The sequence below is a fragment of the Squalius cephalus genome (assembly GCF_949319135.1).
Source record: "Squalius cephalus genome assembly, chromosome: 5".
In the NCBI taxonomy this organism is placed as follows: Eukaryota; Metazoa; Chordata; class Actinopteri; order Cypriniformes; family Leuciscidae; genus Squalius; species Squalius cephalus.
Window position 1 is genome coordinate 22,141,864 of NC_137126.1, and position 72,089 is coordinate 22,213,952.

Consider the following 72,089-nt stretch of genomic DNA (forward strand, 5'->3'; position numbering starts at 1 on the left):
ACATTTAGCAGTCCGATGTAAAATAATCCATGTTTTAAACGATGTAAAACCCACAGAATAGGCTATTGAAGATCCCGCGCAGCAGCAAAGCAAACACCGACTCGCTCAACTGACGTTTATTCAAACTTGACTCGTAAAGGCGCGCATAGTTGTCATTGGCTAGATTGCTGGATGACAGTCAGAATAAACAGAGAATAACCAATCATGCTCAAAACAGCGAGGAGAGACAGCCAATAGTGTGGCAACATTGTAATTACTGGAAAATATGAATATATATATATATATATATATATATATATATATATATATATATATATATATATATATATATATATATATATATATATATATATATATAATGTGCTGCTTATTTGGTTGTAGGATTTGTAGGCTGGCTGTTATATTTAATCAATTGGTTAAATTGTTTTTTTCATTGCAGTGCATGATTAAAAATTAAACATTAAAAATTAAAGATTAAAAATACTGTAAGAACTTACAGTAACTGACCATATACAATATTTATTTACCACTGTTCTGATAAAGTGCAATTTAATAGAGCAAACAGTATATTAAACAGAGCAAACACTGCATATTCATATACAATTCTGTATGTAGATCTATATGAAAATCTAATGAATTGGTATCATGGTGGTGAGTGACAGTTACATTCATGTGACCAATAATGACCCTTTTACACTTTCACAAATTCTTGACCTTTCCTTTAGAAACACTCTTATGCCTAATAATGTCAACATCCTTTATCACCCTGTGAGGCATTGGTACACAACCTGTTGGTTTAGAGTTAATCCTCTGTCCAACGCAACACTTTGGTAACATTGGCAGAATTATATACAAGTTACAACATAATACCCCGGGTTTCACACTTCACAGGCAAGACTTAAGCCTGTAGTCCCAAACTAAAATGCATGTTTGAGCTGTATTACCTGAAAGCAACTTGCACTGACATATCTTATGGCAGTGCCATTGTTTTGTCTCAAGATGCACGCCAGTAATGTTTTTTTTTGTTGTTGTTGTTCTAAAGCACATTTTTAGAAGCTATAATGAAATACCCAAATTGAACTAAGGACAAATCCTGGCTTTATCTAAACCCTGTCTGTGAAACCGGGTCTGGGTTAGAAATTAAGGATTAAGGTTAACCCTAACCCTAACCTTAAGACTTGTCTACAGACGTTTATTTAACAGCATGGTGTTAACTGCAGTGGTTAGGCCTTTAGCATTGATAAAGGACAAAAATCTTCTCACTGTGACAGTCTGTTTAGTAAAGATTGTTTGTATGGATTGTCCCTAAACTAGAGCTATTGATGCACTCAAGACATACCTGTATCATAAAGATCGTATTTACAAATTGAACATACATGAACGCCGCCACAATGATGAAAATATGAGTAGGAAGCTTGGGATTTTCTTTAAGCCCGATCTTGAAGAGTTATGAGTGTGTCAGTGAGAAACATGTAATACCACAATACTTTGGTATTTAGCAGTTACATTGCCAGGCTTTTCTATTTACAATGAAGTAAGCTAATGCCTGCACAAAATATGACAGTATTATAGTATAACAATATAACATGTAATGATACATTTTACAGTGGCTTCATAAATTAATTTAAAACATAAAAAAAAAACAAATAGTAAAACCTCATGAATACAAACTTCCCAGGAGGACTTAAAAGCATCATGTGTGCATCATGAACCCTGTTGGTGTCTGACCAGCAAGATCAATTTAACAGTTAATGATATAGTCCGTAAATTTACAGTCAGTTAATTAATTTACAGATATTGTTTGTCATTTTGTTCTGAACTAGTTCTGGCTGTCAGTCATTGACTGTTTCTGGATGTCAACGGACGTCCAGATTATAGTCAGCATGAACGTCTTTTCTGAACTAGTTCTGGCTGTCAGTGGACGTTTAGATTATGGCCGGATTGGACATCTTTATTCACGTCATTTATGGACTGTTTCTGGATGTCAAAGGACGTCCAGATTATAGTCAGCATGAACGTCTTTTCTGAACTAGTTCTGGCTGTCAGTGGACGTTTAGATTATGGCCGGATTGGACATCTTTATTCACGTCATCCATGGACTGTTTCTGGATGTCAAAGGACGTCCAGATTATAGTCAGCATGAACGTCTTTTCTGAACTAGTTCTGGCTGTCTGTGGACGTTTAGATTATGGCCGGATTGGACATCTTTATTCACGTCATCTATGGACTGTTTCTGGATGTCAAAGGACGTCCAGATTATAGTCAGCATGAACGTCTTTTCTGAACTATTTCTGGCTGTCAGTGGACGTTTAGATTATGGCCGGATTGGACATCTTTATACACGTCATTTATGGACTGTTTCTGGATGTCAACGGACGTCCAGATTATAGTCAGCATGAACGTCTTTTCTGAACTAGTTCTGGCTGTCAGTGGACGTTTAGATTATGGCCGGATTGGACATCTTTATTCACGTCATTTATGGACTGTTTCTGGATGTCAACGGACGTCCAGATTATAGTCAGCATGAACGTCTTTTCTGAACTAGTTCTGGCTGTCAGTGGACGTTTAGATTATGGCCGGATTGGACATCTTTATTCACGTCATTTATGGACTGTTTCTGGATGTCAACGGACGTCCAGATTATAGTCAGTATGAACGTCTTTTCTGAACTAGTTCTGGCTGTCTGTGGACGTTTAGATTATGGCCGGATTGGACATCTTTATTCACGTCATTTATGGACTGTTTCTGGATGTCAACGGACGTCCAGATTATAGTCAGCATGAACGTCTTTTCTGGACTAGTTCTGGCTGTCAGTGGACGTTTAGATTATGGCCGGATTGGACATCTTTATTCACGTCATTTATGGACTGTTTCTGGATGTCAACGGACGTCCAGATTATAGTCAGCATGAACGTCTTTTCTGGACTAGTTCTGGCTGTCAGTGGACGTTTAGATTATGGCCGGATTGGACATCTTTATTCACGTCATTTATGGACTGTTTCTGGATGTCAACGGACGTCCAGATTATAGTCAGTATGAACGTCTTTTCTGAACTAGTTCTGGCTGTCAGTGGACGTTTAGATTATGGCCGGATTGGACATAATTTCTCAGTGTCATTAATAGACTAATTCTGGCTGTCAATGGACGTTCAGTTCATGGCCTGGACGGGCGGACTTGATTTCAACCTGTTTTGTACGTCCACAGACGTCGCTTGCTCAGTGGGTATTATGTGAATGCCTGGCTGAAGAGATGCGTCTTTAATCTAGTTTTAAACTGGGACAGCGAGTCTGAGCCTCGAACAATATCAGGAAGGCCATTCCACAGTTTAGGAGCTAAATGTGAAAACGCTCTCCCTCCTTTAGTGGACTTAGATATCCTAGGAATGACCAGAAGCCTCGAATTTAGTGATCTTAAAGAGCGCGATGGATTGTAGGGCGATAGAAGTTCCGTTAAATACACGGGAGCTAAACCATTTAGGGCTTTATAGGTCAGTAGCAATACTTTGTAATTGATACGGAACTTTATAGGTAACCAATGTAGAGACGACAGAATTGGTGTTATATGATCGTATTTTCTTGATCTAGTAAGAACTCTAGCGGCGGCATTTTGGACTAACTGTAGCTTGTTTATTGAGGATGCAGGACAACCAGCTAATAAAGCATTACAGTAATCTAGTCTCGAGGTCATGAATGCATGAACTAACTTTTCTGCATCAGAAACTGATAGCATGTTACGTAGCTTAGCAATGTTTCTAAGGTGGAAAAAGGCTGTTCTTGTAACATATGAAATATGATTTTCAAAAGACAAGTTGCGGTCTAATATAACACCCAGGTCTTTTACTGTAGAGGATAAAGTAACAGGACACCCTTCTAAATTAAAGTTGTATTGTAAGAGGTTTTGTGGGCAGTTTTTTGGACTAATAAGTAATACCTCCGTTTTATCTGAATTTAATAGCAGAAAATTACATGTCATCCAGTATTTTATATCTTTAACACACTCTGTTAATTTAGATAATTTAGCGTTTTCATCTGGTCGTGATGAAATATATAATTGAGTGTCATCAGCATAACAGTGGAAATTAATTCCATGTTTTCTTATAATATTACCAAGTGGCAGCATATATATTGAGAATAGTAGAGGGCCTAACACAGATCCTTGCGGTACACCGTAGTTTACTGACGTTATCTTCGATTTTTCCCCATTTACGCAGACAAAATGGTAGCGGTCTGATAAGTATGATCTGAACCAGCTTAATGCCTGTCCCTGAACACCAGTGTAGTTTTGTAGTCGGTCTAAGAGTATTGTGTGATCTATAGTATCGAACGCAGCACTAAGATCAAGTAAAACTAGTATTGAGATACAGCCTTGGTCAGAAGCTAAAAGTAAATCATTTGTGATTTTAACGAGCGCAGTTTCTGTGCTATGATGCGGTCTGAATCCAGACTGAAACTTTTCATAGATATCATTTTCTTGCAAGAAAGAGCACAGTTGAGCGGACACAACTTTTTCTAGTATTTTAGACATAAATGGAAGATTTGAAATGGGTCTGTAATTTGCTAGGTTATTATGATCTAATTGTGGTTTCTTAATAAGAGGTTTTATAACTGCCAACTTGAATATTCTTGGAACATGACCTAAGGATAAAGACGAGTTAATAATATTGAGAAGAGGCTTATTATTATATAGGCTTATATTACTTATTACCCATGTTAAGGGAACAGGTGGAACCAATTTATGGAGCATGAGTTTTCCCCTGCTGAAAGTTACAAACCATTTTTCCTTAATCAGTGATGTGGGGAAGGGTGCAGAACCTAGATCTATTGTTTTGCACTTTTTGTAGTGGTAGAGGCAGAGGATGGTGAGGCAGCTCCAGTAAAACACGGGCTCTGAGGTCTTGCGCCCATGATCTCTACACGTCCAGCTCCAGAGGCCATACTGGAGCTTGTGCACTGCTCGTGTAAAAAAAACAAATTGTGTTAAGGGTAGATGCACAATGCACATGTAATCAACATGTAATTTGATTAAATCAAATATGTAATCGCATGATGCTAACTACTGCTAGATATCCAGCTGAAACTACCCTACTTAAACCTTGTGTGGTGTTCATATTTTTGTTATTCAGCCAGTGTTCAAGGGTCTGGTGGACCCGCTGTATGTTTGGGTTTTTAGTTCAACACAATCAAAAATGTTATGTTAAAATTCTCAACAGATGTTTACTTCATCACAATTACAAGCAATATAAACTGCATATATGGTTAATATTTTCTCTTTACCTTTGTTAGATCGCATTAAAGAATTGCAACCCTGTGCGGGAACAGCAGGGGTAGAAACACAAAACTCACTCTTGTACTCATACACACCTCACTCACTCACTCATTCAGATATGTGGTTTACGGGGACTCTCCATAGGCGTAATGGTTTTTCTAATGTACAAACTGTATATTCTATCCCCCTACACTAACCCTACCCCTAAACCTACCAATCACAGAAAACTTTTGGCATTTTTTGTATTTCAAAAAACACCATTTAGTATGTTTTTTAAGCCGTTTGGTTTATAAGGACACAGATGTCCTCATACACATTTGTGTCCTCATAAATCATATGCAAGAACACACACACAGACACACACAGACACACACAGACACAGTAGGCCCTGACAGGAGGAGGACAGAGTAAAGGTACACAGGACCTACAATTTCCACACTTGTATTAGCCCCAGGTCCAGTGGACCCGAACATCCTGTGTGTAATATAAATGTGGGGTGTGGGGGGTGGGGGGTGGGTGTACAGTGTGTGGTCATTGAAAGGCCAATGAGTCTGAGTTTGAAAAAATAATTAATCGTATAATTTTTCTCTTGATAAAAAATGAAAACGACCTGCCACACAAGGGTTAAAACGACACTAACGAGACGCTTACAGTAACGTTACATACGTTTGAACAACACAGTGTACAAAAACATTTTATATAGATATCATATTCTAATTAAATTAATACTTACAAATCACAGAAAGAATGTCCTTGGCGATGGTCAATGTGCTCGTGTCCGTCGTGTCCGATAGCTGAATCATACGTGTAACAGCTGTTCTAAATAAGCTACATCTGATTGGTTAATAATAATCCTATGTCAGTATCTTGCCGCACTATTGGCTCGATTGATATAGTAGGCAACTGCGTTTGCCTGCATATTACGGGTCGTGCAATATGATTTCAGGAGAAAATGTGCAATAAATGGGAGTGGCAAGACTTTTCATATCGTTGAGAATAAAACAACCGTCCCAACTTTTCAAATTCAGGTACTCCCTCCATGGGGATCATCCATTTCGAAAAGTAAAGCACATACGGACACTCGGCCCACCGTCTATAGGTAGAAGTGTATCAGCTGAGAGTCAGCTGATGAGAGCTTGACTAACGTGACCTGCCAGAACTGACACTACGCTTTTTCTCCTGTGATCTCCTGTGTGTATACTTGTGGATTAATAAAAAAATGTTAGCGTCAACTCAAATCCTGCGTCATGTGATTACTTCAACCCCCAGTACGCTATGACGCTATTACGCTATGCGTAATTTCTGTCAGGATCACTATCGTCATTTACGATTGACAATTAGCATACAGTTAGGGTTGGCGGTATGGTTCTGTTCTGGGCAAGAACTCCCTGCGCATCCATGTAGCCTAGGATGGATAAGAGCAGGGAGAGCAAAAAAAAAACAAAAAAAAAACAACCTTTTGCCAGTATCCCCCACTGATGCTGATAGAATGGTAAATGCATCCTGATGTTAGTGGCATATGTTGAGTAGGCCTACTATAGATCCAATCTTATGGGAGAAGCATCACCCCAAGCTGGAGCTAGCAAGGACACATTGCATCAAGTGTGTTGCTGTAGCCAATTGAACAGTTGTATGGTATCTATTGTGGGAAGCTTACACCCCTAGCGGCAGCAAAATCTGATACAACAAGCATGTTGTATAATTGCGGAACTATTGCTAAGGGCGGGCGTACACGGTGCGAGTTCGGACACTCGGGAGGTCGTGAGATATTGCACACGTTGCGAGTCAGTTTAACTGATAATCGCGTCAAAGCAGCTGGTACACGGCACAACTGTCCTGCGAGAGAGAGAGAGAAGTGAGTGTGTATGTGTGTGTGTGTGTGTGTGTGTGTGTGCGCACACACTGTATGGTTGCTGCCACTGAGGTATAGCCCCATCGACGTGGTTGTGTATGATTTGGCAATAGGGGACAGCTGGTGAAAATCGGGCCGATTCCCCGAATTTTTTAAACATGGTTAAAAATTTTCGGGAGGTCGAGAGGTGCTCGTAACATGCTCGGCTCGTAATTCCTCTCACATGCTGCGAGCCGCGACCATGCGAGCATCACCGATTCCACTCGATTTCTCCCGAGTGAAAAAAATCTGCGAGCTCGTAAAAACAGCAAAAATCGCACCGTGTACGCCAGCCTTAAAACTAGTGTTGTTTGGCAGGGGAAGCATACACCCTACAGCAATAGCTCTGACTAGCACTAACAAAACCGATACAACAAGCATGTTGTATATCACAGAACTATTGCTAAAACTAGTGTAGTTTGGCAGGGGAAGCATACACCCTACAGCAATGGCTCCGACAAGCGGCAACAAAATCTGATACAACAAGAATGTTATAGAACCATAGGACTAGTATTAAAACTAGTGTAGTCCTGTCGGGGAAGCATACACCCTGTAGCACTCATATGCAGTGGACAGCTACTGTACGCAATGAAGTACAGTGTGCTTCCTCATTTATGAAAATTACTAGAACAACACTTTGATTACCACAGCATGTTGCTTAGTACAGTATGCTCAATAATACTAGAAGCCTAAGTAATGAGCATATTAGATAACATTTGCATTAGCAACCAGTACATTACTGATAGCAATGTTGTTGAAACAATGACATAGACAGGGTCAATTTTCACAAAATCAGAACCCCGAAGGCATTTTGTGATTATTTATATTATACAACATTTCTAGGGGTATTAAGGGGTGCTGAATCCAAATCTGCTGTATATGAAGCTCAAAAATGTCCCAAAATGCCTCAAAATTGAGGAATTCAAAATGGCCGCCACCACCAGGCTGACATCTATTTTTCAGTGTATCTTTTTGACTAAACAAGGTACAAACATGAAATAAATGTGCTTTTGTAAGTTTCCCTACATGGGCAATTCAATGCCATATTCAGATTTGAGATGTCATGTGAAGAAACTGCTTAGATATTGCAAAAATAACTGTTTTTAACTATGAACTATTATTAATTAATTAATAATTAAGTTATTATTATTAATATTATTATTACTATTATTGTTGATATTATCAGGCTACATTTACTTACTTTGTATTTTGTTTTGAGGTCAAATGTACAAACAAATACAAAAAGTTACAACCTTTAATTAAATGTTCACAGGTTTTCACACATGGGGAATTTAACATCCTGTCCTGATTTAGATCAAGTGTCAATAATCAGCTTGAAAATCACACAAGTATAGAGAAAAAGGTGGTCATTAGTGATAAAGAAGTTGTCAATCAAATAAGATCCAAAAGCAGGAAGATCCATGGGTCATGGTGATATTTATTGAACTATATGCCAGTAAAAGTTACAGTGACAGCTTATTCGCAGTCCTCTTCAATGTTCTGGCAAGTGTTGTCAAGTTTCCTGCAGTTGCATGCGTCTATACATTCCATGCGACTCTTTCTGAATAATAGAAGAATAGAATAGATAGATTGCAACCAGTACAAGTACAGGTACATTGGAATACTCTACCAGTCTATCATATTTGTACATTCTTGTACACAATGATCAACAGCAGCTAATTCCCTATACACATACCTGCAGCTGCAGCGTTGGCTGAGGCATCCCTTGGTACACCCAAGTGAAGTGAACTCCCTGCAGGCTTTAGGCATAGGTGGCAGAGACATTAGCTGTGGCACTAATTGACCTTCCTTGTGCATCCATCCCATTTCATCCACTGGAGGAAGATCAGGATGTGGCAGGTGAGCTTGGTTCCAGATTGTCGCTTGATAGTGTGAACGCATGATATGAAACTTCACTGCATCTGAGGTTGGAGGCAGAGTCTCTTGTGGATGACCTTTGCAAAACAACTTCACTCTTGCTTTGTTGCATGTATCAACCTCGGGCACACCATACATCTTACAGATGAATTTCTCTGTTGAATTCACAATATCTTCTGTGAGAGGGCCCTTCCCAAGGCCAGTAAGATCGGTGTGATGTTGCTCGAACACCTGCCAGGCTGTTTTCTTTCCGTGACCGCTGAACTGAGACACACTATCACAGCCAGTGATGGCATGGAAGGCAAGGAGTGTGTCCACTTGATCATCAGAGAGTAACTTGCGAATGTCATGTACTGGAAAATACTTTGGATCCTTTGATGTTCCAGCTTTCATGTAGAGATGGGTACATCCAATTCTGTCATGATGTGCTAGAAGTAGAAGAAGCACATCTGTGTCACGCGCTGACACCACTATTGTGTCCATAGGAGCCTGGATGCAGTGCAAAATCAGTCATGTATCAGCCTCCTCATGGTCAGCACTCAGAGAGGAGATTTCAAGTTCTGGATCTGATGACTTGACAGTGGTTGCTTAAGCAAACCCACCTGATACTACAACCACTGGCTCATATTCTGGGCTGTGTTCTATCAGATGGTTTGAGAGTAGTCGAGCAAGATCTGCTTTGTTCTCTTCCAGTGCCATGAAGCTCGACCAGTCTGCTGGAAGTGGAACAAAGTCATTCACGATCTCTCTGCGTACTGGTCGGTGGCGCTGTTTACGCTTCTTTCTTGTGCCTGTTTTGATGGATTCGTCATGGTACCTGTCGAAGACTACATCAACCCTCTGGTACTTCTCTGCCATCTTCAACACTGTGTCAGCAAACTTGTTGGCATAGTTGCTGAATGTTGTGATGTCAGGCGGCTTCCCAAGTGCCATTACAAGTGCTTGGCCATCAATAAGAAAGCAGCTGGGTTCCTGAAGGGGCACATCTGCAGGGGTTTGGATATGTTTTGTCAGTATATTTGCTAAAACAGACTTGTTGGTGGAATGTAGACTGCCGTTAGTTGCGGCCAGAGATGGCGGGATGGGCATGAGTTCATGCTGGAGAATATTTTCCAGGTCTACCTTACGACCTGCTCTGTAAGCTGTGATGAGCCTTTGTAGAATCTGCCTGTCCACTTTGATGATGATTTGCTTGTTCTTGGAAAGTTGCACGACTTCATACAAAGAGGCAAATGTTTTGGCTTTGTTCTTCCGAATGGGTGACTTCAGATCCAAGTGCTGGTCACTATCTGGAGGTTCACACAGACGTTTGTCCACAAACACTTTCATTTGTGCCTGTCCAAGGTGTTCTGCACCAAGCAGAGATTGTTGAATCTGGGGTGTGACCACGTCCTTGTTGATTATGTTCTTGAGCGTGTCCCCACCATCTTGAAACACACCCTGCTCTTTTAATGATTGACATATTCTTCTTTCATCCACATCATCTCTTTCCATTCTACTCTTTGTGCACTCTGTGTGTGTGTACTCATCGTCTTCATCATCTGTTGTCAGTCTCAGCATCGCTGTTGTCTGAGAAGCTATGACTGTTCTCAGATTATACGATAGTGTCCATCTACTGAGAGATGTTGGTATCCTGGTGATACCTACTAGGCCTCCACTCTTTTTTCCTGTAGCGTTTAGCCACTCTGTACTTTGATCCGCTAAAACCTGATTGAAGCGTTGATCACTGCGTTTTACCACGAAGTTGCCTTTCTGAAACTCAAGGAGGATTTCTGGTGGGAGAGCAGACATCTCAGCCAGGTACACAGTACCCCATCTGGTGTAGTTGATATGATCGTACCTGAAGAAGAAGGGCAGCATACGTTTGAAAGCATACAGGTGGAGATCCCACAATCTATCACGTTGCGCTCTTGTGAAACAAAGTAGGATGCTGACCATAGTCATATAGTCCCACCAGAATGCAGCATTCGGGTCATCAACTGCAAGTGATGCAGAAAATTCTTTCATGGGCTGCTGGAATCGGTCTTTGGTCAGTTTGTCGACCATTTGTGCGATGTGATCAGCATCTATGGACTGGCAGAGATCTGCGAGTTCAACTCTCAGTGTAACATCAACCTCATCCAGATATGTGTAAAGCTGTGGGAGTAGTAGTTGCCAAAGAGCCTGCAGGGTAAGCTTGTGGGTCCTCATAGCATGTGCATACCCCTTTCCTGCCATGACATGCTGAGCAGCATTTGCTCCCAGAAGATCACACTTGACCCATAGCTCCCTCAGGCCAGAATCAACCATGTGTTGTCCTATCACACCCAGGAAGTTCATGGCAATGTGAAGACCTCCATGGCAAGGTATAAGCACGCCCTTGTATTCTTCTACTGACCACTTCAGTTCTAGCAACTTCGGATAAAGTGCCTCATCCACTGTCAGAATGACATGCTGTTGTTCCATTGATTTGGAGACATGAAGCACTCGCTTGACGACTGTGTTCAGTGTATCGAGTTCAGATGCAGGAGCCTGGATGATAGGTAGGTACCCTACTGTAGTTTTCTCTGGATTGACTGTGCTTGCCTTTTGATTATACAATGTCCAGGAAGGTTTTGGTTTTTGAGATGTCCTGGGCATGAAGGCCATGTCTGTAGCTTGTGCTTTCTGTGCTGCGGGACATTGTTCACATGACTGTGTGAAACAGTCTGCTGCTAATACACCACTGATTGGCGGTTCTGTGATTCCTCTCTTTGGTGCAGGTATGATATCAGTCATTGCCTTGGGGATGTTGAGGGTGTCTGACCTGGAGTAAAGATCAACTCCTTCAAGGAGATCACCTTCAGGTGGACCACGTTGCCAGGCAGCCACTTGAGTGGCATGGAATGTCCCTTTTCCATCCAGAGTGTATTCGTTGATGTCAACATTGTCCGCTGAGAAATGAACAAAGCGACCCTTTACCAGATTTTGTGGAACAACAGCACCATCATCCCCCATGGTCTCCAAGGTCGTCTTAGCCAGTTCAGTGTCAAGTTTGATTACCTCACGGTAACTCATAACATGACCTGCCTGGTGAAACATGTTCACCAACTCCTTCGAACGTGTAGCTTGATGAAGGGTACAGGCCAGTCCAATGTGCTTCGGAGTGAGGAACTTGTCTCCACTAGCTGTGTACATAAGATCCTGTGCAATGCTGAGGACTCTAAGCTGTCGTTTGGCTGTGTTCTTATCATAATCTTCAGTGTCATCCTCCAGCAGGCGCTGACCACCTAGTAACAAGTTGAGGAACATGTACAGGCTGTTGGGTATGCTGTCTATTGCTCTGTTTTCACTGATGTCTATCCCTTCTTGTTTTGGATGTGAGATCATATCTCTTCGGATCTGCAATGCCACATGGACCATGTTCAGGAACATATCTTGATCCTTATGTTTGAATGTAGGAATAACTCTATGAATATTAGAGGTGTCGTCTTTCAACATTGTTGATACTGGAATATGCCGGTATTTGGATGGAACCAAGACAGTACGAGGTTCATTTCGAGGCTGATCATGCAGTACAACAAAGTCGTATATGCCCTCAAGACGATCAGCTATTTGTTCCTTGAAGGAGTTCCTTCGGCTTAGAAATCTAGATGGTATATAATTGAGCCTCATTAGCTAGTGTAGAGTACCGGTCCCACACATGTACAAGATCCAGAATATCCGCTTGATTTGCTGATTGTTCAAGTTCTTGGCAGATCCACTCTAATGGCATGTCTGTGCTCGGAAGTGACTCCATGCGTTTGGTCCTATGTTCAAACCTGGTCTTGCAAGTCATGTGATAACTTCCTTCTGCAGCTATAAGATCATTTACACAAGCTAGTCGCACTCTTAAGAATGAATCACACTTTGCTGCTTGTAGGATTCTGCTGCTGAATTTCATTTCTTGTATGAGATGTAGTTTTTCTTTCTGATCTTGTTGGCAAAAGATACACTGCTTCCAATCTACTGGAGGCATTTTTCTCCGTAGTGTAATGCTGAGGCTGAGGCAGAGGGATCCATTTGCAAGACTTTATTAACACAGGTAAGAAACACAGGCAGGCAGACATAAACAGATAGCAGCAGTAGTCAGAGGGACAATCCAATACTCAAAGTCAGATACAGGCAGGGATCAGGGCAGGCAGCAAAGGTTCACAGAGTCCAGGATACAGGCAAGGATCAAGGTTCAGAATAACACGGTAAACAGGAGAGTATGCTTGGTAATGTCTGCTGAGCAAATCAAGACTTCGCACAGAACAATGGAAGACACAGTCAATATAAAGGGGGAGATAATGATGAACAGGTGATGGTGATAATGATGGAGGGAGTGCTGGGAAGTGCAGTTCTAATATTCAGGAGAGAGGGAGCGAATGAAACCAGAGGGTGGCGTAAGAGAGCGTTCTATGACACGTAGAGTAACATTTTGCAGAGTTGGGGTGGATGCAGATAAACTTGGTTTGGTATCTTTTTTTCAATTCTGCCTTCAATTTCCTTTCTATTTCACGTTTATTCATGTATTTTGCTCGGCAGTTCTTATGCCATAAGAATTGCTGAGGCAAGTCTCCTTGAAGTATCTCAGTAAGTCGATTGGTTGCATCTCGGAAATTGTCATGGTGTAATTTCATCCGGAGCTGTCTTATAGTGTCAGCTGACTGGAGGCCATCCTTACTAACTGTCATGAGATTTTTCTTATTGTCTTCCTGGCATATGATGCATAACTGTGGCTCAGATGACATTAAGCTTTCTTGGGTATGGTCTATTTCTTCAGCCATGGTTTTTGTCGCCAAATGACTAATTCAGACCTACAAGAAAGAGTTGGTTCCCAACCCGTGGGCCGCCGATGTATTGCAGGTGGACCGTGGGAGGCCTTTCAATAGAAAAAAATAAAACAAATTCATGAATTCTGCTTTTATGTCATTTTTCCTTTTTTATTCAAAATATTCACAAATTTGTTTGATATGGCATGAAATATCTGATAATCTGTTTATGAAATATATGCAAGTGGATGTGTTTTGTTGTTTAAACCCCTTTATAAAAATCGTGTTAGTTGACCTGTATGCGCGATGGGCGCCCCCATGTTAGTTTGTGCCCCAGACCCAGTTCAGAGAATCAGATCTGTTGGATTTACAACACGTGAATTCATCCACTTTTCCCGAAATACATAAAAGTAAGTGGCAGGTGAACTGGGAAAAGAATAGAGTAAACTTTGAAGTTACTTACACAATGTGTATCTGATATGAATACAACGTGTCTAATTATAATGGAAAGGATTATTATTGTTTCTTCCATAGACATCAGTGTGTATTTTACATACTCTAAATGTATTGTTTTTTTTAGTACTTATATGAATTTATAAGTCTGAAACCTACATTATGTGGTTGAAGACACTGAAAAGTTTTGATATATGGCAGCTCTGAGCGCACCTGTCTCTGGCTCAGTGCCAGCCAACGTGCTGCACTAACCGTTCTAATCACACCGGTGTGATCGTACGCTCCAGGGACCAGCCTAGACTGATCACACCGGTGTGATCGTACGTGCGAAAGGGTTAAATTAAATAAATTTAAAGTCTTTCCTCCAATCAGTCAGTGTAAAAGCAAGTGTGTTAAGTTGACTGACTTTGATGTCATCTAGCTAATCGTGCTAATAGGCTTTTTTTAGTGATCAAAAATGCTAAAATATATACTGCAATTATTTAAACTACTTAGATAGATAGATATATAGATAGAAACGTTATTGATCTCCTTGGGATGTTTATGAAAACATGTCACATTATGAAAATATACACTGGACATGACTTTACCTGTTAGCTGTCTTATGTTTCCGATCAGCCGTTCTGAGTGTGAGAGTGGAGAGAGGCTAAGAAAGGCCAAGTTCGGGGGAGGTGTGAGAAAGGCCAAGCTCGGGGGAGGGGTGGGATGATATCGGGGAGGGCAAAGGTTGGGGAGTGCATTATAGCACATTTGACACATTTTACCTCAAAACATTTTACCTCAAAACAAAATACAAACTAAGTAAAAGTAACCTGATAATATTAATAATAATAACTTAATTATTTATTAATTAATTAATAGCTCATAGTTAAAACAGCTATTTTTTCAATATCTAAGCAGTTTCTTCACATGACATCTCAAATCTGAATATGGCATTGAATTGCCCATGTAGGAAAACTTACAAAAGCACATTTCTTTCATGTTTGTACCTTGTTTAGTCAAAAAGATACACTGAAAAATAGATTTCAGCCTGGCGGTGGCGGCCATTTTGAATTTCTCAATTTTGGGACATTTTTGAGCTTCATATACAGCAGATTTGGATTCAGCACCCCTTAATACCCCTAGAAATGTTGTATAATATAAATAATCACAAAATGCCTCCAGCACTTTAAATAAGCACATTTTCAGAAATTCTGCCTAGACTAACACACATTTTGCTGATACCTGGATAATCTTAGCACAGCATGTGACAATGACACCAGATATAAGCCTAAAACACAGCCATGTTCCAAATAACGACTGGGCTAAATAACCTTAAAACAACCATGTTTCCAATAGCACTAACAGCTTTTAGAGCAGTGGTTCTCAAACTTTTTTGGTTGCGCCCCCCTTTAAACCTTAAAAAAAAAAAATAAAAAAATCTGAGCATGTTTTCAATAGCAACTAGATAGCCTTAAGCACAAACATGTTCCTAAAAGCTACCAAATAGCCTTAAGAACAAGCACGTTTCAATAACAACAGATAGCCTTAAGCACAAACATGTTCCTAAAAGCTACCAAATAGCCTTAAAGGGGACCTATTATGCAAAATTCACTTTTGTATGGTGTTTGGACATAAATGTGTGTTGGCAGTGTGTGTACACAACCACCCTACAGTGATAAAAATCCACTCACTCCTTTTTTTTAATCTCCATAAATCAAAAGCAGTCTCTCCAAACGACCCGTTTTCAGAATGTGGCTTTAGTGACATCACTAAAGCCACAGGCCCCGCCCCCGAGTGTTGACTGACACTGCCGTTATAACTTAGACCCGCCCTGATCGAGTTCACTGCGAGTTGTACACATCAGCCATTGCTGCAGCAATGCACTCACGAGAAGCGTCAAAGCATCTCCCAAGCGTTGAAGGTGTTGTAGCTGGATGTATTCATTCACATAGCTCTCTTTATTTACTCTTGAAATCTGCCAGCCACTGAAGACGAGGTGGATTCATTTTGTTTTCAAAGAAAATCCTCCCTCAACTCAACAGAAACTTATGTAAGTTACTTATGCACTTCTTATACTGTTTACTCAGCTCTAACAGTGATTTTCTGAAGAAAAACTGATGCTTCATCTTTTGTGTGACATACAGTAAACTTTATTAAACTCATCAGTATATTTTGTGTCATCATTCAGACAATTCAGATCGTCAGACGGAGTCCTACAGCAGGCTTGCATTAATAGTGTATACAAGCAATGCCAAATAGGTTATAATCGTAATTAAACTAAACTATACCTGTTCCAACTCCATACAGCATATATTCTCTGACTCTGTAGGCATTTTTATGGTCGAAATGAACACCATTACTGTGACTGTCTGTTTTATTATTATCATCTTTACTGTTCTCTGGCTCTGATCGCGCGGCTGCTTAGGCTCCGCCCCCTGTGCCGTGAACCAGCAGCTCATTAGCATTTAAAGGAGAAGCACTAAAACAGTGCGTTTTTCACAGACCCAAACAATGATGATTTAAACGTGCTGTAAATAAAATTATGTTGGGTATTTTGAGCTGAAACTTCACATACACACTCTGGGGACATCAGAGACTTATTTTACATCTTGTGAAAAGGGGCATAATAGGTCCCCTTTAAGAACAAGCACGTTTCAATAACAACAGATAGCCTTTAGAGCAAGCATATTTCCAATACACTATAGCTTTAAAGGATAACTGTCACCAAAATGCAACCTTCTGTCATGGAATGGCAGGACACAGACAGGTAGTAGAATATATACAAAGGTTTATTAAAGAGCACTGGATAGACAATGACAGGTAAATAGTAGAATTGTAGATAAGTTGAATACTGAAGGTAGTGGGAAGTCTGACAGAGTCTCTTATCTGAACACAGGAATGAATGATGGACCGAAGAGACAGCGTGATGACCAGACGGGATGACGACCAGACGAGACGAGGAACCAGAGAGACTGGATGAGGATCAGATGAAGGACAGGTAAGTAAGGATGGCTGACGCGAAACAGTCGTTCCGAAGCTTTGCAAGATCCCGAAGCGCAGATGTGTCGAAACACTGATCCGAAGCGTGATTCGAAACACCCGTGTCACATGACTATGGCCAAACGAAGCCTCGAAGTGTTTCACTAAGTGTTTCATCAGGTGTGGTCCGCCGAATCAGCGTTTGATTGGCTCGGTCGGGAACAGACAACACAATCGCACATCTGTATGTGAACTCAACGCATATTGACCTCGTGGGTTTTTGTGAGAGGAGTTTGATTTTGAGATAGCGGATTTTTGATGATATAGTGACATAGTGCGATTTGATTAGTTATAGGCTATTTAGGCTTACATTTAAATTTACACAACACATTGACTGATAGGCTAGAGACAGACAGAGTATATATATAGTGACACATTAGATACATAGATATAAATATATATAGACAGCTAGATTAATAGATAGATACATATATAAATACATAGATTATATATAGATACATATATATAGATACATAGATTATAGATACATATCTAGATAGATAGATAGATAGATAGATAGATAGATAGATTTGGATAGATAGATAGATAGATTTGGATAGATAGATAGATAGATAGATAGATAGATAGATAGATAGATAGATAGATAGATAGATAGATAGATAGATAGATAGATAAAATGGAAGCTCCCCAGAAGAGATGCCATACATCTGTGGTGTGGGAGCATTTCCATTTAGAAACCCCAAATAAAGTGAGGTGTGTATTGTGATCGGCATCTAGCCTACTGCAACAATACATCCTCCATGATGCGCCATTTGAGGAGCACTCATCCTGCCATTTTGCGGGTGCAGAGGATGGCATTCCCCCTGTACCTAGGCCTGCTACTGACACTGCTGGGCCATCTCAGCAAGGTATGCGTTTGAAATATAATTATAATTGAAATATAATTACAAACTTTTGGGACACTGTTTAGAAAGTCCATAGCCCTATGCCCCACAACCTAATGTCCCAATATAATATTGTGTGAATATACATTTTATAGGTCTACATATGAGTACCCAATATACTGCCAGTGACAACATCATTTTGGTTTTCCCATTTGTTGTAGTTCTACATTCCATTACATTTTTCTCTGCACACTGAGCATAAACTTAAAGCATAACTGACCCACTAACTTACTGGAAAGAGAGAGCAGTAATCTTTCCTCATTTGTATGTCCTTGCTAAAAAATATCTTTGTATGCCAGCAACAAATGTCCCTTGTGAGAGGGTTTTTTCAAAGGCTGGAGAAATTATCTGTAAAAAAAGAAGTAGGCTAAGTCCTTCCACAGCAGAGAAATTAATATTTTTGAATAAAAATCTCTAAAAAAGTGAGACATTGTGGCTTGATTTCTTTTATTAATATTCATTTTCATGACCAAAATAACATTATGCACAGTGAGGAGCCTATAGGTTACAAGCTTCACATATTAGAAAATCATAATAATAAAAAACAACACATTTTTTTAATGGCTCGTCAAGGTTGTTTCAGATCAACACCTGCAAGTGACCACTAGGTGTCACCGTTGAGACGGGTATCGGATTGATTCGAAGCCTCGAAACAATATGGCCCATTTGGTTCAACTGTTTCATTGCTTCAGGAGGCCTCGATCTGGCCATACAGGTAAGTAGACAGGCTGGTAGAGTTCGGTTTAGGTAGTGGGTAGAGAGTCGGGTAAGTCTGTGTAGTATAGACGAGACCAGACAGTGAACTGATGTAGGTGCTGAACATAAGTAGTGGTGAGATGATGAGTGCAGAGTGCAAACAGGTGGTGAAGGCAGGTGCAGACAATCAGAACTCAGGGGATTGTGAACGAGTGGGCGGAGTGAGGATGTCTGGTGCTGACAAGGGTGCATCCGTGACAGCTAGGGTCTTTTTGTTAATCTACCCGAGGCAAACTTTCATTTAAAAGCATAATTAGAAAGGAAACGCCACTTTTAAGTTTGATCGTATTTTCGTTTTCTGTCAAATTGCCTTTTGAATGGGTGTGCTTCGGGCACTACTATGATAACATCAAAAATCGCTATTTTTAAAACACTAAGAAGGCTCGACACAACATGAAACTTTGCTCGAAGTATCACCAAGGCTCTGACTCAACTGAATAGTGACTTTTAGAGCTTTTAAGTCTTTTTAGAGCTGTGCCACAGCAGAAATGATTCCGTTTGCACCATGAATTGTTATTTCCTAACTATCACCGCAGGCTGTTTGAATCTGTGCTGCATAGTGATAAAAGCACAGCATATGCAATGCAAGCAGTTGCCAATGACAACAGACAAGTAACGCACATAGCCAATATGATCGCATTAGCCTAGCAAGAGCATTTTAATGAAACAATTAGATAAGCCCAAGCAACACGGATAGCATTAGCAACAAGCATATTGCCAATACCCTGATAGCTTTGAGCAATGAACATTAAAAAGGAACTTAGCTTAGCTTCGTGAAGACTTTCAGAGATGAATGGAGAGTGAATCACATTGAGTCCTGTGTCAATAATGCAGCGATGCGAGCAGCAATGCAGACTGAGGTCACTTTCAAATCAGTGTAAGAACACCAGCTCAAATGTGAGGGGAATGTACAGTTAATGATTTACTAATTTTCATTTATGAATTATTAATAAATCAATAACTAATCATATTGGCTATCACTTACACAATTTAAAATTACCCAAAATGTAATACACAGCCCATATAGTTGTATTTCTGTATATAGACAATCAATCTTAACGAATTGCAATTAATTATGAATACAAAAGGGCTATAATTTGAATTTGTGAATGACTACTAAACTCAAATCAAATCATTAGATAATCCGTCTGTCTGCCAAACGAATCATGCGATGTTCTTATCAACTATCAAGGAGAGATATCCTTATGAACTCTCAAGAAAAATTATTCCCTTGGCCACAGAGAATAATTGTCTTGTTCACAAGATTATTAACTTGTAGGTCAAATTTATCACAAATTTATCGAGCTTGTAGCTATAAGATCGAACACATTTAAGAGGCTTTGTTCCGTGAGCAGCAAAACAGAGACAATCAAGAGTATAATCAGTTTTAATAAAATGCGATTATGAAGGTAACGTTACAACTACATCTAACAAAGAATATATATATACGGGACAGTAAAATGAAAGTAAAATACTGAGCAAGGAAAACACAGATTACAGACTAGCAAACAAATCACAATGACTACCTCTGAGAACCATCAAAGTATCAAAATCACCTTAAGCAGGGAAATGTAATACGCATTTACTTATTAGTAAGATATTAAAATACTTGTGTTATGTTCATTGGATTAATTGTTTTAGGTTTCACATTTGGGACTCTTATTTTGAAAATTACCAGACTAAGCAAGGGAGCAGCCATTTTAGTTTCAGTTTGCTCAGCTCTCTCTAGCATTAAGTTCCATGTGACTGCCGCTCCAGTTTTCTTTAATGTTCATGCCTTCGAAAGCATTGTCAGTAAGTAATTATTGTAAAATGTGTAAATTGAGAATATTTCCTTTATTTCCTATGCTATTTTCATAATAATTAAGTGTTGTTTTATACACCAATTGCTCAACTGGTAACTCTGCTCTGTCAGCCTTTATATTGTGTATATATCTTGTATTGTTTTTACTAAAAGCAATTTATTTGTGTATTGTTTTTGATAGTTTCACTCTCCTTTGAAGCATATTGGAGTAAACATCAGGAGTTTTGAAAACTACATCCTGGCTCCAGTCTTTATTTGAAGGGAGTTTGGCTTGCTGCTAAATTGTGTTCACACATATGGAAACACACAAGGAGAGCAGTATAGTGAAATGACAAACTCAGCTGGCCGAACATCTTGGCAGAAGCATACAGCAGCAAGTAGTGAGCATCATGGCTGAAAGGTATCCAGAACACACCACATTAGGAAAGATACAAAGTAAAAGTAACAGAACATCTGACACATCCTCTAAAAGTTCCATAAGAACTTCAAGATCCTCAAGATCTTCAGTTGGTGTTGCTGCAGCACGTGCTAGAGCTAAGGCAGAGGCAGCACGTGCACGAGTTACCTTTTCAGAGAGAGAAATTGCAATTAAGGTGGACTCAGCCAGGCTACAAGCTAACTTGGAAGCCCTACATCTGGAAAAAGAGGCTGCAGCTGATAGTGCAGAAGCAGATATATTAGAAGCAGCAGCAGAGTTAGAGGATGAGGAGCCATATCAAAGGAAATGTCACTCTTCATCAGCACAAAGCACAGAAAAACGTGTTTGTGATTATGTCAGGGACCAAGCTACATATCTCAGTGAGCAGGCCGACTTAGCCGCTGATCAGTCTCATGATCGCAAATCTGAACCAGACCAAGTAAAGGATCAGAACCAGTTTACTTTTCAAACTGAACCAAGTATAGTGCATGTGAATGATAACCAGTATGTCGTACTTGATGCATGTTCTACATCTTCATCTCTAAGAGTACCAAAACTGCAACAAGTAAAACTCCCAAGAAACATGAAAAAGGAGTCGATAGAAACACCATTCAGCAAAAAATGTCAGCAACAGGCTAAGTGTAGTGGTGTATCCAGATCTTTGCCACAACACTCAGAAACTTCAGGCATGATGGACCTAGTGAAATATTTTGCACGTCGTGAGCTGGTGAGCAGTGGTTTAACACGCTTTGATGATCACCCTGAAAGTTACAGAGCCTGGAGGTCCTCTTTTATCAACACAATCAAAGACTTGGGTCTTACAGCCAGTGAGGAGCTAGACTTGTTGTCAAAGTGGCTTGGTAAAGAATCTTCAGAATACGTGAGACGTCTCAGGGCAGTTCACATAGGAAACCCAGACACAGCCTTGAAAATGGTCTGGAACAGACTTGATGAATGCTACAGCTCACCTGAAGTAATCAAAAGTGCGTTGTTTAAGAAGTTAGACAGTTTTCCCAGGATTTCAGGTAAAGACAACCTCAAACTAAGAGAGCTTGGAGATATTTTAATGGAGCTGCTCTCAGCCAAAGAAGACGGCTATCTACCAGGTTTAGCCTACTTAGACACTGCTCGCGGCATTAGGCCCATCGTTGAAAAACTGCCATATACCTTACAAGAGAAATGGATTTCTCAAGGCTCAAAGTTCAAAGAAGAATTTGGTGTCACTTACCCTCCTTTCTCGTTCTTTACTCAGTTCATTTGCAATCATGCTAAAACACGTAACGATCCCAGCTTCGCCTTTTCTAGTAGTTGTCGCTCACAGTATTAAGGACTCACTGTAAACCGCTCTAACTTCAAGACGCCAGTGTTGGTACACAAAACTGAAATCTCTCATAGTGCATTTCAAGACAAAACGCCTTCTAAAGATGATCTAGCCAAATACTGTCCCATACACAACAAACCCCACCCTTTAAGGAAATGTCGAGGCTTCAGGTTGAAAACTATCGATGAGCGAAAAGCATATCTAAAAGAGCATGGGATCTGCTTTAGGTGCTGCTCATCATCATCACACCTTGCTCGCGATTGCAAAATCACTCTAAAGTGTGATGAGTGCAACAGTGACAGTCACAACTCAGCTCTACATCCTGGTCCACCCTCATGGACACCCAAAATACGAAGTCCTCCATTACAGCATGGCGGGGAGGATGCAGGAGAAAATCCAACAACACGAGAGGTGAGCTCCCTCTGCACTGAAGTTTGTCACGGCCTTTCCACAAAATCTTGCTCCAAAATATGTCTTGTCAAGGTGTATCCTGTGGGACATCCTGAGAATGCAGTAAAGATGTATGCTATGCTCGATGATCAGAGCAACAGATCTCTGGCCAGGTCAAGATTTTTCGACATATTCAACATCAATAGCAAAGCATCTCCTTACAGCCTAAAGACATGTGCTGGGTTGATTGAGTGCTCAGGAAGAAAAGCAAACGGCTATCAGATTGAAGCGGCAAATGGTGGAATTAGTCTTGCGCTTCCAACATTAATTGAATGTGATGAAATACCCAACAACCGTGATGAAATTCCAACACCTGAAGCTGCTTTCCATCAACTTCACCTCAAGCATATTGCAGCCGAAATCCCAGCTCTGGATCCAGAAACCCACATCCTCCTTTTGCTTGGACGTGACATACTCAGAGGTCATAAAGTGAGGAAACAAATTAATGGCCCACATAACACACCCTTTGGCCAAAAACTTGACCTAGGATGGGTTCTGGTCGGTGAAGTATGCCTAGGAGATGTGCACAAGCCCAGTGTTTCCAGTTTTAAGACAAACATCTTAGAAAATGGAAGACCCTCACTGTTTATTCCTTGTACAAGTCACATACACATTAAAGAAAAGATCACCAGTAACTTAACAGCTCTGCATACAGCTCATGACTTCGAAACCCACTGGAACATGAGCAAAGACAATCTCGGCCAGACTCTATTTAAGAGATCAGAGAATGACAATAAGCCTGCACTCTCCATCGAGGATGAAGTCTTTCTAAAGATTATGGAGAAAGACGTTTTCCAAGATAATTCCAACAGTTGGGTGGCACCTCTTCCTTTTAGGTCTCCACGGCCAGTTCTTTCAAACAACAGAGATCAAGCTTTGAGCCGCCTCTCTTCCTTACGACGTACCCTAGAACGGAAGCCAGATATGAAAGAACAGTTTGTAACTTTCATGCAAAAACTATTCGACAGTGACCATGCAGAACTTGCAGCTCCGCTACCAAAGGGAAATTAATGCTGGTACTTACCACTATTCGGAGTCTATCATCCCAAAAAACCAGATCAGATCAGGGTAGTATTTGACTCCAGCGCACAGCATGAAGGTATCTCTCTCAATAATGTGCTCCTCACTGGACCAGACCTTAATAACAGCCTCATTGGTGTCCTGATGCGCTTCAGGAAAGAGTGTGTAGCAGTGATGGCAGACATACAACAAATGTTTCACTGTTTTGTGGTGAGAGAAGATCACAGAGATTACCTACGCTTCCTATGGTACCGTGATAACGACCTTAACAAGGACATTGTCGAATACAAGATGAAAGTCCATGTCTTTGGCAACAGCCCTTCCCCGGCAGTAGCGATTTACTGCTTAAGACAAGCAGCAGAGAAGCGTGCGCCGCAACACGGTCCAGACACCAGGCACTTTGTGGAACGTGGATTCTATGTGGATGATGCACTAATTTCCTTGCCAACTGAAGAGGAAGCAATAGACCTACTAAAGAGAACACAAGCATCCCTCTCCGAATCAAACCTGCGGCTGCACAAGATTGTATCCAACAGTCTACAAGTACTCAAAGCATTCCCAACTGAAGATCACGCAAAAGACATCAAAGACCTCAATCTCAGTGGAACAACTATGCCTACACAACGCAGCCTTGGTCTGAATTGGGAAACTGCGACTGATACATTTACATTTAAAGTATCAGTCAACGACAAACCATTCACCCGCCGTGGTGTCCTATCCATAATCAATAGTCTCTTTGATCCTCTCGGTCTTGTGGCTCCTGTCACTATACAGGGGAGGTTTCTACTTCGAGAGCTATCCACTGAAGGAACAGACTGGGATGAACCACTGCCACAGGAGAAACGTGGTGAGTGGGAATCATGGAGACATTCATTGAAAGACTTGCAACACCTTCACATTCCTCGTCCTTACACACCCATCTCTCATTCAAAGGCAATTCACAAAGAAATCTGTGTTTTCTCTGATGCGTCTACAAAAGCCATAGGAGCTGTAGCATATCTAAGGGCAGTAGATGGAGATGGACAGATCAGCATTGGCTTCATCTTAGGAAAAGCAAAACTGACGCCAAAAAACCAGCCTACCATACCCCGATTAGAGCTTTGTGCCGCAGTCTTAGCAGTGGAGGTAGCAGAACTCATTGTTCAAGAGATTGACTTCAAACCGGATGCTATTACCTTCTACAGTGATAGCAAAGTTGTACTTGGGTACATCTATAACGAAACTAAACGTTTCTACGTTTATGTCCACAACAGGTTGCAGAGAATCAGACAATTTTCAGAACCAAAGCAATGGCGATACATACCCACAGAGCACAATCCTGCTGACATTGCTTCCAGGTCCATCCATGCATCGCAACTCGTGAAATCTAACTGGTTTACAGGTCCGGCATTCCTGCATAAGCCACATGAAGATGACTTCATTATGACAGACAACTTTGCGCTTGTGGACCCAGATTCAGATACAGAAATCAGGCCAATCGTGACAGCTTGCACCACAGGAATGAAGGATAAACAACTCACCTCTGACAGGTTTCAGAGGTTCTCCTCTTGGAAATCCTTACAAAGAGCCATTGCATCGCTCATCCATGTAGCTTGCTCTTCTAGATCCACCAATGAATCCAACACATGCAGCGGTTGGCACCTTTGTTCACAAGCACGTACTGTAAGTGAGCTGTTAAAAGCCAAGAATGTGATAATCCGCTCTGTGCAAAAGGAATCATTCAGCAAGGACATCGAAACACTCTCTAAGGGAGCACACTTGAGCAGCAAAGTTCCACTCTCAAAACTCAATCCTTTCTTAGATGAGGACGGCCTACTCCGAGTCGGAGGCAGATTAAAACTGGCAGATTTAAGCTACCCAGAGAAAAACCCAGTCATCTTACCTGGCAAGCATCACGTTTCTGCGTTACTCATAAGGCACTACCATGAACGTGTGGAGCACCAAGGCTGCATATTCACAGAAGGGGCCATTCGTGCTGCTGGATTATGGCTTATTGGAGGCAAGAGGTGCATAAGCAGTATACTTCATGGATGTGTAACCTGTCGTAAACTTCGTGGTAAACTAGAAATGCAGAAAATGTCAGACTTGCCACCAGAACGACTAAGCGTGTCACCACCCTTTACTTACACTGGCTTAGATGTCTTTGGGCCTTGGACAGTGGTAGCTCGCCGCACAAGAGGAGGTCAAGCTCTCAGTAAACGCTGGGCGGTGCTTTTCACCTGCATGAGCACCCGTGCAGTTCACATTGAAGTCATTATGTCTATGGACTCTTCGAGTTGTATCAATGCACTTCGCAGGTTTTTTGCGATCCGTGGCCCTGCAAAACAACTGCACTCAGACTGTGGAACCAACTTTGTTGGTGCTTGCAACGAGCTTGAATTCCACAAAGTTATTAAAGAAACAAAGGTGCAAAGATACATCAATAACGAGGAATGCACATGGGTTTTCAACCCACCACACTCCTCCCATATGGGAGCACTGCAGGTTCGTCACAAATGGCAGGAGCCATACTCAAACATCCAGGAGGGTGACATAGTACTACTAAAGGACAATCAAGTGGCCCGAAATGAATGGCCTATGGCACTCGTCACAAGTGTTTTCCCTGGTCAAGATGGAAAGGTTCGAAAGGTTGAACTTAAAGTAACTAAAGAAGGGTCCAGCAAAACTTTCTTGAGGCCTATATCTGAAGTCATTCTCCTGCTTAGAAAATAAGAAAACTCCTTTAAACAGTTGGTATAGATGACATCTTTATAGATGTCAGGCGGGGAGTGTTATGTTCATTGGATTAATTGTTTTAGGTTTCACATTTGGGACTCTTATTTTGAAAATTACCAGACTAAGCAAGGGAGCAGCCATTTTAGTTTCAGTTTGCTCAGCTCTCTCTAGCATTAAGTTCCATGTGACTGCCGCTCCAGTTTTCTTTAATGTTCATGCCTTCGAAAGCATTGTCAGTAAGTAATTATTGTAAAATGTGTAAATTGAGAATATTTCCTTTATTTCCTATGCTATTTTCATAATAATTAAGTGTTGTTTTATACACCAATTGCTCAACTGGTAACTCTGCTCTGTCAGCCTTTATATTGTGTATATATCTTGTATTGTTTTTACTAAAAGCAATTTATTTGTGTATTGTTTTTGATAGTTTCACTCTCCTTTGAAGCATATTGGAGTAAACATCAGGAGTTTTGAAAACTACATCCTGGCTCCAGTCTTTATTTGAAGGGAGTTTGGCTTGCTGCTAAATTGTGTTCACACATATGGAAACACACAAGGAGAGCAGTATACTTGCATTGAAACCTTGTGGTCGAAACAGGACGGCGTGCGTGTTTGCCCTTCAAGGTGCGTGTCCGGCGTCGAGCTGAAACGTTCTTATTGGGTTCTTCTTGAGCGCGCGTCGTTGCGGGAGATTCAAAATGGTCGACTTGTAAGAGTTGCCAGAGAATTTAGTTTAAAGTTCGTTTCACTCGTAGTTGGAACTGAATGAACACGAGACTACTAAAACAAGAAGTCGGAGTTACGACTAAAACAAAACAAAGTGAAAGTAAAACAAAACGGAGAGAAGACGAGACGAGTACAAGGATGACAAGATAAGGAACAAGAGAGAACTAACTGGAATGCAGAGTGTATCTGCTTAGGCCAATTGGAAAGCGAAATTCCGGGCGGGAGAAATTTTCTTTGTCTCAACTCGAGGTTAATTTGCATGTTTTATGGCAGTGTTAGGATTATGTCTTTTCCACTTTAAACAATTGTAAGCACAGAAAAATGCATTTTATCATAATTTGATACCTATACCTTGTCTATGGGCACATAAAGGTTTAATTTAAGCCCAAATTTGGTATGTTTAAAAGCTACGGCATGGAAATAACGTCTTATTCTGTATAATAAGCATTAAAAGTTCAACTAACAATCTAGGAATAAGATTAACCCAAAATGTGATGTACATTGACAAATGGGAATGAAGATTGGACTTTAAAAAGACCAACATGACACATCTATGATTTCACCACAGTGTGCACCTCTTGAAACATTATTCCATTAGGGTTTACAAGAATACACAGCCACATCACATAGAAGAACAATCATGAAAAGGGGAAATTACATTCAGGTTTACATATTTCTTCAGTGGTTATACATATAAAATATCTAGGATGAACACTTTAATTCTGCTCCTCTGCCAGAATCTCAGTGAGATTCCTGGCTTGCTGACATTCCGTTAGGGTCATAAAAAATCTTATCCACCTAACAAAGTGGGGGGGAGGCAATTGCCAGAGAATGTTGGTGAACATTCTTAAACTAAAACACTTTTGATTCAAGACTACACATTACAAAGCCACACCTCTATTATAAAACAAAAACTAACCACACATGCATATAGGAAGGTACATACATTAAAAGGATATTTCTATCCTAGGTTACATACAACGGACGTTTGTGTGTGTGTGTGTGTGTGTGTGTGTGTGTGTGTGTGTGTGTGGACAGACCACCTGGGCCTTCGTTTGCAGGGAAAGGAGGAAGATTGATAGAAATCTTTGTGATCTGCCAGTGAGGATCCTAGCGATGGTTCTGTTAAATTTCATGCTGGCATAAGAGTGTCAGAAGGGCAATTTGACCAAGGCTTTCGGAGCTCTTCGGGGTCCATTTGGTGTTATTCTTTGCTTTCTGGGGGGGTCGTAAACACCCCAGGAGGATGGTCTCTCACAGACCAGGCGGCTCCATTTAGTGAATTCTATTTAACAGGTTAAAAGTTAAAAGCTTTCCCAAAATTTATAATGACAAGTAATCATGAGTCTTGTCCATATGCTACATCAGGCAACTTATGATGAATGCTGCGAATCTTGTGTTCAAGTTCACGAACTTGAATGAATCTGAGGTGAAATCCTTGTGGGGAACGATTTCCTCTTGCTAAATTCCCGATTACACGATTCCTTGTGAGATGATGCGGTTTGCCTGCCGAATTTTGCCATTTAATTAGCTCCTGAGAAACGCAATAGCTGCTGATAATACTGAAGGAGCTTATATATGTACAGTGATAGGCGCTGTATTCCTAATAGGTAGACGTGTATCAGCTGAGAGTCGGCTGATGACAGCTTGACTAACATGACCTGCCAGAGATGATGCTACGCTTTTTCTCCTGTGATCTCCTGTGTGTATATTTGTGGATTAATAAAAAAAAAAATGTAGATTGTCCTGTGCCATGTGATTACTTCAACCCCCAGTACATGACAGAATATCGGACCGAAAATAGATAGGACTTACTAGCCATCCAGCTGCACTGCAATGGAGCAGGATCGGCAATCTCTCGAGGACCACACCAGGAAATTAATTCTTATAAACTTTCCAGACTGCTCGTTGTACATATTTTTTAGAACCAGGTTGAACGAACGCACAAAGGAGAAAAAAATATTTTGCTGAGTTTGTGGAGTAGGTGCTGGTGAACTGCAGAACCCCAAACAACATTTGCCCCACTGAGGAGGACGTCACCAGCACCACTCCAGAACCAAATCCCACCACCAGCCACCACCCACACACTGCACAGAGCTAAAGGCAGAGCACACCACAGACAAAGAGCCGCGATGTCAGCGCCAGTAAGCAAGACTGAGCCAACCATCGCCCCATAGCTCAAGTCCGAAGGAAAGTCTGACCAGGTGTGTGAGCCGGCAACACAGTGTATCGCTGTGAGACTGCTCATGGAGTTTGAGGGCATGGAGGAAAGCACCACCCACACTCCAGTAGCTGAGAGTAAGCTGCAGCTGGGCTCTGCATATTATTTTGAGAAAGTGTAACTCTCCCATTCCTGCTGGTCCTGCCCAGCTTCAAGTCTCATGAGTCTCCAGAGATCCCACCCAGCCTCCCTCTCCCACCTCCACTTCCAAAGCTAACCAGTCCGTCGGCCCCGCCTCTGTTGGTCCATCCATTGTTTACTCTAATATGCTGCATGGATGCACCTTGGATCTTCCGATCACCAGCTCCGCCTTGGAAAGAGGATCGCCTGGCTTCAACTCCAGCCACCATCACTCTATCTCAGCTCGTCGACCTGTTGGCTTCACCTTGGCTCCTCCCTAACTCGGCTCCACTTGAGACCATCGGCCTTACGGCTCCACAGGGCTCCCTTGTTCCTCCAGCTTTGGCTTGGTCAGACGTTGCTCTGTCTGTGCCACAGACTTCAAGGGCCTTCAGCTGCGCTTCGTCCCTCCACCCCTTCGGCTCTTTCGGGCTCCGCCTTGGTCCTCAGTCCTCCAGTACATGGCTCCACTTCAGATGCTTAATGTCAGGATTATGTTTAGTTTAGTTGTCTTTTTGTTCCCATGTGGTGGTTCAGTTTTGTCCTGATTAGTCCCTAGTTTGTTCCCTTGGTTCCTGATTATGTTCACCTGTCAATCATTATCTCTAACTTTGTATTTAAGCCCTAAGTTTCCTCAGTTCATTGTCTGGTATTACCTTTATTTCATGTGGTTGTGTGTTAGTTTTCTCCTGCGTTATCCTGTGTGTATCTTTGTGGATTGATAAAGTTTGTTTGGATTTTCCTGCGCTGTGCGATTACTACAACCACCAGTATGTGACACATGTAGGGGGCAGGGTACTAGTTATTGTTGCTATTATTATTATTATTATTATTTAATCATACATTTTTAAATAAAAATAATTGTATAAAAATGTTTAATGTATTTAATTATTTAAGAAAAAAATAATAACAACTACAATGATAAAAATGACAAAATGCCTTATCTACTGTCAAGCACTATTGTATCACACACTGTACCGATGCTTGTATCGAAATGACCATGTGATTGATGAAGCTTCGAACGTCATGCAGTTTTGTTAGGTTGGAACAGCTGGTTTGAAAAAATTGGTGCTTTGCGACCCCACCTGATGCATAAAAAGGGAAATGATTATCGAGGAGGCATTTTTATTTATTTATTATTTAACACTATACTTCACTATAACATAAATTGTAAAAAAAAATAACAGAACACCCAAAATATTTTCTCAACTACTAATATTTTCGTCAATTACTAATTATGATCACATAGGCCTACTATGTGAACCCGTTGACCAGGCTACACATGACACGAGTTGTGGTCTCATTGGCACACATTAATTTAGATGAGATTAGATCAGATAAAATAGAACTGTATTGGTCCCAGATTTATTCCACTCTTGTATGTCACGGACTTCCGAAGCTTTGTTTGGTCACATGCATTTTTCTGCTCTGCGGTGATGTGTTAGATATGTTGGAGAAAACAAGTCTGGCAAACAGATGTCACTAATGTGCATTGTGTTAAAGGGATAGTTCACTTTGAAATTAAATTTTGGTATGTTTTAGCTTACCTCAAGGGCATCCAAGATGTAGGTGTCTTTGTTTCCGCAGTAGTTTCAATTTTGATATTTTTAGGTCAAACCATTCTTGTCTGTCAGTCATATAATGCAGGTCTGTGGTCACTGTCTCAAAGAGCATGCACAGAGAAGTCCAAATTAAACAATTCCCCATCGTAAGTACACATTGATGGCCTAAGACACGAAACGAGCAGTTTGTGTGAGAAAATGAACGGTATTTATATCGTTTTTACCTCTACACAACCACATCCAAGTGATCTGAGGGCGCGCGCGCTTCCTGGTGTGTGACGTGTGCGCGCATTCTGGCTTAGTCTGCGCAAGCGCCGGAAAGTGTACAAGAGGTAAAAACAATATAAATACTGTTCGTTTTCTCACACAAACCGCTCGTTTCGTGTCTTAGACCATCAATGTGTACTTACAATGGGGAATTGTTTAATTTGGACTTCTCTGTGCATGCTCTTTGAGGTGGTGACCATAGACCTGCATTATATGACTGACAGACAAGAACGGTTTGACCTAAAAATATCAAAATTGAAACTACTGCGGAAACAAAGACACCTATCTTGGATGCCCTTGAGGTAAGCTAAAACATACCAACATTTAATTTCAAAGTGAACTATCCCTTTAAAAGCTTCGAGTAATGAACCATTTTTCTGCCAAATTTGACGAAAGCCTCAAACGCTTCAGAAAGCCTCAAACGCTTCAGAAAGCCTCAAACGCTTCAGAAATCGTCAGTTTCCCATCACTATGTATTGCTGAAAGACACATGATGAGGAAGATATGGTATAAACACAGTCTTTAATAATAATCCACAAGGTAAATGTACCGAAGGCATGATAGAAAATACAACTTACACAGACAAGACCGAACCACGAACACTGAAAACACAGGAACTTAAGTAAGGCAAATAAGGTTAATTAATGATACACAGCTGAACTAATCATATCAGTAACCATGACGTCTAAAGAGTAGCTAAAGAGACGTCTAAAACTGAACTAATTACAGTTATTATCCCTTGGTAACTGATAGTTATTTAGTTTACAAACTAAAAGTCCATGAAAACAAAACTAAATGACACACATAACTGATAATCCCCCAAGAGAGCGTGGTGGGCCGTCCATGGCAGTCCCAGTCGTTTCTTTTGGAGCTCCACCGGATGACAATTATGCCAACAAACCCCTTTGATATTTTGGGGTTTAGATTTATATTATATTGAGTACTTTTGTTGAGTTAAGGTTAAGTAAAAGTATATTCCTTTTGGAATAAGTTTTAGGTAGATTTTGCTGTTATTTGTAGCTTATGTAGTAGTGTTGTTGTTAGTCTTCCCCTGTGTGTCAAAATTGGTCTGATCAGCCAATATATAAGTCCCTGTTGTTTCTTTTGTAGGAGGTCAGTTGTATTTTTGAGTCTTTTATGTTGAGAGCTTTAGTTACCGTCTGTTTATTTGACCTTTTTTTGGGGCCCAAAACTTTATCTTTATTTTGTTGTCATGATTGTTGGGAAATAAAAATCCTTACTTTTGAACTTCCCTTGTGACTCCTCTTGCTTAACTGCTTGGTCCCTGACAATGCAGAAGCAAGCGATATCGTATGTAATGGGTTATTTTAATGCATAAAATAACACAATTATTAACATTAAACAGCACATAAATCAAAACTACCTAATGTTACTGAGTGAAATGTCAACCCAGGACGAGCTATAGGACTGTGAAGCTTTGGGGGTGTTGTTGGACTCGATCTATGTTTTGATCATCATTCTGAATCCGATCTGGATGTAGTCTTTGACAAAAACACGTTTTTCTCAGCTTTTTGCTCAAAATGTTGCTTATTTTAAATGAAACTTAACCACATTCAAATGTTGATAAAAAAAGAATGAAATAAGCTAGAATAAAACTCTTTCTTTTGATAGATTGTATGTTCAGATATTCATACAACAAAATATTCTGGAGGCCATGACAATTTTGTGAAAATGATCACAAATAATGAACGAAAAAAAAAAAAAAAAAAAAAAAAACACTGGCGGAAAAAAAGTAATAGAGAGAGAGAGTTTCTGGAATCTCTGCCAGAAAGATCAGGGTTCTGTTACATAAACTGCTTAGACTAGTTTTACAAAATAATCTTTTTTTTTTTTCTTTAAGATTAGTCATAACTTTTTTAAACCAGTTGGTCTTGATGATTAAAGTTATTATCCCTTGGTAACTGATAGTTATTTGGTTGAACAAGTTCTTAACAGTTTTTACATAATGGCTGTTTAAGCAACTGGCCCCAGATGTGTGTGTGTGTGTGTTTTTTTTATTATTATTATTCTTGGAAGAACGCTATGAAAAATAGAGAAAATATTATGAAGAAAAGGATGAAATATTACACTGTAAAAAATGATTGATGCGAAAAGTTGTACAAATGAGGAAATACATGTTGGCTCAACATAATGGTTGTGTCAAAAAAGAAAAAATATGTTTGGTCAATGATTGCATGATTTCCATGACTGTACTACAAAATGTTCATCAAGAGAAAATAAATAATTGTGTTCACAGAACTTTTAACGTTGCACAAAAAATATTATGTTGGCCGAGCAAGAGGGAACAGCGTCAATCGTCTGAGCATGCGCAAAGAAGCGCGACGAAACTTTTTTCACAGACGCCATTTTCTTTGACTCACGATGCAAGGCATACGAGGAGGGAAAACACAGATATTTAGTGTTTTATCGCATTTATAACATTATATTGTTTTATTACAATATGTATGTGCTGTAAATGGCTAAATCGTTCTCAGAAAGGCATTTTCGTTGACGCGCGATGCGGAGCAGACCAGGGTGAGGTTGCTTTTAAACAGAGAAACGACGAAAGTAAGTGTTTTATCTAATTTACAATATGTATTTTATAACATATTGATTTATAGAGAAATTTAAATGCTCTGTGTGCTTAAACGAGCTGAAACCTTTCTCAAAGGCGACATCTTTGACTCAATACGGAGCTGACGACGAGAAGGTTTGCTTGTAACGTTAACAGGGAAAACACCGAAAGTAAGTGTTTTTAACCTAATTTACAACATGTATTTCATGGCATTATATTGTTTTATAACGATATTTATGTGATGTGTGCGCCTAAACCTTTGTCACAGACTAACGTTAGGCCCTGTATCTTCTTTGACTCGTGACGCAGTGCAGACACGGAGTTTGCTTTTAACGGTGAAAACACAGAGTAAGTGTTTTAACTCATTTACAATATGTATTTTATAATGTTATTTTGTTTTATGACAATATTTGTGATGTGCAAATATCATAATGTATTTATCCTCAAACCATATTTTACTTTCGTTTGCCAGCACACCTAACTTATCTTAACTGAAACCTAACGTTAACTGAAACCTAACGTTAACTGAAAAACAAATTTTCTTAGAATGTGTAAGTAATTCTTTAAGATTAAATGTTTATGAAAATGTATTTATCAGATTCAATTTTGGTTGATGTTTGGATATGCTTTCATGTTTAAATGTATTTGCTATTTGTGTTTGCTAGGAGCATTTCCATGCTGCACCAAGTGGTTAAGGCTAACCAGGCTTGGTCTTTAAAGGCTGTGCAGACTAGAACCTGGTGAGGGTCAGATTTTACAGATAACATTTGAGATAATCATGTGCATAAACATTTAAAAAAAGCTTTGTTGCTATTTGGTATAACTAGATTTTTTGTGTTTCATAACAGTCATTTTGAATTTGTCCAGTCAAATTACTTTACAAAAGTTACTTTTCCTTTTCCTTAAATAAAATTAGTTTTCAAACCAATTGTTTTCATGATTTGACAGGTAGATGTTGTCTTGCTTTTTTAATTTTAGACTCAACTGATTGGGAAATCTCTGCCCATCACCTGCCTCCAACATCACAAAGCCACAAGAAGGGAACAAAGATTCTTCCGTCAGCTGACTATTTAGTGAGATTTCTTAAGGTGCGTGTCTAAATTTATTCCTAAAGGGTTAGTTCACCTACAAATGGAAATTATGTCATTACTTACCCTCATCTCGTTCCAAACATGTAAGACTTTCTTTCATCTTTACAACACAAATGAGGATATTTTTAATGAAATCTGAGAGCTTCCTGTCCCTCCATTGACAGTCTACGCAAATACCACGTTCAAGCCCCATAAAGGTGTAAAGGTACATCATTAAAGTACTCCATGCGACTCCAGTGGTTTAACATACATTTTATTAAACTACGCGAGTGCTGTGTTTGCAGCAACAAAACATTTACCACTTAATTTAGAAAATATAAATTTCCAACATGCGTTCATGAGAACATTACGAGTTGTGCATGTTGTTGATGCGAAAGCAGATGTTGTTAAGTGAGCGTGCATCGAAGATTAATAATTAGTACATAAAGTTAAGTTTTTTGTTGTTGTTTTTTTGTGCAAACAAAGCACTCTTGTTGCTTCATAAAAAAAAATTGAGGTTAAACCACTTGAGTCACATGATTACTTATGATTTCCTTTATACCTTTCTGTGGCTTTGGAAGTGATAGTTGAATAGGCTGTCGATGAAGGGACAGAAATTTTAAAATATCATCATTAAGTGTTCCAAAGATGAGCAAAACTCTTACTGGTTTGGAACAACATAAGGGTGAATAATTAATGACAGAATTTATATTTTTGGATGAATTAAGTCTTTAATTTACTTGGAAATCAGTAAATTCAAGTCTTAATCTAACCAAAATAGTTTATTGTTTGAGTCACGAAAGTCTAAGATGATTGAACTTTTTCCACCATAAACTTGCTGTATTTATAAAACACAAATATTAATTGTAAATGGTCTGGTTTTGTGTTGTCTACTCTAGGGAACCAGCACTACAGGATTTTTCGAGAAAGTTGGATCTGCACAGCCTTTCCTTCTCTGTGAAACAACTATGCACTGAACTTTACTGTTAGCAATTGGACACAACTGATCCACTCGTATCCTGCAACTGTTTTTCATCTGTTGAATGTTGTTGCTGTACTGTTGCAAAGTCGAAGGTATTGACTCAACTTCACTGACACAGGACTTACATTCACTGACATGTACAGGACTTGAAGTATTACAGAGATAACAGACCATTTGATGAGCAGCTTTCACATAATTCTGATGGCAGAAATGCCTATATTTTGCCTTCATTTATTTTAAAAGTTAACCTATGATGTAAAGGGACTTGTTTGTTAATAAAAACTAGTTTGTTAAAACAACTGTTTGCATTTTGCCTTTATTTTTAACATTACAATGAACAGAATTCTACTATGATCCCAGACTAAGGTTACATTTTAACTTTCTGGATTGTTTTGATGTGCATTCATTGTTATCAATAGGTTAAATGCTTTGCTTTTATTTCTGAAAAGATTCCTTTTGTCAAAAAGCACATCTCATAAATACAAACTCAATTTGAGTCAAATTTAACACTCCTGAAATGTATATATGACTCCCTCCATTTTGGAGTTAAAATAACACTTTTGAAAGTGTGAAATATGCACATTACTAACGGAATACATTTTAACACTGTAAGTGTAAGTTACTGAGTTTCATTTTGTAAAGCAGATATTTGTTTTTCCAGTACAGCTATTGACTAAGAGTGATATGCCATGCTATTTTATTAGCATGACAGACAAGTTCATATGGATTTAAATAAATACATAAAATGTACTTTATCAGAGCATAGTGTGTTATTTATTTGAAATAACGAAAAATAGATTTTTTGACCAACATTAATGAAAAATAGACTTTTTGGCCAACATGAAATATTTAATTAATACAACATTTTATTTCAATTTGAGTCTGCTTGTTGGCCCAACAAGCTATGTTTAGTCAACAGAAAATATTTAATTGACACAACATTCTATTTCAAGCTCAGTCTACATGCAGGGGTAGTCAGCACAACACAAAGAAGTTGGTTTCTGCAACTTAAATTGGGCCAACTAAAAATTTTAGGTGCAACGGGTCACTAGAAATTTTTATGTTGGAGAGGCATATTTTTTTTTACAGTGTACAAATGCTTGAAAAAAAATCACTTTTGTGATTTATGCTGTTAAATGATAAAAACATTCTGTTCTCGTTGTGAAGCATCTCTTCAAATCTTCACATAATCCTTTTACATGAGAAAAATTATTTGCAGGCAGTACAGCACAAATATCTCCTCCCAACCACAGTAGACAAGGCTGGATTTCCTGGATAGGAAAGAGTGTGAGTTTAGTTGAGGCCATCCTAATGTCTGTCCTAATAAATGAATGGAATGTCTCATACACCTTTAATGGCTAAAATATCTAATGAAGTGGAAAGTTTTGTGAGGCAGCAATGTTTTCTAGGTAAGAAGAGAGAGAGAGAAAGCAGGAGAGAGGCGTAGACTATAATGCAGCAAGCATGAGCTTGAGATGTAATGTGGATTTAAAGTGTTTGCTTAAGGCTCAAACCTGGTTAAACAACTAATTCCTCATCTGAACTATAGCCACGGATAATAATTCCCGCTCACATGTCTTTTTCTGTTGGAAATCCCTCACAGAAAGGTTAAGAAAGATGTAAGAGCAGTGTCGGTTCTAAGATTTTTCTGTAACAGGGGCCATTAAGGGGCCACATGTTACATTCAGGGGCCAAATACAGGGTACATTCAAGCACACAAAATAATTTATTCAGTACGGTGCAAATACATTTCGGCAGTCATTCCTTTTTCAAACGCTCTAATAAAAAATTATGAGCCAGTAAAGTTCTTAATGATTTTTTTTTTTCATTTATTTATACAGTGCATAAAGGACACAATGCACTTCTTTCTGAATTCCACCTTTTAAGTTTCATAATCATGTTACTTATAAACAGTAAATTATTGTTAATTGTTTGGGGGTGGAATTGCATCTGTGATCGTTGTGAATAATTCTCCGGTTGCTCTTCTCGTCGACGATTGATGGGTGGGAATCTCTAGGCACCTCATGATTCGATCCGATTACGATTCAGAGGGTAACGATTATCGATTATTAAGGTTTTTTTTTTTTTTTTTTACTACTTGGTACTTTTAAAGCAAAGTATTTATGATGACCCATAACAAACTTACTTCCAATACTTCCTATATTAATTTAATTAATAAAACAAATGGAAGTGATTTGGCAAGTCAACTGTAAGGTTACATTTGCCAGCATTTGTCCCAACATTGCAAAGAACCAACAGGAAAATAAATGTGTGCTTGTACTATTAGCATACTTGTAGTAAATTAATTCAAACTTCAGCATATTCTGAATCTCTAGCATTTAATAATAGACTTCTAACCAACATCCTCTTGTTATTTCCAATGAGCAATATAATCCTTCAGACAAAAAAAAACAAACAAAATTTTGCTGTAGCAAATTCACAAACCAGCAGCTCTCATACAAACATAATGTTTATGGACTTACGCATATTCTGAATAATTAGTAACATACAAAGCCGCTCTTATTCACAACTTAATAATAAAGAGTTATGACTTGAAATGTTTGCTGTATACCACAATCAAAAACAGCTTATACAAAAAAAGTGAATGAACATCTGCAGAGAGCACAGTCAAAATGTAACTTTTTGTGACTGGCATTGCACATATTGCAGGGCAGTATAACGTACGTATAACAGACCGGTTTACAGCATATTGATGTGAAAACTAAACAATACAGAAAGCAGCAATGCATCTAAGAATCGATTTTTTCCCCCACCCCTAGGAACGGGGGCCAATCAGATTTCAGCAGGGGCCAGGGCCCTTGTGGCCCCGCCTCTAGAACCGCCCCTTTGTAAGAGGCAGATATGTTGGCAATTATGTACGCTATTTTGATCAAGAAATGCTTAATCAGAGTTCACCATGATAAAGTATACTAGATATGTATGTCAGGTACTGAATGTCTGTGCATACAAAATGTAGTCAGACAGTTTAATTTGTTAGACTTAAATTTTTTAGACAAAATAAATGGTTTTTGGACAGAATTCAGCGGTATTTCACCAAAGAAATCTCATGGAATGGCTCAATCAGTGTTTCAACTGCAGAAAGGCTTCAAGAAAACAGATTGTAAACAATGTAATGCAACGTGACAATGGACATTGTGATGAAGACGAGCCCACCAGCTCGCCTTCGGGGAGAAATGTGAGTCCGTATAAGGATGTAGAAAGGATGGTGCACTCGCAGAAGCACTTCGTGCAAGGTGGAATTTATTTGCAGTGCCAATAAGAAGACAGTCCACAGTAAAGTAAATATACAAGTGCACACAAAAAGAAAAGAAAACTCTTAAAAGTACAACAACAAAAAAATAAAGACGAAAACTCGTATGAAATGTGCTATATAAATAAACTTGCCTTGCCTTGCCTTACATAAAAAAAAAAATAAAAAAAAAAACTCATCAACAGTACACAAAGGTTTGGTTCGGTTTGCTTGAGGCACCACAATTGCACTCTCGCTTCCGACCTGGGGTGCGTTTCCCGTACAACTATATAGCTCGCTGCTTAACTACCATAGTACGATGCATCGTTGGAGAAATCAACTAGCTAGTCACGACTGTTTCCCGAAACTGTATGTCGCAAAGTATCGTTCAACCACGTTGGTTTATGACGTCTCGCACGTGGTGGACTAATAACTTATTTTAATTAATCTGTTTGAGATCGAATTAACGCTAGATTTTGTCATATAAGTACAGACATGGCATCTGAAGACCATTTCTAATTTTTCTCAGTTATTTTGCTTTATTACCAGACTCAATATTTGGCTTGTTCTTACATAGCAGAGCACGTTCGCACATGCGCAGTCTTCAAAAACGGTGCTTTAAATCTCTTGACAAACAAAAAGACATAAATTACATTTGTATGTATTCTAAATAAATAACACGGGTTGTACTGAATGTCAGCTTGCTTATTTTGCTAAAGATAAGGATTTATTCAGTCTACATCTCATGTAAACTAGAAACTATACTTCTAACCACAGCTCGAGAGCTGTCGTTCCAACCACACAAGTTTGTGATGCTGTTTGTGAACGTTCGTTGGAACGATGGTTTCGGGAAACACCAAATCGTTGAACTATGCTGATAACGACGGAACTTGCGACCATAGTTGGCTAACGATGCTTTCGGGAAACGCACCCCAGGTTAACAAGTTCTGACTTCAGGTTTGGCCTTGGCTTAAATAGGCCAAACCCCACCCCTTTTTGGGCCACACCAATTCCAGGAACATATAACAGTTAATACACATAGCCTACAAATACTTCATCTATTTGATTATCCATAATAATCCATTCCCAATACATATTAATAATAAACACATAACTCACTCACACATAATACACAACACATATTTTTTTTCATTTGAATACACACATGAACATCTATTCACACTAGACAATGGTTTCGTCAGCTTCCGGTTTCGATGCGCCGGCGCGACCCGGCCATGACATCATAAACGGCCGCCGCTCGATCGTTTGGTTAGGCGGGCGCAATTTTCCCGGCCACACAGACAAACAACACGGACGAAACGAAAAGACAGTGCAGTGTAAGTGTATGAAATGACTGGGGAATGAATATGGAAGGGAGAGTGGAGAAATGGATGAATGTCCATGTGCTATCATCATCGCGTGTGCACCCGCTCCTATGATAGCGGCAATGGCAAGGAGGAGCAAGATGTTGATGAATGAGGTCAGTATGTAGGCTATGTGTGTATAGCTATTATATGTGTGTGCCAGTGCTGCTTCCCCAGCAGTGGCAGCTAATGTGACTTTATCACAGACTCCCATGACCATATTTTAAAATAATAATAATAATAATAATGATAATAATAATAATAATAATAATATATATATATATATATATATATATTAGTGGTGGGCCGTTATTGGCGTTAACGCGAGACTCTTATCGCGCGATAAAAAAAATATCGCTGTTTATCTATTCTCAAAGTTGGGTTGGGAGCTGCTCTATACTACACAAGCTATGATGACGCAATCTACCCGCGGCCGCGAGGAACACCCGGCTGCAACGCATCATATTCGTCGTCATCTTAAGTGAACTGCTGAAAGTGAAAGCTGGTGAAAAAGATCCGTGCAACATCCATTATTTGGACTTGGTTCGGATTTAAGCCGTCCGACGAGCAGCAGCAAACTAAATAAACAGAGTGTGCGGGGTCACAGTTCGGTAAGTTAACACACGACTAATCCGTTCTACCACCTCAAATTCAAAACGAAACATGATATCACTGAATACCAGCGCGCGCGTATTATTCCCAATATATCTTAGTGGTGTAGCACATAATCTCTGTCTGCGCCCGATTTTAAGAATCGTTGTTGTGTTTCTTTTTAACTGAAAAGACATCAGTTAGACAATATTCTAATTTTAAATTTGGGGTTTCATAAGCTCCAAGCCATAATAAACATTAGACCTACTTAAGTCTCTGCAGCTAGTGTACTTAAATTTTATTTATCTGCAAAATTATGTTGTATACTTACAGTTTTGCACAATATATGTTCTCAAAACTACATACACCCTTTAAAAAAAAAAAAAAAAAAAACATTTAGCAGTTGTTTAGCAGGGTCTGTGTAACCTGTTCTGAAATGGTTTTATTATAATATATATCATTATCGCAAGAGGCTGCAATGTATATCACAATATGGATTTTAGGCCATATCGCCCATCCCTAATTGATAGCCTATAGGCTAGTAGTTGATAATAACATAGGCCTACCTAATGTTGCCTACGGACGGTAACAGTACAGTAGTTTTACAGTCTATGAGTAGAACAGCTTTCTCAAGCAGTTTGTGATGCATTTTGGAAACAGGAGATGAGCCCCTGGTCTAATGCGCCACCTGGCTTGAGAAACCCGTTCTCAAAGACTTACTTTTATAGTCATTATTTGGGTAGCACACATATTCTGAATGCCTTCGGCAGAATTCAAATGAGCCATTTTAATCTAGATTAATCTAGATTAATTTCAAAATTAATCTAGATTAATCTAGATTAAAAAAATTAATCTATGCCCACCTCTAATATATATATACTATTATATAGTATGTGTATATATTAGGCACGTGATGAGGAACACCTGAATTTAACGGAGCATCGTCCATTAATTATTTATTAATTATTTATTTATTATTTAATCTCAGAGATGGTACAAGATGGGCATTTGTGGTTAAAAAGTATATATATACTGTATTTATATATTTATATTTTTTTAGAAAATGACCAATCGTTTCGCGAGATAAGACCCTTATTTTTCGACTGGGATCGTGTAGAGACTTTGAAGCTGCATTGAGACGGACATTTGAACCTTCTTTGAACATTGGAATAGTTGGTTGCCATTGAAGTCCATTCTGTGTAGAAAAATCCTGGAATGTTTTCCTCAAAAACCTTAATTTCTTTTCGACTGAAGAAAGAAAGACATGGATATATTGGATGACACCGGGGTGAGTAAATTAACAGCAACATTTTTTTGAAAGTGAACTAATCCTTTAAATAACAAAAAAATAAATAAATATTGTGCCATTGACTTTAGGCCAGGTTTCAGTTGGTCAATAGCGCAGTCTATTTCAGTTCCCTCAAAATAGCAATGGGCCAAAAATGCGCCTGAACACACCTCGTTTTCAGAACAGCACACCCATGGGCGCACAAATGGGCGCAAATGCATTTGCTATTTTTAAACAACGTGATGCAGGACGTGAAAATGATAACTGCGTCGGACTGAAACTAGCAAAAAACACTTTTTTTTTGTTAATAAACGCCTCTCAGAAGTGCCACACCCACTGTGTCTGTCATTTGCTCCTCCTGCCACAATATTTATTGCATGAATAAATCTGTCATGAAAACAAGTTATGACAGCCACCTTTTAAATGTTTACATTTCAACAATGAATTTAAGTAGAAACATAATTAAATAATGAAAAAGTTTATATAAAAACTACCTTATATGCAAAATGTTTGTTTGCGCACAACTAAGTTTTGTTTAATGTTGATTAAATAATTAGCAATTATTTAGTTCAACCTCTGTTCTTAATTTTAACCTTTATATTATAGTAATGTACCAACTGACAGAGTTTCTTAATTTACAGCTTTAGTTAAAAAAATGTCTTTTCATTGGATCAAAATCAATCAATATCAAATCAAAATGACAGCCCTATCAAGTCGTCTGAAGCAATATGATATCTTTGGAGTAGACTGATTTTATTATTGAAAATTATTAGTCTCTCACGAGAACTTACCTTGTTTTGGCAACATCCGGAAGTGTAGTGCTTTTAACAACAATCTGTTGCTTTTAATGAAGATACACATCTTATATTATTATTCAAGATTTAGCTAATGTGTTTGTTAGCAGATGTTTTGAAATTAATTGTATGTGTATAGAGCAATAATTCACCTGCATGTTGTGTTGTATCAGATGTGCACCTCAAAGCTTAACTTGTAATTTCTTAGAGTCAACATATATATATATATATATATATATATATATATATATATATATATATATATATATATATATATATATATATATATATATATATATATATTAGTGCTGTCAAACGATTAAAATATTTAATCGCGATTAATCGCATTAATGTCATAGTTAACTCGCGATTAATCGCAATTAATCGCACATTTTTATCTATTCTAAATGTCTCTTGATTTCTTTTTGTCCCATTATTTTTTCTCATTTTAATGCTCTTATCAACATGGAAAAGTGGATCGGCTTGCTTTGAGCAAATGTTTCTTTTTGAAATCAACATTGGCATACTGTAGTGTTCAATTTCACACTAACATTCTCACTTGGAGCAAATAATCTCTCACACAATGTAACACTGTCCATCAATAAAAGGGTGAAAGAAATACTGACGAGGTCCTAATATTGACGAGGGGGTGCAGAATTCGCATCAGCGAATCAGTGTGCTTGGCCATCAAGTAGTAGGCTATTTCAGACTGGACGTGCTGCAATGATAGCTCAGTTCACAATGACAAAACACACAGATCACTTTGGTCTTGTCAACTGAAACATTTTGGCCACTTTTTTAAAATTAAACTTTCCATTCAGAATCTTATTGGCATCCATTTCGGCGTCTCGCGCTCATCATTCATCCACTCAAAACATAATGTTAAAGGGTATGGGGTTCCATTTGTGCCAAAATTATGTCGACATGCTGTCTGTCTATGCTATGTGTCGTCTTCCATGTTTATGTGTCTGTTCACTGTCTATGTCTATGTCTGTCTGTCTATGCTATGTGTCGTCTTCCATGTCTATGTGTCTGTTCACTGTCTATGTCTATGTCTGTCTGTCTATGCTATGTGTCGTCTTCCATGTCTATGTGTCTGTTCACTGTCTATGTCTATGTCTGTCTGTCTATGCTATGTGTCGTCTTCCATGTCTATGTGTCTGTTCACTGCCGTGATTGCCCACATGACTCAACTTTTGTCTTTGTTCACTCAACTTACTCCTGTCATCTGTCCTTGTCATTTGACTGTGTCGTCTTGCATGTCAATGCTGCATGTGTTTCCATTCTGTCGTTGCTATGCGTCGTTTCCCTCTGTTGTTACTATGTGTCATCTTCCATGTCTATGCTATGCGTCGTTTCCCTCTGTCTTCTTCCATGTCTATGTGTCTATTAACTGTCTATGTCTATGTGATTGATTGCCCACAGGTCCGTGTACTTTTTCGTTCATTCATTATTCTATTTTGGAATGAAAGATGAAATTTAAAAAAGGGTGCAGCTTTGTTTTTTGTTTAAAAGAAAAAAAAGCAGAAATGGCTATATTTTGTTTTCCAAATGTATTGTTGTCATCAAATAATAGTATTAGAAAATTGGACGACATTTCCGATCGTTTTTTAATTTGTAATATTTATTTGTACGTTTATTGTATTTCATTTGACTGATCCTATCTTTACCCGCAAGTAAATTACACCGTTGTGCGAAGTCACAGATAGCCTATATGTCGGACATGTATTTATCATTGAGTCCAGAGAAAATTTAAGGTTTTGATATTAAGATAATCTACTTCTTTTTCAAAATATAGCAGGCCTAAGTTTATTAGTCACATTCTTCCACTTGAGTAAACTTAGAATGAACTATCGCTACTTATAGGCTAGCCTATATATATACATATACACAGGGTGCGATTTGAGAAAAAACAGAGGGGGGGATGTTTTGAAACATTTTTATAAATAAATCATGAGAACATGAACTTCATCACTGCATTTGCAGGAATTGTAAAATATTTTTTCTTATTAACTCATAAAGTAGCCTAAACGCAATATTTTTACTCTAATAGCTTATCTTTCCCAACACTGTGGTCCTTGTTCATTTGAGTCAACCTGGGACTTTGAGTTCTGCTGAAGTTGGGAGTTGCCGTCCATTGTACCTGTAGTAACATTCTCATTTGCAGTTTTAGTTTTTTTTTTTTTTTTTTTTTTTTTTTTTTTTGTGACGGTCCTGTAAAATATGATGATATGCTGCTCTGGACCATTTTCATTGTTCCCAGCTAGCTAGCTAGAGTTTTCGCGCTGAAATATTACATAAATATTTGTACTTGGTGACATTCTGAAAAGCCGTACATGGATCAAAGCTAATGGACAGGATCAGATAAATTAGCCGCAATGTCATCTATTGTCATATATCAGCCTCTGCTGAACCACGGATTGATTGCAAAGTTAAACCATCACAGTAGAAACAGTTTTACTGCTGCTGTTAAAGTAATAACGTTAACTTATCGCGATGCTGAGATACAGTGAAATGATAGAAAAGACAGATGCATTATAAATCTGTGTTAGTCAATTCGCCTCATTCGCGTCTACCGCTCCGCGCTAAACGCCTCATTCAGGACATCTAGACGCGTCTTTACATTGACTTAACATTGAAATCACTCGCGCCAGACGCTCAAGAGTGAGTGAGCAATAAAAAACCTTTGCTTTAGCCCAGGCACGGCGCCAGGATTCCAGTTTTGGATGGGCCAGACCAATTGTGGGTGGGCCTTAAATTAAAAACGTTAAATTAAAAACGTTATCCAATCACTGTTTAACCTAATAAAAAAAATATTGACTAATATAGCCTACTGTTATATTATCTGTGCATATACATAATCTAGATTTAATAGCTTGATGCTCTTTAAATATTTTGTTGCATAGTTAAAAGTTTCGGTGCATAGGACGGACCTATCCGCGATCGCTCTCCATGGTTCTGACCAAAGAAGGGCGCTTTGGAATCTCCATTATGCACCTGGGCTGCATTTTCCATTGACGTTGTCTCTTAGCGCGCTACTAAGACTCTTAAGGTATAACTTAACTAAAGGTATACTTCCACTAAAGGTATATCATTGCTAGGCGTCTTCAAGGCTATCATCCACTCGCGAGGCAGAGGCGCTGGCGCCCTCCTAGCAACGGCGCTGTTTTTGGTAAAACATGATTTTGACCACTTCATTAAGTTTTGTTTTGTAGAAAACTCTTTTTAAAAGATTTTCGTTTTGTATAAATTGTATCTTAATTTTGATCAATGTTTTATCAACCAATTGCCCGTATTTAATAAATAAGAAGCAAATATATAGCAGGCAATGTAATAAGGCGCCGGCACAATCACTTGCATTGCACGTGAACTGGAGGGCGCCGAAACTCAGCTTGTGCCTCACAGATTTGAGAAATATGGGCTATCTTATACAGAAAGATTGAAATGTCTACTTTTAAACGAAAATATTCAAAACCAAAAGAAATAGGCTACTCTGATTATGTAATCCATATGAAATGTGCATTTCTCTCTGGCGTTCATGGCGAGTCCGCATCGTCAACTTCATCTTTGCAGCACACATAAAACACCTGTTTATTAATAAACAATTAAATGTCTCCTTGCTAATTTAGACACATTCATAATTATTACTTAATCATGCTTTATGCGTGCGGTCATAACGCTCATTATCCTGTATATAACATATTTAAGTAGGCTAATTAAATTAATATAAAGAGGCGATTTGTCAACGAATGGCTTAAATGAACAACTACTAGTCGACTAGAAAAAAAAAATTAGTTGGAGGCAGCCCTTATTCAACATATTTTCGAACCAGGCTCAGGGTCATTCTGGATTGAGCGAGCGACCCTGAGCGGAATGAGTGAGCGTAGTGGAATATTCAGAAATGCGCTCTCGCTCACAAGCTCTGATCGGAACAAACCCGAACCTCATTGTCTGCTGAACTTGCGCAGAAACATCAAAATAGACATAGCCAGCTTTTTTAAATTGTTTTTAAAACTAAACATTTAGACTATTTTAGTACACATTATGAGCTTATTGATGATTTTTCTATAATTCTTGACAAAATTAGAATATATTAAAAGTTTGATTTTTTTTAGTTTTGGGTGGGCCTGTTGAAAAGTGGGTGGCGTCTCGCAAGTGTTGATAGGCTATTACTCGTGAGGTGTAACCAATCAGATAGCGCCGTGGGCGGGACATTGAGCAAGTCTGCAGAGTGGTGATTACAGAGAGGCTGCGGCAGCTATCAGAGCCAGCCAAAGTAGCGCATTTTAAAATAAATTAAAATAAAATAAACCAGGGATCCGCGATAAGTTTTGTGATCCGTCTCGCCACTAGTGTAGTAGCACTGAATACTTTGAGGGGGGGATAAATTTATCCCCACCGGGGATAAAAATTATTAAGCAGAGGCAGGGATACATTGACCAGAAAGGGGGAAATCCCCCCCCCCCCCCCCCTAAGTTCACTCAAGTGGAAGAATGTGACTAATAAACTTAGGCCTACTAACACTATGCATTATATTTTGAAAAAGAAGTAGATTATCTTAATATCAAAACCTTACATTTTCTCTGGACTCAATGATAAATACATGTCCGACATATAGGCTATCTGTGACTTCGCACGACGGTGTAATTTACTTGCGGGTAAAGATAGGATCAGTCAAATGAAATACAATAAACGTACAAATAAATATTACAAATTAAAAAACGATCGAAAATGTCGTCCAATTTTCGAATACTATTATTTGATGACAACAATACATTTGGAAAACAAAATATAGCCATTTCTGCTTTTTTTTCTTTTAAACAAAAAACAAAGCTGCACCCTTTTTTAAATTTCATCTTTCATTCCGAAATAGAATAATGAATGAACGAAAAAGTACATGGACCTGTGGGCAATCAATCACATAGACATAGACAGTTAATAGACACATAGACATGGAAGAAGACAGAGGGAAACGACGCATAGCATAGACATGGAAGACGACACATAGTAACGACAGAGGGAAACGACGCATAGCAACGACACATAGCAACGACAGAATGGAAACACATGCAGCATTGACATGCAAGACGACACAGTCAAACGACAAGGACAGATGACAGGAGTAAGTTGAGTGAACAAAGACAAAAGTTGAGTCATGTGGGCAATCACGGCAGTGAACAGACACATAGACATGGAAGACGACACATAGCATAGACAGACAGACATAGACATAGACAGTGAGCAGACACATAGACATGGAAGACGACACATAGCATAGACAGACAGACATAGACATAGACAGTGAGCAGACACATAGACATGGAAGACGACACATAGCATAGACAGACAGACATAGACAGTGAACAGACACATAGACATGGAAGACGACACATAGCATAGACAGACAGACATAAACATAGACAGTGAGCAGACACATAGACATGGAAGACGACACATAGCATAGACAGAAAGACATAGACATAGACAGTGAGCAGACACATAGACATGGAAGACGACACATAGCATAGACAGACAGACAGACATAGACATAGACAGTGAACAGACACATAAACATGGAAGACGACACATAGCATAGACAGATAGCATGTCGACATAATTTTGGCACAAATGGAACCCCATAAAAGGGGGTCGCACACTGGACGAGAAGCGAAGCGCAGCGCCTCGTATTTAAAATTCAAACACATTATTCTCTATGAGTGTACACACACCTTTTATTGCTGGCCATAAACTGAGAAAGTACGCGTCCGATGTGCGATACAAGTTGTCCATAGACGCGGCTTCTCGTCCACTCTTTGGCCGGCTCGCAAGCCCAAACAAGTGTGTGCGGCGTGCCTGTTGTTTTGTTTCCGGTCTAGCTAGATCCGGTGGTGTTGTACTAACGTTACTAGTTGTTGCAAAAGCATGTCAAAAAAAAAAAAAAAAAAAAAAAAACCTACAAAGTTTGCTAGGTGTTAATCGCGCGATAAAAAAATTGACGCCGTTAAAATGGGTTTGCGTTAACGCCGTTAATAACGCGTTTAACTGACAGCCCTAATATATATATATATATATATATATATATATAATTTTTTTTTGGTTTTTGTTTTTTTTGCTCAAAGTTGTAGAAACTCCTGCTTAGAGTTGTGCTTTCTTTATGCATTATCTTAATACCACTGCACTTGCAAGATATTCTGCCATAGTCTCCTGCTAAAACATCAGCTTAAACCAACCTAAAGTGATTTGGAGGTCTTAAACAGCTGTTTAAGCTGGTTTAGTTGGTGTATCAACCTGGCCAGGCAGGTTTCTAGCTGGTTTATCTGGGCAAAACCCTTCTAAAACCAGCACAAATCTGCTTGGCCAGACTGAAACCAGTTATAAGCACTTTAGGCTTTTTAAAGCCTGCATTTATTCTAGAGTGGTCTATGAAAAATATGCTGTTTGGCAAAAATGACCAACTGCTCTGACTATTCTGTCAATCTACATGTTCAACTAGGGCAATACCGAATATTTACATTCTGTTCAAGAGACGAGAATCTTAGCTACACATTATTGTAGTTTCATTTTCTCTGTGAAGATCTCTTATTCAGCTAGAACACCGTCCCTTGGCAAAACCAGTGCACTCCACTTTGAGAAAGATGACCAAACATTTTTAATCCTATGAGGATCTGACTACAGTCGAAATAAAATCTAATTTCGTAATCTGTTTGCAGCACACAGCTTTAAGTAAGATTTTCTCAGCTGGCCTTTGAGTTGCATTTGAGTCCTTCGTTAAATGATGTATTTTATTAACAGATGTGTGATGTTCTGGGCTGGCAGGCTGCGGATATCTCTTGGGTTCACTTCCCGACTTAGTCTGGCACTGCACCAAATCACTCTAATATGATTTGCAGCAAATATCCACACAGCTAGCAGGGCTCTGATTTGATATAATAGAAGTTGTACTTGGCACAGGTGAAAAGAAAGCTCATTCTGTTTCATTTCAGTGGTTTTGTTTGTAAGGGCACAAATCAACTATTGTCTGGTCTTCTCACAGTTTTATAATTACAGTATGTAGCCTTAAAGTACAGAAAAATTTAGCCTAAAAAAACAAACAGACAACACATAACAGATGTCACCGTATTCATTATTTATTCAACAAAACAAAAAAAAAAACAAAAAAAAAAAGAAGAAGAAGGGCAGAATGGAGAAATGGTGTGGGAAAAATTAAGCAGTCCCCTACTGCTTCTAAAGACATTAAGAAGGTAATTAGCAGCTAGATGCTGAAAATTAAATGCACATAATTAGTAGACGATTAGGAAATGTCCTACCTCCTTAAATAATTGACGTTTTGTTCAGGTCTGTGTTACTGTAACACCTCACTAAGAATTAAAGTTACACTGAAAAAAAAAAAAAACAGAAAATGGAAAAGGTACTGATATATTTATTCCACAACATTTTGCATTCAGTTTACAAACATTACCTACTAACTCTAAAACACAAAACAACACAATGCAATACAATACATAATTAAACATATTGATGATTCTTTCACATTAACACATTGGGCCCAATATTTTTACAGGTTTTTTTGTTTTGTTTGTTTGTTGTTTTTTTTGTTGTTGTTGAGATGGACGGATCAGTCTTGAAGTATTGATTCCTTTAGTACAGATGGTGTATTGACAGAATCAACAATCAAATACAAATATAAAGTGTTTATATTGATATGAAACATTTTATCATTATCTAGTGTAGAACTGAAAGCCTATTGCTTTGGAGTGAACAATTCAATGCTGTTCATAAGTTTAAAAATCAATGCATTAATTGTTGATTGCATTTTGAGATGTGGGCGTTACTTAAAAATGATTGGAGAAGTCCTGCATAGGTATAGGGAGAAGATTTGTGTTTTCACTGGAAGAACCAGTTGTGACATTTTGATTAAATATTAGACTTTTTTTTTTTTTTTTCACAGATGAATTGTAAACAATAAGATCTATAACATGCATTTAGAAAATGAATGAATATAATTTAGTGAATTATCGTTTCATGCTGGCTTTGATGTTTTTGAAAGAAGAAGAATTTGATTATTAATTATTAATTAATTATTACAAATTAAAATAACACTTTTTATTTTTTTATATATTTAATTTATTATTTAATATATATTTTTTATCTATTTATTCTTGAGATGGCAAAGCTGAATTATCAGCAGCCATTACTTCAGTCCTTCATTCTGAAGGCTAATTTACACTGCACCGACAGACGGCGACCAACGCGATTTCAACCTGGGGGGTTCTCCCTGGCCCAGCAGAGGACTGTGCATGCTAACGAAGTGCACAACGACTAACTTCGTCAACATTTAAGCGTTTAATGTTTAACATTTAAATGCTTCGCTAATCATTATTACATATTCAGGACTTTAGCGGACTATAGTTCTGTCAGGACCACCATCATCAAATACGATTTACAGTAAGCATACAGTTTGGATTAGCGGTATGGTTCTGTTCTGGGCAAGAACTCCCTGTGCATCCATGCAGCCTAGCATGGATAAGAGCAAGGAGAGCAGCAATAACGCCCCTTAGGGTAAACAGAACAGAACCAACATTAATGTATTGCAGATAACAATTCAATATTTTAATGTACAACATAATTCGAGAATTTAGTCTGATTCAAAGTGGAATCAGAATACCAAATCCTGACTGGATGGAGGAGGGTAATTCGCTCCTGAGAAACACAATAGCTGCTGATAATACTGAAGGAGCTAATATATGGATGCTGTGATAGGCGTCGTATTGCTATAGGTAGATGTGGATTAGCTGAGAGTCAGCCGACTAACGTGACCTGCCAGAACTAACGCTACAAATTGGTAACGATACTAACGGTGTCAGGATTCAGAGAAGGGAAGACCCAGGCGCAGAATGAACGGGGAGTGATATTTATTGACAAAGACAAAACACAGACAGGAAGAGTCCAAACAATAGGGCAGGGCACACAACTGGAGAACAGGTAGATCGAGGGCACAACTGGAGAACAGGCTGGTCAGGGATGAGACAACTCCAGGCTCTTTGGCAACAGTGGAAACTTGACAGCAGCTCAAGGAACCAGAGGCTTGGCATAGGTTTGATGAAACACCACCAGGCACTAGAGTGGCTTGCCAGGACAGGAGTCTCGATGACCAAGGAAGAACAGGATGCAGGGCAGGGTAGGAACCAACACAAGACGAACACACAACAAGACATAACAAAAAACTGACAACTATGACTAGAAAAACAAAGAGACTAATTAATAACTGGAGGGAGCAAAGGAGAAAATAATTTCTCAAAATAAGTAACTGGTACTTACAAACAAAAAGAAATTAAACAGGACTGCAACCTTGCAGAGAACTAGAGAAAAATAAATAAAAGATTACTTAATAAAAAATAAAGAGAAGTAAAAACAATGCTTGAGAGAACTAGAAGTAAATAAAGACTGGAATTATACTAAAAACACAGGGACAAAGAGACTAGAATTTAACAGAACAGAAATAATCAAACAAGGAAAACTAAATCTACAGTAGCATTGACTGACAATTTCTGTGATAACCGCATACACACGTTGAACGCAGACAATGCACAAAACAAATCAGCAAAGACATGAGGGAAAGAGGCACAATATAAAGGGACCAAAGCACATGAGGATCAGGTGAGCACAATTAGTGAAACGAGGACAAGACTTGAACTAAACAAGGGGGCGTAACAGGAAACAAGGAGGCAGGACAAGAGGAGCACATGGCAAACACAAACAAAGACCAAGCCATGTGCTCAAACACAAGACAAACATAGAAACATGAAACAAAGGCAACACAGACAAGGCTGCCAGGGTAGAACCCTGACAAACGGGACAAATAGTTCAAGGTAATTTCAGTGAAAACGCAGCTTTTGTCTCCTTTTACTGCCTAATTTGCATGTTTATGATGGTCTCAGAATTGGTACAGTTTTTACCCCAAATTATGGTAAAACTAGTATAATGCATTTTATCATAGCAGACTATTGATTAATTAAGGCTTAAAGAGAGGAACATTTTAGACCAAACAAGATAGGACTGGAAGACATTAAAGGAGTGATACATTTTCACATCTGATTTAAGCATTTAAAATTACACTAACACAACTAACATAACTAGGCTAATATAAAATAGGGACATGCTTTCACACAGGAATATATCATATAGACTAAATGTTGGGATAGTTGGATTATGAGTTAAATGCAGGGACACGTCTGTGTCTATGTTGCCTTACATTGTCTTTTGCCATATGACCTTTCCTGCCTGGCGTGAGATGATTTGTGGGGATCCTTTGAAGTCACCAAAGGTGTTCCTTTTTTAGCATCTGCAAGGCAACTAATGTGACAACAGGGCTATTCGGTACAGACTTGTCTGCGCGTCTGTGATTTAAATTAAAAGGTTAAAAGGTTAAAAGCTTTCTTAAAGATTAGAGTGGAATGGGTCATCGTGATTCAAAAGATGACTTTAAAATAAAATGTTAACTAGTTGTAATTATCCAGTTATCCTTGCAAAATCCTTTTAAATCAATGTAGGTTATATTGACCCTGTTTAGTATTTGATTGTAGAAAATAAGTGGTATTACGTCTCATAATATCCTAATCTTCTAATATAAGGTGTCAGCAAAATTGGCAAATATTGTTAATACAAAATTTGGCCTTAATGAAGCTGTTTCCAGACAATTTGTAATCCATAACACATCAGGATTATTAGTGGAGAACATTAAAGTTTCCCACCAGTGGTAGACCCAGCAAATTAATGTTCAGTGTAAAGCCGAAATAATGCACTAAAAAAGGACAACTACATCTAGGTATCTACAAACCTATTGGTTAACATGTTCATTTTTAATGTCCCTGGCTGTATGAACAGAAACATACTAAAAAATGTGTGGTGTTCATAGGGGAGTAGCCAAGAGAATACCTGTTTTCTCCTAGAGGAGAATAAAACCAGAGATGTGTGGTTCATTATACACGATCATACAGTGTATCACCACAAACACCTCTTACCACCCTTCAAGCACAGTGGTGGAGAATAGATTATTTAGGCTTGTTTTGCACCCACAGGACCTGAACAGCTTGTAACCCTTTTATACGAAAGTATTCTACAGACAAATGTGAGGCCATCTGTGACCATTACAGCTCTGCTAAAATTGGGTCATATAACATGACACTGATCCCAATCTAACTTTGAATTGCTGAAAAAGGAAAAGAATCAAAGTGTTGCAATTGCTGTCAAAGTTTAGACCTCCGTCTCATTGTGATGCTGTGGGGGTGCTTTAACACGCTGCAAGCTGTTAACAGGGTGATGCAACCTGACATAGATATAATTCTCAGATTATTAATGAATGTACTTCCAGTGGTAACACTTTATTTCACAGTTTCCCTGTTACACATATTACAATATACTATAGTAATAACAGTAAATTATGGATAATTACAGGAAACTAACCCTAAACCAAACCCTAATTTTATAGTACATGTTGTCAATTAATATTCCTCAATACTTATTTGTATAATTAGACTGTAAGAAGGACACCTTAAAATAAAGTGTAACCCTTGCAATTTATATTTTAAAGCCTACAAAATATTGCAAAAAACACTTTTGGCTAGTGCTGTTAATCCAAAAAAAATCAGAATCCAGAAAATCATGTTTTGATTTTGTTCACTATAATTGTTATAGACTAAAACACAAATAATGATGTACCAATTGAATTTGAGAATTTGACATCAGTTGCTGGTGAAGTATACGCTGTGATGTGACATGCTAAACCCTGAGTATTTTTAACAGCTTTTTGCTAAATCTTCTATATTTTACATTTATACACCTTTTAATAGTTAATGTGTACGTTTTTTAAATGTAATTGTCATGCTGCAGTATTTAAAATGAAGCAGTGAAGGCAAAATGAGATTTTAAAACTGAATAATGAAATTGTGACTGGTTATAGGGTCAAATATATACACGTGTTATCCGTCAACTACCCACTGTTTCACATTTTGTGAAATGAGTGCAGACTGGTGTATGTGGTTGCAGTGTTCTGGAGGTAATGCCTCTGGACCCTAGACAAAAATCTGGGCTCAGCCCATAATGGTTACAAATCTTACAAACACATTAGGCTACCAGCTCCCCTTGCTACAGTAACTATTGTTCTGCCAAAGCATTTGTCACACCTGTCCTCCTCTACAACCCTCAGACCCTTGGGTCATACAGCTACACATTCTGCATAGTACAAGTGTGTTGATGTGACAGCCTGTCGTAAGATTTCTGTTTCTCAGTACAGGAATAAAACTGTTTATTTTTTTTTTTTTCAAAATTGGGAAGGTTTCGCTTTCAATGTAACCTATCTAGTTTATTCAGACATGGCCATATCAAATTGTTTTTCAAGGCTCATACACAAATCAAGCATTTTTACTGAGTGTTAGCTGTTTTTTTATACACAGTATATGATTGAAATCATTGTTCCTGTGTTGTCTAAGTTCTACACAAACAGTGCGTCCCAATTCGCATACTGTCCGTCCTAAATAGTATTCGAAAATAGAATTAGTACGTCCCAAATCGTAGTATGTTGAAATGAGCATTCCAAAGATACCCGGATGGTCTTCTATTTCCGGTCAGAATCTGTGCAGATCGATGCACACTGTAACACTAATATTGCCCACAACCCATTGCGCGTTGGATGTAGCCTGGCTAACGTCAGACCTCTTCTCATTGAGACGTGGTCTGGGAACCACATGTTCATTTTCTCGTATTTGAGGCGTGGTTTACGAATGGCCAGAGCCGTTTATTGGGCGCTACGAATGTCTATCAAATGCGTCTGTACGTAGATCATAGCCAATTGTTTCAATTATACCAGATGACGTATGTAGAGCATAGACAGTAGATGTAGAGCGACAGAAATTCGACGAGGAAGAAGACGATGGCTGAAGAAGACTAAAGTACTTAGAACACTATCTAAGGCTGCAACGAAAGGTAACTTCGCGCCTGCCATGTTGGATCCATAGATATAAACAAACTGCTTCGGTGTGTCGCATAGACGTCGTCATCATCTTGCTGCTCCCTCCCTGTTCTGTGATTGGTTCCCTTTTTGAGGGGAAAATCTGGTCCATGGTGTCCAGGCTTCCTAGCAGCGTGAATAAAATCGCGCTGCGCTCAAGGCAGCATGGGGAAACCCAGGCTATGTTGGATGAGGATTTGATTAAAACTATGAGTAAAAATTGTTAAAAAAAGGGAGGATGTGCGAGTCTGGCGGTTATGTAGAAGGGTTTAGATAAAGGGATTTGAGTGATAAATTATCAGTATCTAAGCTGACGAAAATGTATTTATTCAATGTTGTTCACATTATATTTCATCTGCAGCAGCATTGTGAATTTTTGTAAAGATACATTTAGCCATTAACTTTTAAATGCATCATTATATTTAAATTGCAAACACATGAGGAGAGTCTCCGCATGATAGAGCCACCACTGGCAGATCAACGTGCCACAGCATTTCTCTCCGAAGCGGTAGGAAATTAAATTAGATTGATTGGAGGATTTAACTGTGACAAGATGATTGACAGGGCAGTTTACAGTGACAGGATGCACGCGACAGAGCTGTCCGTTAAAGATGACAAAGTAGTATGTCCCAAAGGTTACCTACTCTTTTGCTACACACTCAAAAGTATGTACTTTTTCTTCACAAAAAGAGTAGCCTACATACTTTTAGGGCATAGTATAAGTAGGCGAATTGGGACGCAGCTAAAGTCCCAGCTAAAGTGAAACATGAACACTATTTGTCTACGATTGTCTGTGATACATATTGCATATATACACTCACCTAAAGGATTATTAGGAACACCTGTTCAATTTCTCATTAATGCAATTATCTAATCAACCAATCACATGGCAGTTGCTTCAATGCATTTAGGGGTGTGGTCCTGGTCAAGACAATCTCCAGAACTCCAAACTGAATGTCAGAATGGGAAAGAAAGGTGATTTAAGCAATTTTGAGCGTGGCGTGGTTGTTGGTGCCAGACGGGCCGGTCTGAGTATTTCACAATCTGCTCAGTTACTGGGATTTTCACGCACAACCATTTCTAGGGTTTACAAAGAATGGTGTGAAAAGGGAAAAACATCCAGTATGCGGCAGTCCTGTGGGCGAAAATGCCTTGTTGATGCTAGAGGTCAGAGGAGAATGGGCAGACTGATTCAAGCTGATAGAAGAGCAACTTTGACTGAAATAAACACTCGTTACAACCGAGGTATGCAGCAAAGCATTTGTGAAGCCACAACACGCACAACCTTAAGGCGGATGGGCTACAACAGCAGAAGACCCCACCGGGTACCACTCCTTTCCACTACAAATAGGAAAAAGAGGCTACAATTTGCACGAGCTCACCAAAATTGGACACTTGAAGACTGGAAAAATGTTGCCTGGTCTGATGAGTCTCGATTTCTATTGAGACATTCAGATGGTAGAGTCAGAATTTGGCGTAAACAGAATGAGAACATGGATCCATCATGCCTTGTTACCACTGTGCAGGCTGGTGGTGGTGGTGTAATGGTGTGGGGGATGTTTTCTTGGCACACTTTAGGCCCGTTAGTGCCAATTGGGCATCATTTAAATGCCACGGCCTACCTGAGCATTGTTTCTGACCATGTCCATCCCTTTATGACCACCATGTACCCATCCTCTGATGGCTACTTCCAGCAGGATAATGCACCATGTCACAAAGCTCGAATCATTTCAAATTGGTTTCTTGAACATGACAATGAGTTCACTGTACTAAAATGGCCCCCACAGTCACCAGATCTCAACCCAATAGAGCATCTTTGGGATGTGATGGAACGGGAGCTTCGTGTCCTGGATGTGCATCCCACAAATCTCCATCAACTGCAAGATGCTATCCTATCAATATGGGCCAACATTTCTAAAGAATGCTTTCAGCACCTTGTTGAATCAATGCCACGTAGAATTAAGGCAGTTCTGAAGGCGAAAGGGGGTCAAACACAGTATTAGTATGGTGTTCCTAATAATCCTTTAGGTGAGTGTATGTGTGTGTGTTTGTGTGTGTGTGTGTGTGTGTGTGTGGATATGTGTGTATGTAGGAATCACGATTAATTGCTGTTACTCTCAGATCATAATACAGAGGAAAAGATCTGCCCTCACTTCTGTTTCACACTACTTTATACATACAATTATTTAACACTGAAATTTACAGGAGTTTAGAGTTATTTCCATCAAGATACCTCAGAAATGTACTTGATACTACTAATAGATGCACAGACATGCTGCTGTGAGCATGTAATAAATGCTACTGCTGTATGAATAGGCATACATAAATCCGTAGCAGATCTAGACAGGAGGAGCTGGGGAAGGTGGAGGGTTTCAGAAAAACTGATGCATTGCAGGACCAGCTTAGAGTGAACACTGAACCAGACAATTTAAATATTGAGCAAGCAGTATCATTGGCTGCCGAATCAGCAGAGGCCAATGAGCTTGTGCCATGTTGTAAATTATGTGATTGCTAGCAGATTTGACTAGATTGTATGTAAAGGACATATCAATCTGTGCCATCAGTTCAATTTCATGACTTCATTTTATACTTCTGTTATCAAATACACAACCACTTTAACTAATTTGGGTGTGTTTATTATATAGCACAATTGAGAACCTCTAGGGGTTGGCCAGAATAAATAAATAAATAAATAAATAAATAAATAAATAAATAAATAAATAAATAAATAAATAAATAAATAAATAATGAGAACTCCTGATCAGCCGTCAGACTAAACAAGACACTAAAAACACAACAGAAATTACGTAATCAGTCATCATTTTTACTCTGAATATAGTCATACAATACATCAAGTGTTACCTAGTCCACAAGTGGGTCTTTGCTTTATTAATCAGCTCTTTTCAAAATGTAGCAAATTAGTATGGAAGTTGTTTGACCCATGGCCCAAAACAATAAAAAGTTAGAAAAAAAAAAAAAATCTTACGATTAGATTTACTAAAGTTGGAATACAACAAAAAAGACAGGTCACCTCTACAGGAAATATGACCACAATAAATTATTCAACAATCGGAAAGCAAAATAAATGCACTAGAAGTTTGGTCTACCTGCCAATGGAGAGCATTGGGCAACACCACCGGCCCGAATTCTTGGCTGCTCCAGTTCCACCAAAAAGCTGGGATTTAAAATAAATCATAATCAGCTGCTGACAATCGCTGTCAAGAGATGGAATGCAATAATGCTTTCAACCTGCAGAGAACACATAACGAAATAAAAAGAACATAGGAAAAGAGTACCAGCACGTAACAGAAACACTTGTCTTGTTTGTCTTGACAGCAATTTCTTCAATTTCTTTAGCACAAAATGTTTGCAGTTTACTCGTGTGACTTTCTCTTACCCTTAAATCTATACTGTCTGTGGATAGCAGATATCATGCAGTGCGTGAGAGAGCTGGCTGTTTTTTGCTTACTCATGACCCTGTGTTGCATGAGCGACTACTACTTGGAGCATTACGGACATGGTTACTCAGGGCTGAATCACTCATACTGCATGATGCTTGAAAGTATTTCATAGATAATTTGCATTGGACATCAGACAGAATTTGATCAATAATATATTGAAATTTTCTGCCATGCTAGATTAAAATTGCATTTAGTAAACCACACAATTGCAACCACGTAGTCAGCAATAACATGATAAAGGCCCATACCATTGACCCAATTGCAGTTACTGTGTTTTACTGTGTTATGCAAATACCTGCAAATTCTCACGAGATTATTTTGGACAAATATAAGTGGAGAACATCAAGGACATTTTTAAGCATTTGATTAACAAATTCGAGTTCTCTTACGAGAGGTTCTCTCGTATTGCGTAAGTTGCTTACACTACGGGTAAAATCTTTTCTCGAGATATGAAGCCAAAAAATTATCCTTAATTTTGTATTCATTGTCAACGCAGTGCAGCAGCCAGCAGACCTACAGCAGGCTATCTAGCGTGCTCATAGGCTGCCCTGCGGCAACTGCAGCAGCCTACCACTGAGCCTTGCATGACTTCGTGCCCTCACGCGTCACAGCCCGCCAGAATGTGGGTGGCTTAGCGAATATAAGGACGGCTCGGAGGCTGCATCCCTGATTTTCATCTCTTCAGCGAGCTCTACGCATCGCTGGACTCTGAGAGAAGCCGTCGAAGCAAGCGATTAGCAAGCCTAGGACAGCGTCTGAGGAAGCCGGCCGTCTTCGCCGCCTTCAGCCATCCGTGCCTGCTGCGCTATCCGGCGACAATATCCTTTTTTTGCTTCTGTGTGTGTGCTCGCCGCTGCGACGCACACTTTCTGCCTAAAAGAGTGCGAGGCGTTTTTCTAAAAATGCCTCGCAATTCCCGTGGCTCTTGCGAGCCTCACTTAGCGATGGAGACCGCCATGTGATCTGCGCTCTCTGCCTGGGTCGAGACGAGCCGCGCAAGAAGAAGCGCCGCTCCCAGAGACCACCGAAAACGCTCTCTCCCTCTGTTCACAAGGGATGACAGAAGCGGACGGTCACGGGGCTAGTTTTCTTTACATTACAAGAAAGCTACCCCGCCCTCGCGCCCCGTTCTCTTGCATCACTCACCGGCGAAAGGAGGACAGAGAGTGGTTTAGTCCCGCCGAGGCCGGACTAACCTCCATTTCTCACACATTTCTCAGTCCCCTCTTAACCCTCTGGGGACAAAGCCCTTTTTGGTTCATTTTCTCTATTTTTACATTTGGGCTTATAAACCATATGTAATGGAGATAAAACACCATGTGTTTGGTATCTATGGATTCAGAAGACCCTAAGCTAACATAAGAATGCATGTAATGTGTTTATAAAGGAAGTATGAGTAAAAAATGTACAATAAACTAGAGAATTTCAAAAACGAAAATTTTATTTTAGTCATTTATTAATGAAAATCACACCTCACACAACAATAGTGAACAGTTTTTGAACAAAAATATATTTTTCAAACCCTTTGCTTGACAGACATTTGTAATTGTTCAATCAAAAGTGTAAATAACAATGAAATAATTAACTTTATATACAAACAGTCCCAGGCATTTTTTCAAAAAGCTGTCAGCTTCGGATTTCTCCACATCACTTTCCAGTAATTGTTCCAGAGCTTGTTCTGAGGTAAATATTTTACTGCTTGCCATCATAAAAGTGCTAAAACAATAAAATAATAATGCTACAATTGCTAATATGCTATATAAATATATATAAATATTATAATCGTTCTGTCTCTCTCTCATATAAATCTCTGTGTGTAATAACGTTACTCCGCTCCGTTCGCTCTCTGTCTCCTTCTCCACTCGATGCTGTTTGCGTCATATCACTTACTATAATACCACCCTTTGCAAGGCTACAGAGTCCTCTGATTAGCTAGAATACGTCATGGTAATCTTCCTCTGATTGGGTAAGAAAAATATTCCTCCCAGCGGCAATTTTTCCATTGGTCTTTGCGTGTGGAATATTCCTAACAACATCGATTTCATTGGCCTTATACGCAGTGGTATTACGCAACAAGGAAGTGTGTATACCCAAAGCATACTCATCCTAGGGCGTCATATACTGACGCTTTTGACATTTCGTCTACATTGAACGCACATGGCACCCTTTAGCGTCAATCATCCTGGGCATCCTGGGCCTCCCCCTCTACATTTGTTAGGTTTTACAACCTGGAAGTTCCCGCCTTGCAGGCTAGACTTTTATCAGTCTAAATCGTGAGTATGTCCTGCCCAGTTTGTTCGTGCGCAGGCTATTCTCACGTGACTTAGCTCTCCTGGTTGAGCTGCACTATAAGGGTTGATATTCTCTATGATGGACCGGCAGCGGCGTTCTGTATCCCCTAAGAGGTGCTTATGTACATGTGCTGGCCCGCGTTGCTGGCCGCCTTATTCCCACTTATCTGTGTCCCCGGGCTTCCCTTGGGACTTATGTGGTGGATGCTTGGCGTGCACGGCGTTGACAAGGGGTTCCCGTAGCGTAAGCAACTTACGCAATACGAGAGAACCTCTCGTAAGAGAACGTACTCGGTTACCTAATGTAACCTCGGTTCTCTCTAGAAGAGGGAACGAGTATTGCATAACCTGCTGTGCTCGCGCCACGAGCGCATTTCGCTTCAGTTGATGAAAACCAGGGAAGCAGCCTCCGAACCGTCCTTATATACGCTAAGCCACCCCCATTCTGGCGGGCTGTGACGCGTGAGGGCGCAACGTCAAGGCTCAGTGGTAGGCTGCTGCAGTTGCCGCAGGGCAGCCTATGAGCACGCTAGATAGCCTGCTGTAGGTCTGCTGGCTGCTGCACTGCGTTGACAATGAATACAAAATGAAGGATAATTTTTTGGCTTCATATCTCGAGAAAAGATGACTTTACCCGTAGCGTAAGCAACTTACGCAATACTCGTTCCTTCTTCTAGAGAGAACCGATGATACATTAGGTAACAGAGTACGTTTTCCAGGGCTTCACAGTCGAATTCAAGCACTTTATTGACCTTCTGCAAAGTTTGAGTCACTCATTGTGGTGGATAAATATTTATACAATGCCACTTTACCCTCCCATGCTGTATGATATTCTTTGTTTTGTTTTTGGGATAAGGTTCCTGTGTCTAACCTGATTCTATCTCAGAAGAACATGAGTTCTCATTAGAGGAACAAGGAGACACCTGCCTCCTGAATATTTTTGGATTTCTATTTGCGTTTGACCTTGACTAGCTATATCACAATGGTCTCATTATGCTGTCTGTAGGAATAAAAAAGAGAGCTTCCTTAGACTGGCTATCCTCTGTGAGGGGCTGTAAATTTGAATATTTAACATGGCTTCTGGTTATTTACATCACAGCTTTATGCATATTCAGTATCAATGTTTCAATTCAAGTATTAAGAACCGTAACAATACAATTTTCCTCTGGGATTACTCTGAAGTTTAGAAGGATTTCTCTCTCTCTCTCTCTCTCTCTCTCTCTCTCTCTCTCTCTCTCTCTCTCTCTCTCTCTCTCTCTCTCTCTGTGTGTGTGTGTGTGTGTGTGTGTGTGTGTGTATCGAAGTGTAGAAGGAGGGACAGATACCTGCAGAGCTTAGCTGTGGGCTTGAATGATTTGGTAAACAAAATTTTTTTAACTGCCATTCAGACTCAAGTGAGACTGTGACAGTTGCCTCAAGCTCAAATATAGGGCATCAGTATTCACTGACCTGACTCTTCCTGACAGAGCTCTTTTACTTTGTACTCACTTTAGCCTCTCGTTGCTGAAAGAGAAAAATGCTTAAAACATTTTAATCTATAGCTTTACAGTTGTAATCAAAATTATTCAACCCCCAAGATTTAAAGGTTGAACAAATCAAACAAGGGTAATTAAAATAACTCAACACAAGACATGTTTCAAGTGGTTTCCGCAAATTCAACTGAAAATTTAACTTTTAATGACTTCTATAGTCTCAAAATTATTTAAACCCCTGAACAGAATCCCTCACAACAGCACAAATCTGCAAAACAGGTGTTGTCTCAAGTACACCTGATGCAACCAATCAAGGGCTTCATTAATTGCACCAGGCTTGCTTGAGCTAGAACACATGAAATATCTGAACTGGCTAGGCTTGTGGAGTGTCACATTTGACTGCGTGTTAGAAGTATGGCTAAGTCAAAATAATGGTCCAGAAAGTTAAGAGAAGATATCATCACCCTTCACAAACAAGGAACAGGATAAAAAAATATAGCAAAGGCACTAAATGTTCCTAGAAACACCGTTGGAAGCAAGTTCAAAGTTAAAGGAACAGTGGTTACACTACCTGGACGGGGCAGAAAAAGGAAGCTATCAACGGCTGCAACCAAATTTCTGAGAAGGTAGGTTCAGAAAAACCCTTGAGTGACTGCAAAAGACCAAAACGCACAAGAAAAGTCAGCTCCAATTTACTCAAAATCATATAAATAAGCCACATAGGTTTTGGAGCGATGAATCAAAACTGGAACTCTTCGGCCCTATGGATCAGCAGTATGTCTGGAGAAAGAATATTGAAGCATATGCTGAAAAGAACACTCTGCCTACAGTTAAGCATGGTGGGGCTCGGTGATGCTCTGGGGCTGCTTTGCATCCTCTGGCAGTAGCCGCGTTTCCATTAAAGATTTGCGCAAAACTTTTTTTTTTTTTTTTTTTTTTAAATCGATAAAAAACTATTGCGAAATGACTGCGTTTCCATTAACCGATGTTATGCGACTAAAACATATTTTTTTCCTCTCGCGATAAGTCATTCCAAAAATCATGGCAACGGACGTTGGTAAGTTTATATACTGTATATATTCACAGCCACGTACCGCACTAGACGTTATTATTATTAATGGAAGGAAACGTAGGCGTGCTATCCAAGCATTAATGGCAAGGAAAGACCCTTATACTGTGTCTGTGAGCGGCACATATTAAGTGTTTCTGCGTTTTTCTCACTCATTTATGCTCCGAGGTCTTGATTGTGGCATTTCTTTGAGGTTTAGAATCCAGTATTTCTGTCATTCTTTTGTCTTTTATCAATTCAATAAAGAACTCCGTCTCATATTCTGTCCAAACACACCGCACCTTCTAAGTCAGGTGACCGGTAAATGCGCAAAAACTGTTTCCATTGCAGTTTTGCGAAATATTTCTTTTTCGAATTGCCTGAAAAACCACCTCATGCGAGCGTAAAAACTTTTTTGCGATAAATGGGAGTTTTTACGAAATTGACGTGTTTCCATTGAGCGTATTTGAAGGAGGGATTTGAAGAAGGTGGTTGCAGCACGCAAACCCAAGAATATTACTGAACTGGAGGCCATTCCTCATGAGGAATGGGCTAAGATTCCTCAGAAACACTGCCAGAAGCTGGTGTCTGGTTATACATCTCGTTTGCAGGAGGTAATAACAGCAAAAGGGTGTTCTACTAAGTATTAATGATGCTTGCTATGAAGGGGTTGAATAATTTTGAGACTCCAGAAGTCATTAAAAGTTGCATTTTCAGTTGAATTTGGGGAAACCACTTGAAACATTTGCTGTGTTGAGCTATTTCAATTACTTTTGTTTGATTTGTTCAATGCAAACAGATGAAAGTCTGAAAATGATAATATAAAGATTACATTACACGTTTTTATTGATTCATTTTAAATGAGCACTACTTTAGGTAATGGCAAAGTTAATCTAAACGGGGAAAAAGGGAAACATTGGCATACAAAGTTGTTAATTAATATACTGTATTTCCAGTATCAACCAATGCCAATAATTATAAAAACAAATATATATATATATATATATATATATATATATATATATATATATATATATATATATCAATATGCTGTATTTTCAGTTATATCAGAGGTGCCAACACTTTTTACTATGAAGGGCCAAATGGCATTTCACCCCCTTCCCAGCCCTATTTTCCAGCATCTCTTGTGTTATGACATTCCTGGCGGCCAAAATCAGTGATCATCAAAGGCAAACTTTGTCCCACATACCCTGGTTTGGACATCTGTACTGTATTTATCTTAATGACTTATATTGTGCAAAAATTTGGATCCTTTTTTATTTATTTATTTAAACAGGTTCCATTATTCCTTTTATTTGGGTCTTCGTTTTTAAGGAATGTTTTGTTATGATAGGTTTGACAGCTTTACAAGCACAAGTGAGAGTGATATAGCTATATTAACTCTTAGAAAGAAGTTATTGTTGTACAGAGCTTTTTTATATACCTATAAGTACTAAGCCCAGAGAGGTCAATGATCTCAAGACTATATTGTTATACTGTAAAGCACAGAAAACATGTGCTTCGCCCACAATGCAGTAACAATACATTAGGCTTTTCCCTGTAGGTTACAGCTTGCATTGACATACAGTCCCTTTTCTTGTGACAATGCCCCCAACACAACCCCCCATAAACAAATAAATTCATAAGTGTCGCTTCCCAATCTGTCTTAGCCAGCCGAAGGGTAAATTTGCCACTATGCAATGCTAATTAATCATATGTTAGCTGAAAACAAAACTGGGCTTTGAAACTAGCTGCTTAGTGAAGGCTAAGAGAATAAATTATATCTTCAAGGAAGCTTCTGTAAGCAGGGCAGGCAAGACAAATAAAGGTGAACTAGATTCAGAGGCGTGAACAGATGTGACAGCCCTCAAAGACTTGCATTTGAAACTATTATGAGATAAAATAGCAAGTTTGGAAGTTAACAAGGACAAGTTGTTCCTTATACATGATGAGATGCTTTTTTTCTCATATACGGATGATTGGGGCAAACAACACTTCAATACTTCATTCCAGCATTAATATATATATATATTTTTTTTTTGCTTTTGTGTTTTGAAATGATTTTTGCTGAGGTCACCTGAGGTACTAAATTTCGCTTCGCTCCCTAAACAATGTAGCATTCAAGCTTTTCTTCTTCCTGCCTTTTTTACAAATGTATAATAATATATAATAAATCATTCTAGAATTATTATATGTAAAATTATATATAATAACTTGTTATATAATAATATATAACACAATATAATTTGTTACCTCATTTTAGTAAATAATGGTCATGTTGTACAATGTGTCCACGGTTTACTAAAATGAGGGAACAAATTAGCAAGTCATGGGAACATTAATTTGTGGCCATTATATACAAAGGATATAAATTAAATTAATAATAATAATTAAAAAATAATACAATGAATGATGAAAAGACAATTGTCACATCCTTGTCTGGCTCGCCACCTCATTCCACACTACGCTCCCTATCACCCGAATTCTGATTGAAAACACCTGGCTATAAACTGTCTGGCTCGTTAAGGATGATATATAATCTTTACACAAACCCAAGCTCATTGTCTAGTCTACTTCTGACTATCTAGGACCACTCTGCTCTTATGCAGTGTTCATCTCACTAGTTTATTTTCTTTAGTGTACTTGTTAGCACGTCTGCCTTCCACGCCGGAGACCCCGGTTCAAATCCCGCTAGAAGAGGATCGAGTAGGACCGGTTACATTGGCTAAAAGCAGCTCCATAAGACCGTGTGTCTACCAAAGTGTTTTTAGCCAGCTGAAAACGCTAGGCGCCCTGCTAAAAACGCCTAGCTCTGGGCGCTTGAGAGCGTTTTGGCAGCGTTGCGTTTTTTTCAGTTGAGATACTTTGCTTGTTATGATACGGAATATCCACGAAAGTGTTACTAGTATGTTATTTCACACATATTTTGTTTCTGTGTTGATTCTATATTAAAATGTCAATACAATGTAATGTATTTTCTCTGGCTCTTGTTTTAAATGATTTTGTTCCGTTATTATGCTTGTTGTTGCCATCTGTTGACGTTGTACAAGCAGAATGTGGCGGACGGTTGGGTAAAAAGTGACAGTGATGAGCGCTGCGTTTTACCCAAAGTTGAACATTCTTCAACTCTCTGCGACCTGTAAAAAACGCAGCGCTCCCATTTAAAACAATTGAAAAAATATGCCAGCCGCGTGAAAAAACTGCTTTGGTGGACACACGGCCTAAGACTCAGTCAATAAATCTTTCTGGATTCATATCCTTACGCTCAAAGTAGGCAAAGTGTGTGAAAGTGTTTCAGCAAAATATGTCATATAATATTTAACAATATGGGCTCAAAATCTGTCAATATACAATAAGAACAGTCTAGATACCCTTAGCAATGTCGTGGAGTATTTAAACCATGATATATTTTGTTCCATTGTTAAAAGTAAAAATGTGCAGTAAGTGCAGAAAAATGTGCAGAGTTATTTTTATTTATTTTTCTGACCCTTAAAAATTTTATCAAACGCTTAAATTAAGCCAGTTAATTGGGATGTTACCACATGATGCACAATTTTTGGTTAACCTGACAAAAAGCTGAATAAACACTTATTCCCCCTCTCTTAGCCAGCTTCACTCTCCTTATTCTCCTTCCCTGCAAATGCAGTGTGGGGAAAACTGACACTCCTATTACCTGCTGGCACTGTTCAGGACACCCCTCTGCCTGGTCCTGTCCTTGGGTTGTGACATGTTTCCTTTTAGTTCCCTGCAGATTTACAGACGGCACTGGCTGCTGAGCAGGCCACTCTATAAATACATCTCCTCTCAATTACTGTGGCCGCCCGCTAGCTCAGACCCTCGCTTGTGTGTGTCTTCATCCCACTGGTCTTGGCGTTGTAGATCAGGCACCCAGACCTGCAATGGTAAACCCGTTATCAATCTCTGTTATCACCTCGCTGTGGCGGCCCACGTCTGACGTTTTCGCTCACCTGATTTGTGGGCATGGTGATTACTGAAATACATCAAAACAAAGGCAAATGGTTTGTTTTCACCTGTTTTATGTGTCTGCGTATGTGCATTTCGGGTTGCTAAAGGCCTGTACTATAGAATGAGATGATCAGCAGAGGCGACTGCTAAATATGTCAGCTTGTGTAAAGAAGACAATGACTTTCATAGTATAAAAAAGCTTAGAAGAGGCACACAGGTGATAGACAAGGAAAATAATGAAGCTTGAAGATTAGAAAATCATAACAAATGTGGAACAAGAGGTGCTGAAGCAAGTGAGTACAGCAGTCATTAAAAAGAATAGTTTCTACCTTGTGTAACCAAGTGTAATCAGGTTGGTTCACGCAAACAATATTTGTTGCTGTTGTTGTTAACACTGTTCAAAAGTTTAGGGATCAGTGAGATATATTTTTAATTACATTGATGCATTAAATTGCATAAAATAGACAATAAAGACAAATATTTCTATTTCAAATAAATGGTGTTTCTTTACTTTCTATTCACCAAAGAATTGTGAAAATAATTGAACTCATATATTTAACAATTAATTTAATAATATTACAGTTTTTACTGTATATTTGCAGCCTTGTGACTATTTCTTATTTTAAACTTTCTCACAATTACTTGAGATGGTTACTGTAAATGCTTTCAGTTTATAAATTTTCTTGAAGTCGTTCATTACTGAACACATAGTTGAGGGAATCCAGAGTATCCAGAGCTTGAATGCCAGACTCATCACACCTCCAGTAATTGCTCTTCATTCCTCAGTGGATGAGATAAGCTTTTATATCGATAACAAACATAGGCTTTCTGCCTAACTGAAACTAGACTAACAAACAGAGCCAATTAGAGGATTTACTTTGGCTTTTTCAATTGCACCCCACTGCAAATAAGATTAACTACAGCTCCATGAAATCACCTGTCACTGGGGATGTACATAATTGCTGCCACTGGGCTGTAAGTGGTCCTCTTTACTTCTTATGGAACTTTTTTTTTTTGTGCTTTTTACAGTCTTTCATATTGTAGAAAATTAAAGCTTGTTGGAGGAATATTCATTTATCATAGGAATTGATCATATTTTCAGTTTTTACAATTACATTTGGAAAGAACAAAATAACTTGTATATCTAGTCTTGAGATGAGTGTAATTTAAAATAATGTATTATTCACACAATAGATCACTTTACTGCTTGAAAGCACTTAAACTTAATGCTCCCATCACATGCTATCTGAAATTTCCCTAGTCCCACTTTCTATGATTACGAGCTTGTTGCATTCAAGTGCTTTGTTGGCAGAAAGAATAGTAATCATGGAGGACACCAGGTTTATTCTTAGAATTGTGAGCCGTACTTTACATTCTAGTCAATCTGTGCATCACTTTAGAGACATTTACAATCCAAGAAAGCTCTAAACACAAAACTTTAATTATTTTTTGTTTAAAAATCTGGTGGTGGTTAATTATCTGAACCCCTTACAGAGGCAAATATATCATTTTGGCTATGTTCACACTGTCAGTCCAAATCAGATTTTTCTGCATATCCGATTGGAATCCGATCAAATTTAGCAAGTGTGAAATAAAATTTTAAAAATCACATGAAATATGATTTTTACAAATCCATTTCGAGCTACATTCATATGTGGTTTGAAATTCTACTCAAATTGTGCATTTCTTGAAATCCGTTTTAGTCTAACTGCCCTGATCATATTTCACATGGTTTGTCACTATAGTTTTTTTGCACATACCTACCAACTCAACGTCATTGCCATGGAAACCAATGCAGATTTTCCGGAATATGAAAGAGTGGCATAGGACATACAAATTGGATCTGGAACCGTATTCACAAAATATTTGATCTTTTTTTTAAATCTTATTAAGTTGATGAGACCAACTTTTACTAAGAAATAGAGAGAAGTCTTAAGCTAAGAGTAAGGGCTGGGTTGACCTCGTTGATATGGATGATGTCAACACACTAACTAACTATGACCACAGTGATTGGCTGATGGGTGAGTCCCTGTCAGTGATTTAATCATAGAAACATTGTTTTTTTTGCCATATTCAAATAAAGGTTTTAAAATCAAATTGTTGCCATATTCAAATAAAGGGTTTAAAATAAAAACGTTGTCATATTTTGTGTTAATTAGCCACACCTCACCCAGCATTTGGACTCTCATATAAGCAGAGGTGGGTAGTAACAAAGTACATTTATATTGTTACATTTACTTGAGAATTTTTTTGGGAAACATGTGGGTACTTTACCTTGAGTACATTTCTAATGAAATAACTGTACTTAAACTTTGTTACACTGGGGGACATTCCTCTCGTTACTCATTACTATATTAATGCAATACATGTTAAGAAATACGCATAGTTCTCTTATGAGAGGTCTCTCGTACTGCATAAGTATCTTACGCTCGGGGAAAATCCCTTTTCCGTGAGATATTGAAGCCAAAAATTATCCTTAATTTTGTAATAATGTAAAACGCGTTGTGGCAGCATGCAGACATAGGCAAGACAGCTTGCGTGCCTATTGGCTGACCTGCGGCAACTGCAGCAGCCTATCGAGCGAGGCCACTCCACCCAATGAGGGCGCTCCGCGCCCACTGCGTCACGTCCCGCCGAAACAGGCGTGGCTTAGGCCTATAAATATAGCTCGAAGGCTGATAGAATCTGATTTTTCATCTCTTGAGCGAAGCTCACGCATCGCTGGATCCGGAGAGAAAGATGCCGCGCCGTCTGAGAAAGTCTTTCAGCGGGACGAGCTACTGCATCTGAAGTCGCTGGCCGCGCCGCCTTCAGTCGCCGTTCCTGCTGCGCTATCCGGCGTTATATCCTTTTTCTCTCACTGTGTTTTGTGTGTGTGTGTGTGTGTTCGCCGCCGTGACACACACTCTCATTGCATAAAAGAGCGGCCGTCTTTTTAAAGATGCCCCTTTCCTGTGGCTCGTGTAGAGCTCCACTCAGCGATGGGGACCGCCACGTTGTCTGCGTTTCCTGCCTGGGTGAGGATCATGCAGCTCTCGCGCTCGCTGATGGCGGCTGCCCTCACTGCCAGCTTATGCCTATGGTGACTCTGAGGACTCGCCTGGCATCTTTCTCCGAGACTGCACCCCCGCCCACCGCGGTACCGCGCCGTAAGAAGCGCCGTGCTCAGCGGGTCCTGGAACCCCCCCAACCCGGAAAAGCTCGCCGGTTCACCCACCTGCTTCACCTGCTTCGCTAGAGTCTCTTCCTGATGGATATCGACGAAGAAGCCGCGTCTGTGGGGAATGATTCCTGCTGTATCCTGGCGTCGGGCAGTGAGGATTGGGCGAGCTCTGCGGATCTCGCGCCCTCTGCTCGCGAGCCGTCGGGAAAAAGAGCCAACAT

The 72,089-nt window shown here is 39.1% G+C and overlaps 2 long non-coding RNA genes across 2 annotated transcripts in view; one reads left to right on the plus strand and one right to left on the minus strand.

Annotated features, from left to right (window-relative positions):
• The window catches only part of LOC307158662, a 7,680-nt gene extending 7,569 nt beyond the window's left edge, over nucleotides 1–111 (minus strand). Inside the window, exon 1 of the long non-coding RNA XR_013821257.1 lies at nucleotides 1–111. This exon is cut by the window's left edge and continues 92 nt beyond it. This is a non-coding gene — a long non-coding RNA (uncharacterized lncRNA).
• A 33,792-nt stretch (nucleotides 112–33,903) lies between these two features.
• On the plus strand, nucleotides 33,904–36,928 carry LOC307159279. The gene is made up of 6 exons (XR_013821353.1): nucleotides 33,904–34,115; nucleotides 34,219–34,292; nucleotides 34,391–34,470; nucleotides 34,788–34,862; nucleotides 35,101–35,210; nucleotides 36,092–36,928. It is a non-coding gene; the product is annotated as an uncharacterized lncRNA (long non-coding RNA).
• Nucleotides 36,929–72,089: the final 35,161 nt, after the last annotated feature.